We start from the raw sequence: 72,089 nt of genomic DNA on the forward strand, positions 1-72,089 counted from the left end.
GGCTAGGCAGGAAAAGAGGAACCTAATTAGGACAATCAGTCCATGTATCCAGGAAGTACATATATATCTGATTGACAGGATGGAATGGCTTAAAGGAAATTTTATGTAATGGATGTTAAAGTCTTGAGGGTACTACACTGCTGACAAGTCCTGTCTAGTACTTTAACCTTTTTGCAATTAAACAAAGGTGCCCGCAATCAATTTTGTATATGTTAACTTTGCTCAAAGGCAGTCTCTGTTAACTTCAATAATAGTCTATAATATCCTATATCTACTACTTCTAGCGGAATCTGGTTTTTAAACAAAGGCATTGTAGCAGTCACCGTTTCCATGCTTCAGGATTATGTTTAGAGATGGGGGGAGAATTTGCTGAATTGGGATACTAAAGTGGACTCATCTGAATACTATGTGGACCAGTACCAAATCCTGCTTGGGAATTATGACCCCCTTATTTATTTTACAAGGTAGTGCTGCTTGGAGGAATATGAAAGTGGGAAGAGGTTGTTGAAAATGGGGCTTCAAATGAATGCTGGAAGTGATGAGCTTCTGAGCTTTTCAAGGCATCCTGACATGCAAAAGGAATTCCACACTGTGTTACAGGGACACTGTGTGGAAAAGATGGCAGCAACCATGGATCTAATGGTGGGTCAGATTATTACCTCTCTCATCCCTTGTGGGTCATATTTAACAGGGGAGTGGAGGTTTCTAGTGTGCTTTGTGTAAATAGGTGGGTTGAGAGAAAGTACTCTAGAAGTCATCTTATTACTCCATCCGGTCCAGTAAGTCACTGTCCAATCTGTGCCCCCCACATGAGACTTTCAAAATGATCAAGTGGAGGAAATTAGGCTCAGAAGACGTGTGGTCCCTCAGCCTACTTTCACCTATTCCCCCTGCCCCAATCCTTTTGGAGGTGGAAAGAGTCCTGTGGATCTGCTAAGATTATGGTTTCAAAGAATGGAGATCAGATGGATGCCTCCTCTGAGCCAAAATGTTCTTCCCACTACTATCCATTTCCTGCCACTACAGATGTGGATTAGCAAACATGTATTTTCACCTGCTGCTAGGCATATTCCTGGGTAACATGGAGGAAATGCCTTATCAGATTTACACCTGTAAATCTTTTTAGGCACAATTCAGGAAGTATCCACCATGGCTCATAGACCCTGTTCTATTTTTGTCATAGATAGGAAGATAAGACCTTTCCTGCCATGACCAACCTCCATAATCCATTCCACACACAGATGCTAGGATTTACAAAAGTAAATAGGCTGAACATAGTGCATTGCACAACACTGAACACTAAGACTTTGCTTGCTCTTAGAATTTTAAGGCTTCAGGAGGGGCAATTTCACTGCTGTGCCTCTTTGTCTTTTAATCCTGTTGAATCTTCATCTAGAACCTCCTATGGCACCATCCTTGAATAATGCATCATCAGCCTGCTTCACTAATGATTTACTAGGCATATAAATCACTGGAAAGACTACTCAAGCTGATGATGTATTTGAGTAATGCATCATCTGAATGAGGAGCTGAAGCGATAGATCACTCTGAAGATGGCGCTGTGCAGAAAAAGAAGCCAGGACCACAAACCCTTGGCTTTAAAATGTGCTGTACTCACTTCAGCAGCACATACAGCAAAACTGGAATGATATACACACACAAAATGCACTTAGTTAAGAATTCTCCCCACATACCAAGACTTTACCACTGGAATCCCCAGTGTAAAGTTATCTTGCAAACAAAAACACAAAGACAAAATGCATGCCATTGAATACTAGGATGCACAGAGAGAGAGAGAGAGGCGCACACATTTCCCCATGGCATTTATGTTTCTTTTGTTGTGATAACATAGAAAATGGAAGAATATTCAATTCGCAAAATCTGGTATTTGAAAGAGTAAGGTCTTGAAGCTATGATCGGCCTCACTAGCACAGCATCATTATTCAGATCACTCTGCCACCATTATGAACTGGCTCAATACCCTGATCACAGCAACCTGAGTCACAGCTGCTGGTGGTCCGGTGCCTTGTCACCATGACAAGATGGATTGCAATGCTGCCACATAGGAAAAATCATTCAGTGATATACAATCTTAGCATCGGGTGCTGACAGGTATGTGGCCTGAAGGGAGTGGGTCTGTTCTGGACTGGATCCCATTCCCTACTCTTGATCTACTTCCATGTTCAAAACCGAAATTGGCCAGCCAGAACTTGTTTTGGTTCTCCACTAAGAGCAAACATTCTCTGAGAATATATGTTGCCATCATGGCTGTGCATCTATCAAAATCAAATTAATTAAGATGGCACCCTACTTTTCTTCCATGTAGCTCAGTGTGGTGTACACAAGGTTCCCATGCATTGATATGTGCCGTTATACCATGCCCTGAAACTAATTTTTTATGACATCTCTATAGGTAAAGAAATTGGTTACTAACAAAGAAGGTGCTAAGTGTACACGTGGTTAGCTGTAGAATTCTATGTAAAATGTTCTCATTTCCTATTTGTATTCTGTTTGTAACCTATAGAGGAGGTAGTAGGTTTGATATGCTATATGTCAAGATAATCAATAGGGTTTTTTGTGGGTAACAGGAACATTCCCCCCCCTTTCATGTTACCATTCCCTTACAAAAAACAAAAACAACCAAGTAAACCCTGAGTATTGGTAATATGATTGTTGTGTTATAGGCTTGACATTTGTATTTTCCATAATATGAAAACATCAATAAGCAGAAAGTTTAAAGGAGCTGAATTGTAGCAAATGGATCAAAGGTTGATCCAATAGTTTTGAGAAAGGTGCCCTTCTTAGGAATTGTACAATTTCAACCCAAAAGGCTAATGCTTAATTGGAAAATTCATTTTTACCCAAAGAATTGAGTTGTTCGTCTTTTAGTTCATCACTCAATATTTCTCCCCCGAATGCAACAGTTTTATGATTTTCCAGAGGATATTTCATTTAATTTCCATTTGGATTACCTGGTTCTCTGAACTTGAATTTGAAGTTTAAAAGGAACGATTTGATTTTAATAACATTTGTGTGCAGTGCTCCATTGAGTTTGGATTTTTTTGGACCTAGAAATACTTTTCCATAAGGTGATTTTTTAGCAAATCCCTGTGTGTAAAAGTAAGATAAACACACATCACTGAGTTTGTTATTGCAATTAAATTATTGGATTTCCTCCCCCCACCCTCATATGAATATAATTTGAGCATTTGAAAGCGTGAAGAGGCTGTTTTCTCTTATTGGTCATAGACACTTTTCTAACACTCCAAGACTTGGAAATAAATCTCTCTGTATTCTTAGATCTCAGAGAATATTAAAATGTCATGCATTATACACAGCAAATCCAGGAAAGCAAAAGTTCTTCAAAGGCAATGCCAGATGAAACTTTTGCAGCATTAGATCCGGTATGTGTGGATAAATACAAATTTGATTTCACTTCTCTTATAGATAGAAAGTTCACAGTTCAACTCTATACGTGTCTACTCATCTCTCTCTCCCTATATTCTTTGTCTTTATCCTTCAGTTCCTTTACTGATTTTTTTATTTGCTTCATGAGATTTCATGTTTATTATCTGATGCATAGATCCCTATTTTTGAGTCTGAAAATAAACATTATATACTTGGAGAAAAAGAAAGTTGAAAACCGTACCTGGGCATAAATCCCACTGAATCCATTTGGACTTACTTCAGAGTAGACATTCATAGGATTTCACTGTAAGATAGAATCTCTTCACTTTAGTATCCATTCTGAACTAACTTACAGAGTTATTGTGAAAAGGATGCTTCTCCCACTCTAGAGTTGGTGGCGGATAAGACCAAAGGCCTCGCTAGACCAGTATAGATGCTTCTTGGAAATCTGAAAAGCATGATATGAGGGCTATAGGCTTCTCCTGCAGTTGCTTCTTCACAAGTGACATCCCGAGACATGCTTCCTCAAAAACTGGAGGTAGCTTACAGCCACTGTCATCAGCAGCCATTGATAAACCTGTATTGATAGCCATTGATAGACCTGATCCTTCATGGATGTGTCAACCCTCCCCTCAAACCATCTAAACCAGAGGCCATCACCATATCTTGTGGAAGCAAATACCATAGTTCAACTGTGTACCATGTAAAGAAGTCCTTCCTTTTGTCGTGTCCCAAATCTCCCACCTTTCTGCGCTTCCCAGGTCATAGTATTGAGAGATAACAAAAGGGGCTACAGCTCAGTGGTGCTTTGTATGCAAAAAGTCCCAAATTCAGTCTTTGGCATTTCTGGGGAGGGTTGAGTAAAGACTGCCATCTGTAAACCCTGGAGAGTTACTACTAGACATTACACTGAATACATGGGCAGGTGATCTGACTCGGTATAAGGCAACTTTCTATGTTCCCAAAGAGAAATACATATCTCCATTCATCTTCAATTTCATAAATCTGTATCATGTCTGCTCTTAACTTGCATCCCCCCCACCCTAAATTAAATATCCCTCTTTGAATAAAATATATGTTGTCTTAGCATATGTTCCAGCTGGATGACGCCCGGCTGGATGATGCCAAAGTCTCATCTAGTTCACTGTCCTGTTTTCACAGGGTGCCTATGGGAAGCAGGACCTAAGTGCTACAGTACTCTCCCCACTTGATATTTTCAGAGGCATACTGCCTCCAGCAGTAGAGGTGGAACATGGCCATGACCCAAGATGGGCCACCACTCTTGGGGGAGCAGATACAATAGCTTAACTATGCACTGAGTGCAGAAGTGCTTTCTTTTCTCTGTCTTGAATCTTCCAAACATTCGCAGCTTCATCAAATGCCCCTGAATTCCAGCATTATGAGAGAGGAAGACCTATCCGCTTTCTCCATGAATACTTTTATACACCTCTATCATACTCCGCCCCCCCCAGTTAACTAATTATAGCAAAACATTTTTATTTAGAAAAAAGGGTTAACAGCAATTAGTTGAACTGTCTTCCAGAAATGTGTGTTTTGAGAAATTAAGCGACAATTCCATTCTCGGGTACCGGTGAAAATCACTTTTGCGCCATCAGGGCTTCAGATGGTTGGCACAGGGTTTGAAAATGTTGAAAATACTCGCAGTTGCTTCGCTGGAGGTCTACAGACCTTGTTATGCATTTGAAAGATATTGGAAACAGATTTGTTTATTTTATTTCTGTAATTCAGATGCCGTGGGCCAGATATCCTCAGCTCAAATGCATCGCCCAAGTCACACATTAACAAATGTTTGCCCAATAAGCAAGGTGGATAAAATTAGCAATCTTCTCCAAGCTCCATGAGCTCCAGATCTCTCTCAGCATTCGGATTTCACCAGTTTTTCAAGCTTAATGTAAACCTAAATTAGACTGGAAATATGCTTCAGTTCAACATGCTTGATTTGCATGCCTCTCTGTTTATTCCTACCTTGTTTGGTGCTGTCATGATTCAGCAGGCAGCCTTTTCAATAGCCGAGGTATTTTGCATCCTATCATATTGTTCGGTGAAACACTCTGGACCTTTTTGTGTTTGAATGGCACTCATGGGAGCCTAAGTGCCAAACAGCAAAGGATATTCTTTTCCTGGTAGCATCTGGCTTCTTGGCTGGCTCCCCAGATACTACTGGCAGCTGTGCATTTGCCTTCAAAACTGTCATGTACTTAAGTTCCCCAAAGGCTGTTAGCATCTATTCTGTGCCCTTGTATGTGTGATCAGTTGGACTCATCCTTGATTTTAAGCACATGTAGCAACCGTCTTGAGCGAGCGCACAGAATGAAATATGAATTTGATGGCACAATGTGACACGAAGGGAGGAGGAAAACCCAACCTGTAGATCCATACCAGAAACAACATTTCAATTATCAAAATGGAACTGAAGCGTAAAATTCTCATCACGTCGCACCACCTGACTCCTTGTTGACCTTAAAAATCAAACCTGTTCAATGACAGCTTGGAGCCAAACTTACTTAAGTGACACTAGAGAGTTGGGTAATATATACATGAAGAAAAGCTCCAAAGGTGCAGATTTGGCATTGAGCCGGTCAATTGTGTGTTAATTCCACCCAGCGCTGGGATCCAGATTGCATCGCGCAACCCTAAAGGAGGCACTGTGGGATGAATCCATGCCTTTGAGGATTCAGATATCGGATAACAAATAGAACTCAGAAGTACACTTTATGTCAGAGGAGGATGGCAACTTCTCAATTGTACTTGTAGAAGATTACATATTACATTGTTTATTATGGGTTTTTTTAATCATAGATGTTCTGTAATGTGCATTTAATGTTGTACACCACCCTGGTATCTTCTGATAAATGGTGGTATATAAATTGAAATAATAATAATAATAATAATAATAATAATAATAATAATAATAATTTCCCAAGAAGTGTTTGTGTGGCAAATTTACCCTTGCTAAAGGGCAGTAATGGCATTAGGCAAAATTGCAGACTATATATATATATATGGGGAAAGACTATTAAAATGCTGAAGAATTTTCATGAGGACCTTTAAAAAATAAAAATTGCAAATTTAAATGGGAAGATGGAGAACTGAATTTGAGATTGGAAATATGAGAAAGTGAAACACAGTATTTGCCCATCCCTAGTGGTGGCAGAAAAGCTGTCTGCCTGGGGATCTTGTTTACTGCTCTTCTCACTGATGAGCTCCAGGTTTCTCCAGAATGCCATTTGAAAACCACTGTCCTATAGCATTACAATAGCAATACATTTTGCCACTATGTTAAGCTAAGCCATCAAGCTAGCGCGCCCCAGGTCCACTTTTCTCTAATGGCAACTTTCAGCCTGAAGTGAAATTTTACAGCTGAGTTATCAAGTCCTGAAAGAGGCAGTTCAAAACAGAAAACGCTAACAGATCTTCCTTAACTCTGCAAGTGGCAGGGGGCGGGGGGGGGGCACTGTATCATACACTCGAAAACATCTGAAGCAAGGACAGCTGTGGAAGCAACTACTTAAGGAACATCCGCAACACACGAAATGAAAAGCCTTTTGAAGCCGGTGGAAATATATAGCGCAATATTGAATACTAAGAGGCTCTTCTTGGGGGCTACAGGAGTAATGCAAATTGAACACTGATAGGAAACAGCAGGAGGACGCCAAGATTTAAGCAGCCTGAGGGCCATAAAATTTAGTTACAACAACCCTGCCCAGCTCAGCCTGACAGTGACGTGTGGGGAACTAGTTAAGAAGCGGTGTGTGTGTGTGTGAAAATAATGCAGAATGCCAGTATAAAGAGGAAATGAAAAGCTTTCGCTTCCAGAATGTCTTGTTAATTTGCTTTTTACATGCCTTGAGTGGTTCTTTCTCTTTGCTAAGAAAAGTTCTCCATATCGGTGCTGGACCTCTCACCAAGAGGGTGGCAAAGGAAGGATGCCGTGGTGAATAGGACAGAGAAAGAAGTGGGTGGGGAGATGGCAGATGTTGAGCAAGAGTGGATATTTGCAACAAATCCATTCCTTGATTCAAGGTGGTATTTCAGAATGCCCAGAGTCAATCCTAGGCTACCCATTCACATGGTCTGCCCTCAAGAGGAAGGACTAGGGAGGTTTCTAGAAGGAAGAACGGGAGCTGTTTGGTGGGTGTATGTCAGAAAAGAACCTGAACACCAAACTGCAGCTGTAAGTTTATTTTACACTCGGTTTTTTATTCTGAAAGAACTTTAGACAAGGAATATGGACACTTTCTAAGCTAGCCAAAGACACTGATAAGCCCCCACCCCTCCCATATGCCTGCAAGTTTCAAGAACTGGCCCCCAATTTCAGACCTCAGTTGCGTACAAACACAATGATTTAAAACACACCCCCACATCACTCCCAAAGGATCCTGGCAGTGACGGAGCATGGCTGGCATGTGGCACTGGGGCGTGGCTCGTCGCCCATGGGGGCGTGGCCCAAGTCCTGGGGTTGTGCTTCTGGGGGGTGGCCACGATGGCACCCTTTCACCAAATGGTACCCGGGGTGATGTGCTCCCCTGCCCCCCTTTGTATGCCAGTGGATCCTGGCAACTGCAGTCTGCCCCTTATAGAGCTCTGTGTAGGGGTCTCCTTAACAACTCTCAGCACCCTTAAAAAACTACACTTCCCAGAATTCTTTGGGGGAAGCCATGATTCTCTAAAGTGGTATCATAGTTCTTTAAATGTATAGTGTAGATGTTGCTGCAGTAGTGAGGTGAGTGTAAAAGATTTCATTTTTACTACATAGAACAAACAGGAACTGTGTCCACACAGTTGGCTAACTATCACAACTCCCCCCCCCCATAAGGTTATATACAAACTGCTTTAGAAAAAAAGAAATAGAAACAACATTCCTGTACAATAATTGTTGTGTCTAAAGAATCCATTGTTCATAACTGACACCTCATATGGACGATGATGAAATAAAAATGAAGTTTTACTACATAACTCATCCAGGATCACCACAAATCTTTCCATTCAAATTGTTTGCTTAATGCTGTCTTTAGAATAGTTGCCCAAGGTAACGGAAATTAGCCAAATTTGCTACGCATTTGAATCTTATGTTTCATTTTTGTTTGTACATGATAAATCAAAGAGTAGGCACCTGTGCAATCAAAACACTGTTAAATTCCTTTGAACTTCTTTAATTTGAGTTTCATGCAGCACACTTGTTTGAAATGTTCAATAACTTCCTGACTAATTGCTTGTTTAAACCAACTTTATCTGCGAGGCAATCTGCTATAACAGATAAAATATAGACCACTCTGAATCTCTCCCTCTCCCTCTCGCTCTCTTTGTGTGTGTGTATTTGTGTATGTTTTGAGTGTGAGTGACATTTATGATTAATACAAAAGTAATTTGTTGGGATCAAATAAGAAATGTCTATTGTGTAATTTGTGGAAATGATTAGCTTGGGTCATTAATCAAGACATCCTTTTCCCTCCTTAATGTTATGCCAGATGAATGAGCAAATAAGCAGATGACTACGTGTCTCGAGTATTCTTTCCGGGTAAATCCTTCACTTTTCTAATGTGAAAGCTCTGTGATGTATTTTTCATCTTCAAATTTTTAGTTTCAGGCTTGTGGGTAACAAATGCTTCACATTGAAGGTGGTGGTGGTGGGGAGAACACAATGTATCTAAATTCTTCAAATCACAAACTATGCAGTGGCTAAAACCTTCTTGTACATGTGTTGTGGAAGATTGATGCCACTGAAATAGCGCGCACACACACACACACACATACACACACAGACACTGTATTTATTTGGTTTGTCAGATTAAAATTTTACAGTCACATATCGAACATACATCAAACAAGAGTCCAAGGAATCTCTTGAATTTCCCTCCTCCCTTTTGTGGGTCCCATTGATAATCCAAATCTTTTACATCTCCATTGTGTCCAAAATTCACCATTAAGCTACAAGTGATATTCCAATCCTACTAACGATTTTAACCCCCACCACCCCACAATTTCCCCCACTCATTAAAATTTTGGTCTTCCTGATTTCTGATTCTTCTGGTCGTTTTAGCCATTTCAGCATAATCCATCAACTTGATCTGCCATTCTTCTCTGATAGGGACTTTATCTTCTTTCCATCTCTGGGCCAATAAAGCGTGTTCTCCTTCAGGGAGAGCACGTGTTGCGGTAGGGTCTACTGAGCCACCCCTCTGTTACCAGGCAAGGTCTCTAAAGATGGCCTGGGGCAGTGATTGGTTCACTGGGTTGCTGGGGTAAAAGTTATGTTGCAATTTTGGTGGGAGGGGTAAAAAGGTTTAAATACTCTGCACGCAGCCTTGTACTTTCTCTTTTGCTGCGTGCAACGGATCACCCGCCCACCCGCCCTAGAGTAAGGGGTTGTTGCGTTGACCTTGCTATTGCCTGTCATGGGGTCGTCTGCCTTTGAGCAGGGGCCTGGTAGGAATTTTTCCACCTGGCAAATTGGCTGGCTGGGTGGTTTTTGCCTACTACGTAGCAAATCGTCACAACTTGTAAGGTTGTGGTTAGGCATTGGTTATAAATCTGGTGGAGGAGGGGTCAGGATAGGCTGTGCCTGCCCCTCCATGGTTGCTGCGGAAAGGGAATTCCGTTGGAGGAGGGGTCAGGATAGGCTGTGCCTGCCCCTCCATGGTTGCTGCGGAAAGGGAATTCCGTTAAAGGAATCCTGGGGCTTGCCATCTTTTCGTCCAATCCCTGGAATGGGACTAGGGCCGGCAAGCCTTCGGGGAGCAGGCGGGTGAGAGTTGAGGGTCTGTGTCTCAGCTCCAATTCCTCCCCGACTTGCTTTCCCCCGCACTGTCTTTCGGTGGTGCCCGGAAGTCAGTTCTGTCCCCAGGCGGGGGGACAGATAGTCTTAACCAATGCCTAAACAACCACTCACGGTTTGTATTTGAATAAAGTTGTGGCCAAAATCATGCCAAAAATCTTAAACAAAAATTACGTGTCTGTTGTGAGTTATTTGGGGGGTGGATTGGGGACCTTGACACGCAACACTGAAACAGCACTTCAAATGAGCAGTATACTAATATTGCGAGTCCAGGGGCAGGAAGCAGGTGACCTTGTGAGTGACCACCTCAGGTAGAACAAGGCTCAGGACACCAGTATTGGGTAGAAATAGGTCACAGCTTTTATTGATTACAGATGTAAGCAAGCTTTGGCAAAGGCAGTGGGCATACACCAGGTATCAAGCTACCCACCTGTTGTTTGATAAGAGGTTGGGTCAACCCTGTGCAGAGGTTCACCCAGAAAAGAACACCAAATTGGGTTGAGCCCAACAGGGCTGCCACTTGGAAATGTGCTATGGCCCATCACACCTGTGTGGACTCCTGGATAGTGACATCCCTTGCCATACCCCTTTAGAAGGTTACCCACCCAGTGCTTTATCCACCCAAAGTTGTGACAATATAAAATAACTGGGTAGATGTGAATGCCATCACATGCCATGGTCTGCCAGCACAGCTCCGTCCCTCTTTGCTCTTGATTGCCCCATTCAAATAGGTTTTCGTGCCATACTGGGTGACCACTGTGGGAGGCAGAGTAGACACATTTAAATAAATGGGCAAAACTAGTCCTTTTAAACCAGGTCTTTGGTTGATTTGATTGACATCCTATGCCCTTTTAAAATATGTGTGTGTGGGGGGGTGTTATTGGGTTGTTGTTGTTTTTATTTTGATTATGTATTTTGTGGTTTTATATTCTGATTTTATTCTATGAACCGGCCAGTATAGGGTATAATAATTAATTAATTAAAGGGCTGGAGATGGTAGGTTGCTTCCAAGCTGACAAAATCCCTCCAAGTTCTTAAAGATATTAAGAGCTGGGATTCTGGGTTAAAGAAACAATCACAACTCCTGATTTCTGATCAATTAAAGTCTGCCTTGTGACCCAGTTATGTCCCCAAATGATAAAATAAGGGTCCAATCCTAGGAAAACCTACCCTGGAGTAAGCCCCATTGAATACAGTGGGACATGTGCATGGAACCGTGTTGCAAAATATTTTCTAGTTATTTTTTCTTGATATATATATTTCCAATATTTCCAACAGTTATCGAAAAGGGCCATCTACTCATTCTGCAACTCTTCTGATTCCTCCCTCTGTTCAGTTTTGTTTTTGAGTAAGTAATGTGAACCCTGATGGACAGCAGCTACTTTCAACGTTTAATAAATCTAGCTTAAGCGATCCAATAAAATCCCAGCCTCCCTGCTGAGAGTGATGCCCATTATTTGTTAATGGTGCAGTTCACTTGTAGCCTTGAAATAATAAGGAGGGAGCACAAACCACATTCTTTTTCACAGCGGTGTGCTTTCATTCCAAGTCCTGTGCTTCTGTACTTGTATTCTAAGGCAATGGGTGTTCCTCATGCACTGTCCATTACTTAAATGACAGTGAATTTTCCCAGTGTGAAGGCTAGCTAGGGAGCAGCAATGTATAGAATGTGATGTCCTATCTCCTCCCGGCTACAACCTTTGTGGATGGGTAAAAAAAATGGCAAGGAAAGAGAGCCGGAGGAAACATTAAGAATAATTATCTCATGCCTCTATTCGATGAAAATGCATTGCGCATGATCTTTACTGCTTTGTGTGCTCTGGATTGAGACCCACAATCAACTTAGACAAGGGGAAGCCAACATGACAGTTGTCGTTGGGCTGATGGGAATTGTAGTTCCTCAAGTCAGCAAGTCAGGGATGATGGGTTGTGGAATCTAAGAACATCTGGAGGTAAGGAAAGTCCTTTCTGCATCCAGCCAGGGCTGAAAGCTGTTGGAATCCACTGGGCACCTTCTCTATTGTCTCTTCTATGACAGCTAAAGATGTTCCTCTTTCAATGAGACTTCTAATGGAGATCTTTACCACAGCTGGCATGTGTATTGGATTGGGATAGATTTTGTGTGGTGATGTTGCTTTAAACACACACACACACACACATATATAGGATGTGCCCCAAATTTGGTTGTGTCCCAAACCGTGAGCCAAATCAGGCCTATTTGCAGGGATTTGGGTGTTGAGTTGAGTCGGACTGAGCTGAGACATGGATAGTTGTGGGTCAGGTTCAGGTTGGATGGCCCAGAATGGTCCAGATCTGCCAGATTCAATGAAACTCAAATATACTGCCCTGAGTCACTTGGTTACAAATAGGATAGATTTGCATAATCCATAACAGAAGCACACAAGAATCAAATCATGGCAAGTGTATGAAGTTAATCAAGTACTGAATGGTGTCAAGCATAAACAAAAATATTTATCAAAAGGTCTGAAATACCTTCTTGATACAATGCTACTCGGTGACATTAGGAAGAATAATGCTAGTTCTCACATGGAAGGAAATCAGAGGCAATATTCCAGGACCGAAAAAAATGCCTTCACTTTCTTTCCTTGCATTTCAGAAATTATAAACTTCTGTTTCTGTGACAGGGACACTGAGCAATTGTTGAACATGTCATTCCAAAGGCAGAAGTATTAAAAGTAAAGGAGTCTGTGGATAACTCTTTTTTTCCTGCCCGGTGCTAAGGCTATTTTTAGATGCTATGTTGGCAAGATAGATTACATCTCTTCTAACAGTAATTTACCTTCTAAAAGTAACAATATTTTATTAACCATAAGCCATTCAATTATTAATTTTAGTGGCCAGGAGTCAGCAGTATAAATGGTTAGGTTCCAGCTGTAACCTTTTTTTATTGCCACCCAGACATAATGCTTTTCCCACACCTGCAGAAATTCACCCTCTCTTTATAAAGTAGCACAAAACGAGAACCACAACCAACCAACTAACCATTCCTATCCTAATTTTAGCATCCTACCTAGTGGCTCAGAGCAGCCTTTCATTTAAGTGTTTACTTTGTAGTGTAGATTAAATTTATTAACGGCTCGATGTTAACAACAGTTGCTTCAAAGGTTATACAGTATATTTTACGGGAGAGAAGTGAATGGTAAAGACACAATCCTGAAGGAGTAAAATATTGCTGTTGTGCACTAAAGCAGGCCTACACTGCTTGTGTTACTATCCCACTCATTGTGGCCTACTAATCACATATTGTTTGTAATCTTACCACTGTTAGGCATGCTTTGATCGTATGCAGGCTAGACTGCCACAATAGTGGAAGCCAGTGTGGTACAGTGGTTGGAATGCTGGACATAAACAAGGGAGATCAAGGTCTGAATCCCTGCTCAACCATGAAGCTGACTGGGTGACCTTGAGCTGGTCAATTCACCTCAGCCTGTCCTACCCTACAGGGTTGTTGTGGGGGATTAAATGAGGAGGGGGAAGAACCATGTATGTTACCTTGAGCTCTTTGGAGGGAAAGGTGTGGTATAAGTAGAATGGATGGATGGATCGATGGTTGAGCACTGCATGGGACTTCCTTTAAAGACTTTTCAGAAGCTACAACTGGTGCAGAATGCAATGTGAATGGAGCAATGTCAGGGGGCAGCTGTGGGAGCCTATTGCCATTTATTTTGTGAACTGCATTGGCTCTTTTTAGCCTCCTGCCTATAGATTTCAGGAAGATGGGCACAAATATTTTTTCTATCCCCAGAAAAAGAGTTTGAATTCTTCATGCAGTGAGAGCCAGGATATTTCATAAAAGAGAGGATTGTTGGGGTTCTGAGAAGTCTATAAGCAGCCTCATAAAAGATTGGAAGGCCCAGAGGGGTGGGAAATCTCAATGGGGAGTTTGTTCTCTGGTTTACTAGTTTGCTCGCTGGTAAAATGAGCAAAATGGGAGCAGGGAGCTAACCTGTTCTCTGGATGTTACTGGACTTCATCTCCCATCATTCCTGACCACTGGGCATGCTGGCTCAGGATGATGGGAGGTGGAGTACAACAACATTTGGAGAGAGAGAAAAGGTTGTGGTTGTGGGAGGAGGGAGAGCTCTCTCTGCTTATGTATATGCATATGCATTGGAAGCTATAGAAACATCAGTGATAGAAAGTACTTCCCCCTCCATTCAGTTGTGACTATTAATAGGTATTATTCATACACTTCAGCCTTTTCATATTTAATAACAGCTCCTTCTTTTACCAAATCTATTTTAAAACCAGAAATTGATCTGAATGGAAGAGTAGTGGGTGTCATAATGCAAATAGTGGATTAGAAATCTTGCATATTCACCATCATTCCATATCTTTCCAGCAGAGTAGGTTTTGATTAGCCTCAGAAAATGAAATGGGAAGCATTTCATGAATTTCTTAAAAAAATAAAAATAAAGTAAAAGTGTGAGTGGCATCATACCCAATTGCTCGCTTTGTATTTTTCCCTCCTGTTCATCTATACAGCTATAATTACAGATTCATTGCAAAACTGTGATGTCAGTCCTCATTACTCTTTAAATCTCTAATCACAAGCATAAGTAGTTTAAAAACTTCATCTGAAATCATGAGAGGTTGGTAGTTTTCCAAGAAGAAAAGATCTGTGGCTCAACTCTGCAGTGGTTCATTGACAACAATTTTGTCCTAGAAAAAAAAGAGGTGTAAAGAAACCCCCCAAACTTTGCAAAGGGAAAGATCTATTTTAGTGCAATTAAAGTTGAAGTTATTGGTGGGTGTGATAGCCATTACAGTCATACCTCGTGTTGTGTTAGATTCATGTTGCGTCTTTTCGGCTTGCGTATACTTCCAGATTACACCACGCATGTGTGCACAGAAGCATTCTGCACATGTGCAGAGGTGCTCTATCGAGCTCCGTGCTTGCACAGAAGCACCACTCTAGTTGCGGACTTTTTGGGGTGCGAACGGCACCCCTGAATGGATCGTGTCCTCAACTAGAGTTACCGCTGTAATTGTACAGCCTTAGGAACAAGAAAAAGTAATAATGTTTCAACAACTGAAGTTGTTGAAGCTTCATCAAAACTTGACTGAGTCTAAGGCTGCAGATGTTTAAAGCACATTCCCTGTCTCAGGAATCCCAGGAACAGTGGTTTACACAGCTACAATTCCCAGCACCATTAACAAACTTGGTGAACTCTTGTTGGGAGGAATATACTTTAAAAGTATGATGTGTAAGATCAGAACTGAGAAGAAACCACATTATTAAAGTGTTTGAAATCCATCTCTGAAGCTTAAACACAACAACCCCAAAGCAAGCAGGCTTTTTATTTATTTATTTACTGAAGTATTTGTAATCTGCACTTGCATGTGGTATACAACATACAACAATATAATAATAAGATCCGTTTAAAAAACCCCCAGTGAAAATGTCAGTGAGAACATTAGTGAAAACATCAATAAACCATCAGTAAATACTGGCTGGTTTAAAGGGGGGGGGCACATTGAAAAGACCTGTGTAAACAATACAGCTTTCAGAAGATAATGTAAAACAAAGCAGTGATGATTCCTGCTGAACCTCTGCTAAAGTAAAGGTAAAGGTACCCCTGCCCGTACGGGCCAGTCTTGACAGACTCTAGGGTTGTGCGCCCATCTCACTCAAAGAGGCCGAGGGCCAGCGCTGTCCAAAGACACTTCCGGGTCACGTGGCCAGCGTGACATCGCTGCTCTGGCGAGCCAGAGCCGCACACGGAAACGCCGTTTACCTTCCCGCTAGTAAGCGGTGCCTATTTATCTACTTGCACCCAGGGGTGCTTTTGAACTGCTAGGTTGGCAGGCGCTGGGACCGAACAGCGGGAGCGCACCCCGCCGCGGGGATTCGAACCGCCGACCTTTCGATCGGCAAGCCCTAGGCACTGAGGCTTTAACCCACAGCGCCACCCGCGTCCCTGTGCTAGTAGGCAACCTCTGCTAGTAGGCAACAAATGGAGGGGCAACAAATGGAGGGGGAGTGTCAGAACAACCTTTCCCAATAGTTGAAGTGGGAACCAGAGGCTTGGGGCGGGGAAAGGGGCCTGCTCTAAATCACAGAGGTCGGGGCAGAGACTAAGAGACTGCAGAGGGCAGTCCCCACCATTTACTTACTCCCTAGGGGTTGGATGAGACCAGCAGAACACTCAATTCACCTAGGGGCTGCTATGGAGGTGGCATAGGTTAGAGCGGGGCTTGCTGAGAAAGTTGGGGAGGTGGCTCAGATCTGGTCTCCAAGGAGCGTACAGCTGCTGTTGATGCTACTGTGGCAGCAGTGGGCAATGCATTCCCTAGAAGCCAGATTTGCTGCCCCTATGGATTCTGCACCCAAGGCAGTTGCTTCACCTTGCCTTGTGGGTGGGCCAGCCCTGGGGAACCACCAGATGTGCCCCATGCAAGGTTCTGAATGATTGAAATGGAGCACGAGGTGGAGTTTGCATTGAAGTTTGGATTAACTAACTAACTTGTTAATTGAAGGCATGTTTTCCTTTTTCTTCATCCAAGTAGTCTCAAAAACAAGACAGTCTTTGACGACTGGCATAGAGTATAAAAACCACAACCAAAAGAAAAGAGGGAAGAGGAAAACAAACAAGTTCAGGCATTAGTTCAGGCATATTAGTTCTTGTCAAGACTAGCTGGAATGGAACCAATCCAGGAGAAGCCAAATGGAGCTGGTCTCTCAGCAAAGCTAATGGAGTTGTTCTGCACTCCCATCTTTCCTGCTGCTGTAGTCTGATGGGATAACTGTTCCAGATAAGAGTGAAGAGCATAAGACGAATGTTGGATCAGTCCAATGGCCAATCTAGTTCAGCATCCTCTTCTCACAGTGGCTAACCAGATATGCATGCAAAACCCTTAAGCAGGAACTGAACACAAGCATTGCCATGATGGACACTCAACGGAGCTGGTCTCTCAGCATAACCTGTGGAATAGTCCTGCTCTCCCTCTCTGTTGAAGCTTTTTGGATTTCCACTCCATAAACCTGGGAGACTTCATTAATTGCAGCAGAGTGGAGTTCTGATCAGGCATTCATCTCCACATATTCCCAGAATGCATTCCCAAAACACACACAGGAGGACTAGGGTCACATGACTTAATTACGTCCTGAATATCCCCACCCCCACCAGCTGCAGTCTCAGATCTTCATGTCTTAGATGAGAAGGCCTGAAAAATATATCTGTGTGTTCAATAGAACATGCTTAGAATCCAGATGAGCACTAGCCTTGCACAATTTGGGTTCCCAATCACATCAAGGAATTTCTGTGTGTTCAACTAAACATGTGAAGGTTCTCCCTCCAGACCATGGGTAGGCAAACTAAGGCCCAGGGGCTGGATCCGGCCCAATTGCCTTCTAAATCTGGCCCGTGGATGGTCTGGGAATCAGTGTGTTATTAGTTGAGTAGAATGTGCCCTTTTATTCAAAATGCATCTCTGGGTTATTTGTGGGGCATAGGAATTCAATCTTTTTCTTCTTCTTTCAAAATATAGCCCCCCAAAAGGTCTGAGGGCAGTGGACTGGCCCACTGCTGAAAAAGTTTTCTGACCCCTGCTCCAGACCTTCTGACTCAACATGCAAAATGTCGAGGGTGGGGGGAGCTAGTGCATGCTGCATTGCTCAGAAGCTCATAACTGTTTAGCAGCTCTTCTTTACAGGGTTTTGACTTCTAATCATTTCAGCTCATACTTTCCAGAAGTTAGCCAGCAGCTTGGGAACTGCAATCTTTATATAATCTTTCACAAGCCTTTTTTTGGTGCCATCATGTAAAGCAAAATGGAAGCACCCCAAGCTAATCCAACTGTCAAGAAAAGTCCATCCCTTGCCGTTCCTCGCAGCTGGGGAAACTGGCAGCTAATCCTACAGTGATATAGACTGAATTAACTAGCCCAAGAAAGAGTAATTGTTCAGAAGCCCAGTGGTGCCTGATAAAACAAGTGTGTGCTAATTTTGTCTCTTGGAACTGTTAGTAGATAAGGGGCAGAATGATCTGGCATCTGCTGTAGCTGTCCTGAAAAGAATTGACGGGATAACTAGTACCTGACCTTTAACTACTGAATAAAATCTGTAACTTTAATGAGGCTGTGGATAATGCTAAATATAAAAAAGCTGAACCCATGATCTCCAAGCCCATGTCATAGTAGAAGGAAGGGCCAATGACATCCTTCCAGTTGTCATCACTGTTGCAGCCACCTGTAGAGGTGAATAATAATTCTTCGGAGCCAAGTACAAACAGAGGCTCCGGACTCCACTGCATACTTCGTCTTCTTTTTTAAAAAGAAAAGAAAAGAAAAGAAAAGAAAAAAGAAAAGAAAGGCCTTGTCTGTTTTGATAGACAGGAGGATTTATTAGGGTCCTTTAACTCCTTTTTGTTTCTTTTGCTTCAGTTATGTACATTCCTGGCTGCCTGAGTTGTAGTTTTAGCCAACCTAGAATGGCATGCATGTTCATTGCTTAAATACAAATAATAAATGCCCTCTAGACCTTGCTCTCTATTTCTGGGATCCAGCAACAGTTATTTTATACACCCTGAAAACTGAGGCCTAACTCGTTTTCTAACATGCTGGGGCTTGTAGTACTTTAGTACCACTACATCTCAGTGTAGCTTATAATGATGGTGGATAAGCATTGCTCATGCAACCAATCCACTGGTACATATTGTTGGCTCCTCCTGTCGGAGAACAGGAAATGCTGGCAAAAACAAAGGAAGTTTGGAACTTGTGCTCTTTAGAGAGGTACACATCTCTTTGGTTCCCAAACTGCGAAGTGTTGTGCTTTTCTCTGGCTATCTCTCTAATAGTCTCCCAAAAAATCCAGGCAACAGAGGAATTATCAGGAAGGAAGGAAGGAAGGAAGGAAGGAAGGAAGGAAGGAAGGAAGGAAAATACAGACATAATTCCATATGGGAAAAACATATTTGTAAGTTATTTCATGATATACATTTTCATGATTTCCTTCACCTTACCAACAAAGAAACTCTGTTGGTCTATGCAATGGAAAATCCACCCCACAGAGTGGGAAATAGAACTTACATTTCTAATGCCTTTCCTTTGTCTAGATATTGTTCCTTAGACTTGCTTCAGGGTTTCAGCCCAAGCCTCTTGATGTTGAAACAAATGTTTGTAGAATCCTAGACTCATAGAACTGTAGAGTTGGATGGGACCCTGAGGGTCATGTAGACCACATTCCTGCAATGCTAAAATCTCAGCTAAAGCATCCTTGGCAGATGGCAATCCAGCCTCTGCTTAAAAACCTCAAAGGAAGGAGAGTTTACTACCTTCCAAGGGAGTTCTTTCCACTGTCAAACAACTCTTAGCATCAGAAAGCTCCTCCTGATGTTTAGTCGGAATCACTTTTCTTGTAACTTGAATCCATTGGTTCAGGCCCTACCTGAGAGTTTGCTCCATCTTTTATGTGACAGCCCTTAAGATACTTGAGGATGGATATTTGAAGAGATGTATTTGAAGATGGCCATCATATTCTCTTCAGTTTAAAGGTTTTTCTGTATTCAACTGTAAGTCTAATAAAGTACAAAATATCTCAGAGAGGAATAGTTTCATAAAAAGAAGCAATTATGATGGAAGAAGTGGAGAAGTTGTGAACCTTTGTGGAAAGTACTGGAGAGGGGCTTCAGGCCTTGTCCAGAGGAATGTCATTTAAGAAGACCTTCTTTGGAGGTCTTTAAGCAGAGGCTTGACAACCATATGTCAGGAGTGCTCTGATGGTGTTTCCTGCTTGGTAGGGGGTTGGACTCGATGGCCCTTGTGGTCTCTTCCAACTCTATGATTCTATGATTCTAAGCTGGATAATGTTGTATCCAAAGGTGTTACTCATGTTGATCTGTTTCTCCAATCCTCTGGAGCAGAATTTCGGGGTGTACAGGGGGCTGCAGGGTAGGCTGTGGAAACCAGTAACCTCCTTGTTCTGCTCATGGAAGCTTCTGTTCTGGATCAAAAAGCCTTCTGCCAGGATGACAGACACCACTGGATAGAAGCCATAAATAAAAATTCATTTAAAGCACCTTTATCAGGTATAATAAGTAGTGAACCAAATGCAGGGCTGTCTTAAGCATATGTGGCACCAGGGTGCAAAGATCCGCCCGGTGCCCCCCCCCCAGCTTGCCCAGTCCCAGGCACACAGGAGGGCAGAGCCCGCCGGCCGCCTCAGCCTCTCGCTGGCTCGGTCGCCCCAAACTCGCGGCGCAGAGCTGCCCGCAGCAGAAGAGCCCGCCACAGTACTCCAAGCGACGGGTGGGCTCTTCCCCAGACTCAACTCTCAGCCCTGGACTCTTGGCCTGGCGCCCCTGAGAGCCTGGCACACGGGTGCCCCTCACCCCTAGGGCCTATGGGTAAGACGGCCCTGACCAAACGCTCATGATGTACACAGGTTGTTTGCCATTCTGAATATCTGCAAAAATAGAAGGAGAAACTTGCTGTGAATCTTCTTCCTGTGCCACTGAAATCCCCTTTCTTGGATCTGAAACAATTTTAGGCAACAAAGATTCTCACCTGTAGTCACCCATATGACCGCAGTCACTACTCTCAGTACCTTCCATTCATTCACAACAGCAGCCAATATTGTGACTGTAATGCAAAAATGTTCCATAAATGTGCCAAATGAGGGGCAATTTTTGAATCCTTTCGTTATAAGCTGCTAATGTTTCCACTCGCTCCATTGTGTCTCCCTCCAAAACATTAACCTCAATAGCTGGCAGCGACCTCACCACCCCTCCTTGGCTGTTCCGTTTGATGCTGTCAGGTCCACAGTCTTCAGTGTCTGGAAACTTCTCTTCTGCTTTTAATGTAGCCTTCTGTGTCTTTGTGATAGAGAGAAAAGGGTAGCAAAAGCACAGAGGCACTTGTACAGCAGAGAGCACTTGGGCATTTTAATAAGGAGAAAGGGAACAGTTTTAGAAAGGGCAAATAAAGATGATTTGATATTCTTATTATTTTGGTTGCTAGCATAGTAGGCAAACGAGACTAGCCACAGCTATGGAAACAGCAATTATGGGGGTGCTCTAAAAAGCCCCAATTATTTATTGAAAGTTCAGGTAAGAGTGCTACATATTTTCCCTCATGCTCAGAAGAATGGCTGGATCTTGTAAGCTATACACACGCATGCATACATGAAAGAAAATAAAGGATGTTTGGCCTAAGGGAGGAGAAGACAAAGTATAACTGACTTGTCAGATTTTCTTTAGAGAACTGATCTGGTGAAGACTTGCCATTTGGAGTGTCTACTCCTCTGTGGGTGTTGAATCAGTGACATTTAACACTGGATCTTGCACACAAAAGCATGAACACTCAGATTGATCATTATAGGAATGCTTGATGAATTTGATCTTTGTCAATTCCAATATCAGTTGATCCTGATATGCACCTCCTTGACTAATGTACAGATTGTATATTGGTTATCCACTTGCTTTGCGCAAGCAAGTATTATGGCTTTAAGTGCATCCATTGTGAGCCACCTTGAGGAGCCATGTGGTGGCATTCTAGTATATCTTCTGTAAATAAATACATGAAAAAAGTCTGTAGAAATTGAATAATACATACAAATACGTTTGCACAGAAGTGTTGGCTATCCAGCCTACTTTCCTTTCCTTGACCATCTAGGCTCTAGACATAGTTAACTTACAGTGCAATGGTATACATGCGTACTCAGAAGTAAGCCTCTTTGTGTTTAATGGGATGGTCTAGGCCAGGGGTTTGCAACCTTTAAGACAAAAAGAGCCACTTGGACCCATTTCCGAAGAAAAAAAAACTGGGAGCCACAAAACTCGTCATTATAAAAATAACCTTTTTGTCACTTTTTTATTATTTCTTTGTTTGACCCCCTCAGAATTACTCCTCCTCATAGAAATAAACGTTAAATTAACAAGTTACCTTTTTTTGTGTGTGTGTTCTTCACTCCCCTTCAAAACAGTGACCAGTGTACATGCCCCCTTTCAATGCAGTGACTAGCGTACATGCCCCTTACAATGTAGTGGGTGGGCGGGCGGGAAGGTGACGTTGGGACGGTGCGTGACTAATGCACGCACCGCCCCCATGCGACGTCACAGCCAGTACAGTGCCCGCCACAGTGGAGAGTGTCGGGGCGCACAATGCGCCTCCTCCCCTCGCTAGTATCCGCCCTGGAGCTGCAGCAAAGGTGTAAAAGAGCCACATGCGGCTCCGGAGCCACGGGTTACAGACCCCTGGTCTAGGCTTTGGCTTAGATGTGACATTGGGGGGAAATGGGGCTTTTGTGCCTTTAACAGCTGTATGGCAGGCAGAAATTCAATAGGTTAAGCCTTTTCTAATAGGGAAATACAATTATGGAAAAAGCTTTGCCATCAGTGTACTGTCTAATTCTGTGTTATGCTATGCACCCCATGGCAGCCATGTTGCATAATTTCATGTCCCCCGATGGCAGCCATTTTGTGATGGGTACCCGTAGCACTCTATCAAAATTCAAAAGAGGTCCACTGGTCCAGAATTGTTGGCAACCCCTGCCTTAACTGCTCTGTTTACTTTTGCCACCAATTTTACTCTTAGTTTGGTGCACTGCCACGTTGAGACACTGCTATGTGTATTCTTGGAATAATGCTTCACTTTGCCTTCTTCACATTGTAACTTGTTAATTAGCCCTTAAGTGGCTGGTAAGTGGATTTTCATACAAAAGCATTCTGCAAACCCCTTACTTTGTAATTAATGTGTGTATGTTGTGAAATGCATACTTTTTCTGTTTGAATACACAGTTTTGAGGGTATAAACTGTATCCCTCAACCTCTTTCTTCTCCGTTCCAGAAATGGACATGGGGACCCTGAGATATAGGGAGAAACCTATCCATCACAAGTAATGAATAGTCTGGAAAGTATATTATTTTAGTGAGTTAATTGGCTTAAAACGGCATTCTACTTTAAGTTGGCATTTAAAATGTCATTTCAGACACCTTGTGTGTAATTTTCAATACATTCCCCTTTTTTGGAATTCTTTATTTACCAGAGCCCTGTCAACCTCAGTGGGTACAGCAGGGTGGAAAATCTCACCAATGTCAAGTTGTTCTTATCTCCCACAATCCTTAGAGAGCACATTTCCCACCCTTACACATTCCAGTCTTTGTGTATATTAAATTTTGCCAGGGTACCTCTCCCACTGAGCCAGAGGCGGAGGCGGAACAGTTCTTCAGCTTTCCATCTTCTATCTGAGATTTCCAGTCGCTGAATTAAATTACATAGAGTGATCCATAATATATGTTCAGTCACTACAATGGCTCTCTTAGGGCTCTGGTTACTAATGGCATGCGCTCATTTGCAAAGATTTTCACGCCGCTTGTTTGAAAGGCCCTCAGCAATCCACCACTTTTGAGCAAATTACAGGCCAGCAATATTGCTTGCCAAAGGGGTTACTCGGCATGGAACAGGTTATTTAGCCCTATTGGGTTGACTTGGCTAGGTTACCTCACAAAAGGGCGGGGGGGGGGGAGGGAGCAATGATGGGTGAACAATGGCAATGCGGTGAGCAAAAGCATAAATTAGCAATTTACACTCCCACAGGAAGACAAAGCCGTAGCATATGTACACTGTGTCCAAAAAGATCAAGCTTTTCTAATGCTATTTTGCCAAGGAGCAGAGGATAAACAACAACAAAATCCAGTTTCTGAAGAAAATGGTTTTGGGAGTGTACATTTTGGTAGAATTCACATCCAAACGAATGCCGTCTTTCAGATATTTTGCAACCTGTGGAGCCTCAAATTTCCTTTGCATCAGGACTGGGGAACTTGTGGCTTCCAGATCCTGTTGGACTCCAAGACCACATTCACACCACACACTTAAAGTGCTAAGATTTCCCTGAATAATTTGGGGAGCTGTAGTTTGTTAAGGAAGCTGAGAATTCCTGGGTGGCATTGTTACCTGCACAGAGCCACAATTCCCAGAGTTCCATGTAAAGAGGAACTGATTGTTTATGGCCAGGAATTATGGGAGCTGTAGTCCACCAACATCTGGAGGGCCACAGGTTCCCCTGCCCTGTTTTACAGTACAGCGGTACCTCGGGTTACATACGTTTCCGGTTACATACACTTCAGGTTACAGACTCCGCTAACCCAGAAATAGTACCTTGGGTTAAGAACTTTGCTTCAGGATGAGAACAGAAATCGTGCTCCGGCGGCGCAGTGGCAGCAGGAGGCCCCATTAGCTAAAGTGGTCTTCAGGTTAAGAACAGACATCCGGAACGAATTAAGTACTTAACCCGAGGTACCATTGTATTTCGAAATGCTAAAAGTTGTGAGGGAGAGTTGCCCAGATCTCCTCCTTGGAGCCTAACTTGCCCCAAGATGCACAGCACAGACCACATGTATATTCTTTATTGATTCACAGGACCAGACAAAAAGAAAGGTCCATTTGGAAGTAGTCCAGTTTTACCTCAGAGAAGGTACAGGCAGAGATGCAAAGAAACTCATTTTGAAATGTTTACAGGGGTTGCAGAAAGCACAAAAGCTGCAACAAGACCTTTGCATTCTGTCCACTTTATTTGCACGAGAGCCTCAGCAAGCTCTCCCACCTAAAAACATCACCAGTTTAGCTAATTTTGTGTCTGGTTTGCCTTCCAAAATAGAAAATGTGTAGTTTTAGGGGATTGGGTACTGAAATCATTCAGGGGGGTGAGGACCTTATGATGGCTGCTGCATGAACAAACTTTGGTGGGTGGCACATGCCAGTGTAGGGTGCACAGCCTATACTGGCACCACGGCTCTAACCTGCTTTCTCGGGTGCAGCAGAGGGTGCTGTCATGCCTTAGCAGTACCCAGGTAAGACTGAACTGCCAGTCTGGGCATCTTCTGCATGCCAAATGGGGAAGGGACACCGGACCATATAAAACCAGTCCTTAAAGACCTACATTGGCTCCCAGTACGTTTCCGAGCAGAATTCAAAGTGTTGGTGCTGACCTTTAAAGCCCTAAACAGCCTCGGCCCAGTATACCTGAAGGAGCGCCTCCACCCCCATTGTTCAGCTCGTACACTGAGGTCCAGCTCCAAGGGCCTTCTGGCAGTTCCCTCGCTGTGAGAAGCCAAGTTACAGGGAACCAGCCAGAGGGCTTCTCGGTAGTGGCACCCACCCTGTGGAACACCCTCCCATCAGATGTCAAGGAAATAAACAACTATCAAACTTTTAGAAAACATCTGAAGGCAGCCGTGTTTAGGGAAGTTTTTAATGTTTGATGTTTTATCGTGTTTTTAATATCCCGTTGGAAGCTGCCCAGAGTGGCTGGGGAGGCCTGGACAGATGGGTGGGGTATAAGTAAGTATTATTATTATTATTATTATTATTATTATTATTATTATTATTATTGCCTCAGGCAGAAAAATGTCTTGGACTAGTCCTGCTAAACCGTAAATGGCAATGGCCTGGAACATGAGGCTACCTATTCCCATATGAACCTGTCCACTTAATATATCCATCTGATGTTCACACTTTCCAATGTAAGGTAGGTGACAACTAGGGTTTGGAGCTTTTTGCCTGTGACATCTCACATGTGGAGGACCTTACTCCTGTTTATTTGATGGATGTTCAGAAGTCAGCAGAAGCTGTTAGTGTTTCCCCAGGAATTTAATTGCACTTCATGTTTGATTTAGCAGCTGTTTTAAAGAGGATTTTCTGATGCCTTATCCATTTTCAGCTTTACAAAAAAAAGAAGTAGCAGTTTGATTTTAGTTTTATCGTTTATGATTTTTGTGTTTTTGGATATTTTGGTTGGATGAAAATACATGTTATGTTAAAAATAAATACAGTGGTACCTCGGGTTAGGTACTTAACCTGAAACTGTTCTTAACCTGAAGCACCACTTTAGCTAATGGGGCCTCCTGCCGCCACCACACCTCCGGAGCATGATTTCTGTTCTCATCCTGAAGCAAAGTTCTTAACCCAAGGTACTATTTCTAGGTTAGCAGAGTCTGTAACCTGAAGCGTATGTAACCTGAAACGTATGTAACCCGAGGTACCACTGTAAACAGCCCACCAGCCCTTTGAATGAGTAACAGTAGTCATAACTGAGCTCCCTTTTGCAAGTATCATTTTGATCATTCAGCAACCCATCACAGAATATAAAAAGGTAAAGGTACCCCTGCCCGTACGGGCCAGTCGTGTCCTACTCTAGGGTTGCGTGCTCATCTCGCTCTAGAGGCCGTGAGCTGGTGCCGTCCAAAGACACTTCCGGGTCACGTGGCCAGCGTGACAAAGCTGCAGCTGGCAAGCCAGCACCAGCGCAGCACACGGAAACACCGTTTACCTTCCCGCTATAAAGCGGTCCCTATTTATCTACTTGCACTTAAGAGTGCTTTCAAACTGCTAGGTGGGCAGGAGCTGGGACTGAACGACGGGAGCTCACCCCGCCGCGGGGATTCGAACCGCCAACCATACGATTGGAAAGTCCTAGGCACTGAGGTTTTACCCACAGTGCCACCCATACCTTATTGTAAGGTTGCTTGCTGGTTCCAAGTCATTTTTTTCCTCTCTTTTCCTTCTGAGCTCTCTGAGACAACATTAAATGTTCAAGCTGGATACTTATAAAGACTCAGACCAAAAGCGTACATATGGTCTTTCATTGTCCATTAGCTGGGAGCAGAAGAGCCCAGGAGTGCTCAATTAGCTCTTCCATGTAGACAGTTCATCCTCTGCTTCAGGCCAAACAGAAGTGTCATTAACTAAGCTCCAAATGCAATTCAGTTCAGAGTTCAGTTCAGCTGTCCTGTCAGGAGGATTGCTGTGTTAACAGATGGCAGGTACACAGGGAATGAGATTATGCTGCGGGGGAAATGTAACCCTATTCATGAGCGCACAGGTTTAGTTCAGAAACACTTCTGGCCGTGAACAAGATTTTTGTGGAGCCACCAGATTTCCCCTCTACTGGAAAACTTCATTAAACAGTTGATTTCAGGATGATATAATTCCTTATGCTGGAAAAAAAAGCTGTACAACGCATTTTAATGTTCATTCTTAAATATATTTAACTTAACTAGGTAATAGGATAGCTCCGTCACTAAAAGTATGAGGCTCTCATTCTCAGCTTCATGGGTTTGAGCCCCATGTTGATGAAAAGATTCCTGAATTGTAAGAGGTTGAACTAGATGACACTTATGGGACCCTCTCAACTCATCTGTTCTGTTCTATAAATTATAGCATGTGAACAATAATAAATGTCTTTGAAGAAGGTGGTGATTATGGAAATTTATTTTCTGATATTTATTTCCTTCTTTTTTCTGTCATGGAACTCCATTCCATCCAGACAGTGACTTGACCCAGAACTGGTTCTTCAGAGGGAAAGGGAATTACTTGGACTCAGCTACACAGCTGCAAATAAAACGTTTTAAATGTGTTGCAAGGTGCAATATATAAACGTGACACTTGATGGTGACAGTGAGCTATGCCAAATTCAATGCATTTTTAAAAACACATATCTATCTATCATCTATCTATATCTATCTATCTAAAAGAATTTTCACAGCATTTTTTAATGTTTGTAGTTTCCACCTTTGAGTTCATTTAATGATTGTGCATGTTTTTCTCATAAGCAATGTACATCTCAGAAGCACAGCCATCACATTACAAAGGTAAAGATATGCTTATGGAACTAAGAGTCATGTATGTACTTTGGTAGAAGAAAACAAGTAGAATTTTAAAGTAGTCGACGAAAAGAAAAAGTTTGAGAAGCCTAGTTTTAAAGCAAACTTTTCTTTCTCATCTTGGACAATCTAGAATAACAGGAAATGGTTGTCACCTTGGAAAGAAATATCTACCAGTTATTTCTTATTTTTGTTTTGTTAAAAGCAAGACTAGCAGCTGTATAGCAGTAGGAACAGAAGGGAAACAGAATTAAAAATAGCTGGTTTTATTAAGGCACTTCCATTACAGGTGAAAGCACGCCAGGATAAAATTGCTATCTTATCAACTACACATTGCATTTAAGTTCTCTCCTCCAGAGATATGATGAAATGGATGTCAACTGCCACTGCAAACAGCTGTAAAACCAAAAATGGATTTTGGAGAGAAAAAATCCCAAGAAAATGAAGTTGACATTGTACACAGTATTTTTTAAAAAACGCTTCTAGGCAGAAAATCAAGTTTATTAAACAACATAACTGTTTTGTGTGCTATGAGTCTATTATGAAAACTCAGTGGGCTAGATCCAAACTACGTTATTTATTAATGCATTTATTTAAAACATTTCTGTTCTGCCTTTTCTAGTTAAGAAGCTGAGGGTGGATAATAACATCTCAGAAACATATAAAACCAACGTTAACTGAGGTATCAGAACACCAAAAACATACGAGGCCACCATTAAAAGAAGGGAACGTCTTCCAACAATGAAATCAGTTCAGTGCAGTAATTCACAACACAATTTAGAACTTGCATTTATTCCTGACCCCAAAGCCACCCTAAACTGGATAGCCATCTTTGAGAAAGCAATTAAGAAGGGGGGGGAGGGAGGAGGAGGAGCCTCCTTCCGGCCAGTGAAAAATTGCACTCGCCCCATTGAAATCTATGCAACACGTTAGTCATGAGTTATGACTTACGAACAATTGATTTCAATTGGAAATAAGCACTGAAAAAAAGCCCTTCATGTGCACCCAGTTTTAATTGGCAGAGCAAGGAAATTGGGGGTGCACACTTTTACCTCCCCCCCACTCCATTGCACTTTGTCCCGTTCTGTCCCAAGGCTCTCTAAAAATTGAGGGCATTCTGCAGTCAAACACTGCATCAGTTTTCTCCGTGAGCTGATTTCCTAAGCGCACTCCGATAGTGCTTATCAGATGTGGTCTCCCATGCTGGATCATAGTCATGTCAGCCCACAACGGGCTAGCCATTAAAATGCTGGCATGCCTTTAGAAACAGCTCTGGTGTTCATTTTGCCATGGCACGCTGGATCTGGACTGAATTCTTCATGATACGGTGTGCATGATTGCCATGTCATAGCTGCCGTATACTTGTATGTCAACAATAGTGCTCTAGTGACTTTCAGGATGAAAATATTTTATTTTTATAAAATATTTTGCTATTCTGTGCCATCCTGAAGGGTTTGTGAACATTGCAAATGCTCATTTATTGCAATTATCGGGGGGGGATAAGATTTAAACTATACCATATTATATAAAGGCACCAGATTTCAAAATCTTTTTCTTAATAAAACAAAGCTGCCACAACTTGTGAATTAATGCAATGTTTTCCAGAAAATAGGATATATAGAAATAGTCTGGGAAAGTCATCTGATTTGCTCCACACGCAGTTGCTGCAGTCTAAATGCATAATTATCCCTGTTTCTGTTACACTTTTATTCAAATCACATTTTCCTAAGGAGTTTTGCCTTTTGTAGTTGTAATTAAATCAAACTGTTTTTTGTGGAAAGGATTTAAACATTTTAGAGAACAGCGCCTATGCTTTCCTTCATTCTTTCTCAGCTAAAACCCTCTCAGTTTTTTGGTTTTACAGGAGCAGTGAGGGGAATGGTTCAAAAAGCTATTTCTGCAAGGTTCCAGAAAGTAATGTGGTTGATTTGATTCATTAGCACAATAAACAAAGAGAATTCACCATCCATTTGTCCACTGTTCACTGAGTACAGCAAGACCCACATTTTCTTTGGGGGTTTCTGGGCTCCACTTAAGCACTGGACTAAATTCTTAAATATGAAGTGCTCAGTCCTTTACTGCTCTTATCCTGTCCTGGGCTTACATTCACAACCAGGCTCATTCTGCTTCTGCTTTTAATATGTTGTGATCCCAGTGCAATTGGCCTTACCATTCCTAATCATAACCTGTCTTTTTGCATTTAACTTGCTAAATATTTCACGGTGCTTGCTTGCCATTCCTTGGAGCAGTTGATTGATACACTCCAAACGCAACCAGGAGCAAAGGAATGACTACACAATAAAATAAAATACTGTAAATCCCAATTTGGGGCATCAGGACTCTCAAGTTTGTGATTGGCATTAATTGACTTGCATATATTTATTGTGTTTGCCTTACTTGAAGTATGAGTTTTATCAAATGAAGTATTCCTCAAAACAGACCCATTAAAATTAATGTACCTAAATTAGTCGTGTACATTAGTTCTCCCCCCCCCCCGAATCATTTTTTTAATTGAACTTTAAATTCTTTACATATAAATTCCAGATTCCAAATCTGTTATACATTTCTCTTTAAACTTTGACTTCCCACCTTTCCATCCATCCTGTTGTCAGTCCCATCCTATTTACATACTGCATTCTAATAAGCATTTCACCTAAGACATATTCTTCTATTTCATATATTACCAATTTTATACCGCTGCCCATGTTTAAAATCCTGCTCACGATTTCATCTGATTATGATATTTTCCCAGATATTTCAAAAAGGGCTTCCATGAATAGTCCATCATGTTGGTTTCTTCTTTTTGATGTTAGCTTTGCCAACTCTGCATGATCCATTAGCTTTAAAATCCTTTCTTCTGTTGCTGGTGTTTCCAGTTCTGCATTTATAAGATTCTGGCTGGTGTTGTTGCATACATAAATAAGTTAGTCATATTTTTTTGAGGTTCTGATCTTATTATTCAATGGGTCTGCTGTGTTCAGGGCTAGTGTGGGCTACTGCCAGATATGTAAACACACACACACACACACACACACACAACACACACACTTCTCATCTGTCTTGTGATATTCCACATGTACACTGATGAACCTCAGCATCCATGAAGTTCCTTGCATGCCTATCTTAAATAATAACACTTATTTATGTGCACTTAAATACATTAATCTAAAGGTCCTTGTGCAAAAATTTTCATTGTTTGTTTCAAGCTTTTTAATTGAATGCTAATAGGATGTTATACATTTTCTAATTTCTTATTGGGCTCAAGCCCTCAGAATGGGATAAGCAATGAAATCTAATTTTCTATATGGATAACCCAAAGGCAAACCAAGTACTGTGTGCTAATCAGTTTGAATTAAAATAAGAGTGGAAACACCAAAGTCGCAATGCACTTACATCATACGAAGTGTTGATGTTAGACAGAGATCTTTACTGTGATGCTCACTTGTTATTATGCTAATGCTTTTATTTTGGGCATGAAGAAACAATTTAAGGGAAGGTATCCTGTTTATGGTGCCCAAGGGATCATGTTATTTCAATTGATTCCCTTTTTCTTGCCAACTCCCCCATGCAAGAGACTGAGGTTCAATCTATTTTCATCCTTTACAAAAATAGCCACAGTGCTGGATGCACTTTAACATTTCGCATCATCACCAAGAAATGCAGAGCCCTGACATACAAGATAAATGAACAACAAACCCAAAAGCTTTGCAGAAGGGTCAAATCCATTTGACTCATGGCCGATTGTTGAGACTGGCGGGTTGCACAATCTTTTCTTTATGTTTTAAAAGCTTTCAAATCGAAAGAACCTCTTGTATGTTTCGATGATTATAAAATAAGCAAATATGTGTCTGTGTATGCGCATGCGTGCGACCATACACATTGGGGGGCATTCTTATGAATTGATGGCAGGGTAAAGTGAAACAACCATTCTTTACACACAATTTGGTGATTTCCTTTGTGATTTTTGATTGATTTTGCTATGATCAACGGAAGCTGTAAGTGACCAGTTTGACCTCTGATTTGTCCTTCAATTGTTTTGCCATTTCTAAGTGATTTAGTTCCTGCTCAGCCAGCATTTTCTTTGGACTAAGATACACTTTATGGAGCAGATGTGTACCAGAGCTGAGCTGAAATTTCTCAGAAATATTTACCATAAAATTCTGAGGCTTTTCTTTTCCTTGCTATTCCCTGTCCCAGAAAAAGGCAATTATGTGGAATTTTATTCCGGTGTTCTTTACTTACTGCTTACTAGATGAATGAATGAATGAATGAATGAATGAATGAATGAATATTTATTTGCATCAGCCATTGGCCATAGCAATAAAACAACAGTACGATATTCAAAGAATAGAAATAAAAAGTCAATTATATAAAATACATTTTAGGGTTTTGAATCAATAGTCAAATAGTAGATCTTATTCTGATTGCCCCAGCTAAAAACTTTGCAACCTTTGCTGTAACCTGCTCATTTTGCTCTGCCAAGAGAAAGGACACTGTGGCAGTGGTTGGGCGACCCAGAATGGACAATAAAAGAGGGGTGATAATCTTTATAAAGTGTGTAAGCCAGAAGGGCTTACTAGATGCATTGTGAGACATTTGGGACACAATTTTCTGGAAAAGTGGAATAGAAATACACAGAGGAGGATGGCAAAATTGTAGCCCATTGAAGATCCTTAGGTGTGCATTAAATAAAGGTATTGCTCATTTAAAACCCAAAGATTACCATGTCCCATTTGAGGAGCATGGGTGCCAGTAGTGGTTGGTGTCCACTGAGACTGGTGAGACAGAAACCTGGGAGATCCAGAAACAACTAAGTTCTGCCCTATCCTGTTCCCTGCTACATTCTAGAGGACTGAACACTGAAGAGGAAGTTGACAGGCCAAGCCACCCCACAGACTGAGATTTAAGTAAGAGGGGCAGGCAGGTGAGGGCTGATTGAAAACAGACTAAGGGTTCCTCCAGATGACCTGCTCAGCATTCATCTTGATTTGTTTACACCAAGTTTATGCGATACTTAGACTATATCTGGTCTATATTGAACATTTGTTCTGGTTTGTTTACAGGCCATTATATGACAACAAGCATTCATCCTTAATTGTTTGTGGGATGACTTTACACATCATCTCATTAATCATTCATTCATTCCAAACATTTCAATGCATTTCTCAATCACTTTCCAAACAACAATAAAATACCGTATTTTCCCATGTATCAGACTAAGTTTCCCCCCTAAAAAATAATGTCAAAAATTAGGGGGTGTCTTATACATGGATACACCCCCCCCCCGTTTTCTTAAATCTGAGTCCCCCAAAATAGGGGGTGTCTTATGTGATGGCTTGTGAATGCTCTCCACAAGAAATGCCTCTGCTCACTCAGAGATACATATATACATCCTTTATTTTACATATGTACAAGCAGCACACATAATCAAGCATCCGAATCCTCTGGGTCAGATTCTCGGAGTGACTTACGTCCGCCCCTTTTCCAACAGAAAAGGCGAGGCATTCTCATGTGATGTCTCTGCCCCCTCCTCTTTAACATTCTCCTTTCCTGAGCAGATGGAACCGGCACTGCTTCGCTGTCCGTGCCAGAGCTTCCTGTGCGGTGTTGAGGCTCTGCTCCAACATCTGAGAGCCTTGCCTCCTCCTGAGTTTCCCTCCTTTCCTCCAATGGCACTTCCGGCCCCCCTTCCTCTACTTGTCTCTCCTCCTCCCCTGTGTTCTCCGTCAATACCATGACATCTTACACATGGGGGCCTTATAAACAAACAAACAAAAATACGGTATGTTTCTCTCTCTCTCCCCAAAGTGGTTTTATTGCTCTAGGGCAACACACTTTAATCCACTTTAACCATGCAATCCTAAAGTTTTAGTGTGCACTTGAATCCCTCCTGCAAAAAGACAATCTGGATACAATCTGAACTTGGCGGGACAGGGCCTCATTCTGCCTAATAGACCAGCCTCCACTGGTGGGTGGGAATGGAACATGTAGACATTGCAAAACCAAGCATTGATGTCACAGCTACTAAAATCATACAAATGTAAATTAAGCATTTCCATACAAGCTATTCATGGCAAAGAGCTACACCCCCTATCTGTATGGGGAAAGAATCACAAGTTTTGTGTGAGATGAAGAATAGCTATAAAATATTAAAGCTTACTTAGTCCTGTTTTGGGGCAGCTCAGAAACAATATTGCCATTCATTTCCATTGGAACAAAATCTAGTTCTTAACTTTAATTTGAATACTGGTTCCAATACAACATTACAACATTTAGCTCATATTCCTTTTCTTTTGTGGAATGTATTATGATTCTAACTTTATTATGAGCTTCCAGTGAAAATGAGATATGTTTAGGCAATATAAATAAAGCTTATTGTTGTTGTCACTTACCTCCTTTGGGTTACTGTAGGAGTGTGTATATTTTATGCTGGCTTCCCCTGGATTTTGGTTTCCCTTTGCAACCACAAATAATTATTACTGGGTGTACTGCTATTGCTTCTGACGTTTCCCTTCACTCTTGTCTTCCCTGCATCACTATGGTAATTATAACATTTCATACATGGGACTGGTTTCTCATTGTAACTGGAATGCTTTTTTCTTTCTCTACAATTCTGTGTTATGGAAAAGGAAGAACAAGAGTTGGGGCTCACTCACAACTAGCAGCAGTGGAGCATGGCAGAGTCATGGAGCCACTGCCTCATTTGCTACTTGTGTCAGACTAGGTTGAATTGTGTTGATATTTGCCAGACTAGCTTCAGATAGGTGCAGCGCAGAGGCCCAGAAAGAGTCCATTTCTGGTAATGGGACCAGTTTAGGATCCTACGGATCCTTGGCCAACCCAGCTCTACCCTCTCCCCACTTACAATACACCTCAATTCAGGGGCTTCTACTGGCTGCCACCAGTCAGGATACTGCCCCACCATGCTTTTAGCAGATGCAGAACCATTTGCAATGGAGAAGCCCCCCTCCACTCACCCCAGCACTGCCGAGCCAAGGACAGATAGGTGGAAGGATGCCTTCACTATATCCAACCCCCCTCCAGCATGGTGGATCGGGTGTGTGTGTATTATTTTGTTGGCCATCCAATGTTCTCTAAAACAAGGAATTTGGAGGGGGGAATAACCTGTGTACCCACCTCTGTGTCTCTCTTTGCTTATCTCTTTATTTACATTTGTAGCCTTCTTTTATTCCATTGTGGAACCCGTGGTGCAGTTTCCAGATAGGCACTCACTCAGCCACTGGCCAACCCCATACCTGTTTAACTGTGGCAAGGTTGTGATCATGTGTATTTTAGACTGTACATCTTTACTATTTCACACACACACACACACACACACACACTCATTCATTCATTTTCATCCCTGCACAACAAAGCTGCACACATATCAAAATCCCATTACATGTTAGTTAAGTCAAGTTATCCCAAAATATTATAGTTCTGTGTTCCGCAAGTTCCATGGTGTCATGACCCACAACTCAGGGATTATACACTGTGCAATGGAAGACTAAGAGGAAAACAAGATTCTGGCTCCATCCTTGGGGGATGGCCTGCCAGGACCTTCTTCAGAACTCCCCAGGCCAAAGGACACAGCCCTGCTACACTAGTCTGATTCAGAGGAGGAGTCTTCCACAGTAACCCAACTCCTTACGCCCCACAGGAATCAAGTACTATAAATAAGGTAGGGGTCCTTTAACAGCCATTTGGCAACTCTGATGAGATGTTGCTTCCTATAGTACAAATTCAGTCATAATTTATAGAGCTTCAGTTGGATATAGTGCTCCCAGAGGCCACAGTTTGGATAGATGGCCCAGCAGGACCCTGGGAGCTCTCCAAGGTCCTGCATACTATGGATCTCTGTTATAGATGCTTGCCTTGATTTCCTGACTCAGGTTATTGACTTGGGCTCTTTTCATGACACTATTGCTCTTCCCCTGTGAGCTTTGAGCTCTTGTAGAACAGGACCTGTCACTCCTCACAGTGAACACCATTCTTGCTATTATGTTATACCATTCATCAGTCTATGTTACACGTATCAGTCAATAAATCTTCTGTTATCACTGGAAATCTATATTTAGATTAACATTTAGGTCAGATACAAAATGATCCTGGCTGTTTCCAAACATCCTCAAACATATCTGATCTGTGGAAGATGAGATGGAAGAGCAGCCTTCCATAAAAAGAGAGGTTGGCTGAGCTGAATGAGGGGCTGCAGTTGGTAACCTTCAGTATTAGCAGGTGTGGAAACACTAAAGGGATCACTATTGAAACACAACATCCATCTCATGCTATCACTTTCCATCTGCCTTAGGTTTTTCTTTGTTGTTGCTATTTTGAAATATCTTAAAGATGACTTTGCATCATTCCCAGTTGTCAGTGGGATTTCACTCTCAGATCAGACAACTTGCTGGTCTATGCATTTCATCATCTGATCATCATAAAGGCGAACTTAAATCTGAGCGTCCCGTGCTCCATGACCAAGATTCAACTTTAAAGTTGTCCAAGGCCACTCCCTTCTCACATCCCTTCAAAGCTGGCAATAAGAGGTAGGTTGAATAAGCAGCCATACATCCTCCAGGTGGCTTGCCATGCTCAGCATGATATCCTAAGTCAGGCATCCCCAAACTCAGCCCTCCAGATGTTTTGGGACCACAACTCCCATCATCCCTAGCTAACAGGACCAGTGGTCAGAGATGATGGGAATTGTAGTCCCAAAACATCTGGAGGGCTGAGTTTGGGGATGCCTGTCCTAAATCATCTTATTATGTGTCTGCACTACATGTTAATTCTGGCTAAAGATGCAATTAAATGCAATCAGCCAAAGATTCATTAATAAATCAATCCCTAAAGCCCCATTCTGCCCCTCAAAGGGCAACTAGCTAATCCCTTATTGTTGCATAGGGTGGGTTGCACAGGCTTATAAAAGTGTGTTCTAGTCTGCTCCTTGGCCCAATGTGCCCTGCATCTGAACACAAACATTCTAGCTCATGTGTCCCAAAGAAGGGACAAATTTGTCCCTGGCAAAAGGCCACAGGAGTAACATTGTTTTGTAGTAGCTAAAGCTGCAAACTGTTTATAACAAGCCAAGCAGAATGGGGCATGTTTGCCCTACAGCTATCAGGTCCATCATTGTTCAGTGGCTTACATGCGGTTACAACACGGTACCATTTTATGCAGCCTTGCTAACTTCTCATTTTGTCACAAGACTGGGGTCATCATTTTGCTATGTCTCGTGCTAATGCTAGCAAAATATGGTACCGGTTTCATGTCTGATCTTACCAAACATGATGGGAATGGCAATAATGGCACGTAAATTCTTTTCACCTGCCTTCCATTATTTTACAAGTGGCCTGTTTTTGGTCAAAGCTTGAACTGTAATCCATATGCCGCAGCAATGTTCATCAAGAACATCAGCAGAAATCCACTGCTTCATTCTCCTCCTCTGGATCTCTTCAGGAGGTCAGGAACACCAAACACCCCATTATATGAAAGCACCATTCATAAAACTGCCTTCTGTAACAGGGAAAACCTGGATGTTACCATAATGGGTTGTATGCATAGAGAATGATTAAACCTCTAACCATTCATGGAAGAGTTTGGGTGTTATTTGGCCTAAGAATAAGGAGAGAGAGAGACACACACAAAGAGAACCTTTATTTAAAAATGCACAAGCTGCATTTTACCTTACCTTTTTATTGTGTGTGTGTGTGTGTGTGTGTGTGTGCGCGTGTGCCTGTTACAGGCCGCAGTGCAAAGTGGCTGATACCTTCAGTTTGAGATATAGACTGACACTTTCTTCGGCAGCAGTCATGAGTGAGTTATTCCAATCTGTGCCAGCACAGCTGGAAAATTTACCTTCACATGGCTGGAATTCCATTTCAGTCTGTCATGATACACTACACTGAGCCTGTTTCTTCATGAGCTACGGCATTAGCGCAATGTGTTCCTTGAGATTTCTACCGTCGCCAAATACAGTCACTAAAGCTGGCTATTAAAAGGGCGGGTGGGGGAATAGAAAGAAGAAAAAGTTGGGATAGAACGCTCTGAGCCAGCAAATAAATTATTTTGCAATGGAATCTCAGCAACTGTGTCTCTCAGGGATACGCAAGAAGACTTCTGTAACCGCAAGGGTTTTACTCTGTTTTTCCTCTTGAGCATTTACAATTCTTTCCCACATAGTTAACATCATTTAAAGCCAGTTCATACATCACATACTTTATGCATTGAGAGAATATCTGAATAGGGTTAATTTGATGGGTGAAGCAAGAACCTTACCTTCGACATTTGCTGAGGTGCACCTTATCATAAGGCTTATGATAAGAATTATTTTAGGTAAAGATTGCCTCCACAATCAAAAGGAAGAGTTGAGTCATGGGTGTGGTTGAATGGTCACAATTTTATACTTTAAGCTGTAGAGGAGCTACAGTGATAAAACCTAAAGCAGCCCGACTACGTACAGACACCTCAGATGTAAGATTGAAAGGAAAATCCAAAGTCTCCTCAAATAATCACTATGCACCCCCTCAGCTCCAGCCCCCTCATCAGTATCGCTCCTGATGCACATTTCTAATTGCAACTCATCATGAAGGGGCTCCTGTAAAGCCATTCCACTTCCTTTGGTCAACATTCAGAAGGATGAAGGTTTCTGGACCATATTGCTGCCACTGCTAAGAAGACAACATTGTTTGCATTTATGTGCCAATATTTTTTCCCCTCCTTCTAGGCGTTTTAAGTACTTTTGTTTCATCCCCCACTATTATTAATGTTTTGCTGTTGTTTTTATCTGGTTGTTATAGTCTAAATTTGTGTAAACTGCCCTGGAAATGGTCCTTTCACAGGTATCAGACAACATCCATCCTGTTCTCTCATGCTTTTAGCAACGTCTGAGAATAGCTGCTGGTTTTTATCTGTTAGTTGATGTTTTATTCTTGTGCTTTTATTGCTTTGATATTGTATTTTTATTGTGCTTTGGTGCTTTATTCTGCTTGTCTCCTTGAGACCGTTTCTAGTGAAAGGCAGGATAGAAACCAATTAATCAAATAGATAACAGAGCTTCAGGCCTTGGTGTCCTTCTTGACCAGGAATGGGGAACCAGCTGTCCCCTCCAGATGCTACTGGATTATATCATCTCTGACCATTGACCATGGTCGCTGTGGTTTATAGGGTCTAGCACCATCTGGAGGGCCACAGGTTCTCAACCTCCTCTTCTAGAGGTTCATGTTTAATGTTGCAATGAATCCTTTTTGTTTATTCATCCTTTCTGTTTATTCACAGCAAGCAAATCCACGGGATTGCTCAGGATTGTGTGGATTCAGATTTGGATATGTGTGTTAATAAGCATCCAAATTTGGCAAGCCAAAATTCATGGAGGATTAGTTCTGACAAAGTGAGTGATCTATTAGTCATGATCTGGAAGTAATACAAGGGATTGCCACCAGACAGGGAGACCAACGTTTCCTTTCATCATGTTCCTCTTGGCATGTTTATCATGCTGTTGGCTTTGCCATAGGTCTCTGGCTCTCCTTATGTGGAAAATGAAAAAAACAAAACTGCTTGCTATTTCTTTCTAAAACATCCAATCCGAGTGTATTTTCTCAAGATCACACCCTGCATATTAATTAAGGTTACTCATTAAATGCATGAAATATTTTTATTCTTTAAATGTCACGTTGTTGCATGACAAGCTGGCTAAATAACAACAACACTATTGTTGTTGCTGTATTGATTTTAGGCAGATTTTCAACATTTTCTAGGCAGATTACAAAGCAAACATTCAATAATTATAACAATCAGCACCAGCCATGACTGGAACTGACATATCAAAATGCATTGCATGAGGAAAAGTTGTTTGCAAAAATGAATTATTAGGCAAAATTGCATTCAAAGTGTATATATTTAGAGGAATGCATGCTAAAATTATGATAAAGTTCCATAAGGACTTTTTTTTTCTTTTAGAAAAAAAATGCAAAATGAGCATGAAATACAGTGAAATAAAAGACTGAGAAAATAAGAAACTGAGAAAAATTAGAATTGAAAATGTGTCCCTCCCAAATAAGGTTAAATGAGCGTCCAAGCAGTCTCTCCCTCTCTCCCTTTCTCCTCACCTCTTTCTTCCTCCCTCCCAGCTGTACTGAAGAAGGCCCTAGCATAGAAACATAGAATTGCAAGGGACCCTTAGGATCATCTAGTCCAACCTCCTATGCACCTGTCCCATACAGGGATCAAACCTGCAACCTTGACATTATCAACACCACTCTCTAACCAACTGAGCTATCCAGGCAATACTTTGGGTAGGTTGCCCCACATGTTTTCTGTTCAGGAACTTTGAAGTCTCCTAACATCACAATCCTTTGTATGTTTACTAAGAAAAATCCACACAAAATACAATGTAGGTCTCTACCTCTGGCCAACAGAAAATAGTACCTAAGATTGCGGCTTAAAACCAAATTACAGCATGGTCAGAGCTGGCAGCACAGAACACTTTTGTTCAGCATATGACCGGTTGCACTCTGCAGAATAATTTTAATGAGTCATGCCGGGGGGCAATACATCTGCATCCCCCACCATACAAGGCTGTGCCACAGAGAATCGTTTTCAAAGGAGTCAACTTATAAAGACGTGTTGATGTAATGGCAGATTATTCTAACTTCTGTCGAAATGCTTCCAGTTTATAAATAGGAAAATGTACTTTCATACTGTGGCAAATGCAAGCATATTAAAGTGTTCTCTGAAATTTCACCGGTTAGAAAGCTGAGGCTGGTGACCATTAGAATTACAGCTTCACAGCAAAGTCAATTTTTCACACTCCCCTTCAAGGCTTTTTGAAAGGGAAAAATATTTCAAGGCACAGAAGATTCATCCCATTTTATATCCTACCACCCAAAAAACAAGTCCTGGATCCAAACTTACCACTCTGTGTGGCTGCTAGGGGGAAGGTGCAATGATGGGATTCATCTTCCCCTGGAAGGGAGAATCTGAAAGCATAACTGAGGGGGAACTTTATCCCTCTGGTCCATGCCTAGAGCATCAATGGATGGTCCTATGTGTCCTCAGCCAATGCGGTTGCCAACTTCCTCACCCATCTTCCCCAATTTTAGTGCTTGTTATCTTGCTATGGATTGGAGTTAACTGCCGGTTGCTGGTTCTGGAAAGGAAAATCCTATTCACAATTGTGATTTGGGCCCTTTTGTGCAGACTCCTTTCCTAAAAACAAATCTGTCATTCTGTTGTTGGCTTGCACTGTTGTGTGCCTTCTTTTTAAATTTTACTGTTCCTGGAAGAGAAAGCATTGAGATGGATCACCATTTAGGATAAGAAGAAGAAGAGTTTGGATTTGATATCCTGCTTTATCACTACCCAAAGTAGTCTCAAAGTGGCTAACATTCTCCTTTCCCTTCCTCCCCCACAACAAACACTCTGTGAGGTGAGTGGGCCTGAGAGACTTCAGAGAAGTGTGACTAGCCCAAGGTCACCCAGCAGCTGCATGTGGAGGAGCGGAGATGTGAACCCGGTTCCCCAGATTACGAATCTACCGCTCTTAACCACTACACCACACTTGCTCTCACTTGAGAGCCACCACACTGGCTCTCAAGATAAGTGAGTGAGCACCCCATTTCCTAAAAAGGAGATGCCCTTAAGGGTTTGTTTCATGTCCCAAGTCTGACACACACACCCCCGGGCTGCTCATTGTGTCTGTGGGATCTGTCTGCGCTGTGGCAAGCCTGATATTCTTGCCATTCCCAACAGCATCATTTGGGCAAGTGGGCCAGGATGCTTGCATGAGACAGCAGTCAGGCTGCTCCACTACTAGATCCTTGCCCCATGCCCTGCCAAACTCTGTGAGCTGTAATCAAAAAAAGCTGTGGTCTTTTGACTCCACTTCAACCTACGTGTAGTTCTTCCTCCTACAATCTGCCCTTGCTCCATGACATCCACCCAAATTAATATTTTACTGACATGTCATTGCAAACAGCTTTGAGGTTCTCTGCAACCAAGCAGCATATACATTTCATGAAATAAATAAATAAAATAATTGTCATAGGCAGCTGCCATAAACTGAGTCATGCCATTGATCCATCTAGCTCAGTACAGTCTGTACTGACTGGCAGAAGCTCTCCAGGTTTTCAGGTGCTTTGCCACTGAGCTATGGCCCTCACCACGTATAAATTAGAGGGGTATTTTTCAATGTGAAAGGTGAGGAATATAAGCAGAAACCCACAGAATAAGAGAACTGTGCTGAAATATCAGATAGCTAGATGACGGATAGATGATTGATTGATAGATGATAGATACTGTAAATAGATAGATGATAGATAGATAGATAGATAGATAGATGATAGATAAATAGATGATAGATAGATAGATGATAGATGATGATAGATAGAGATAGATAGATGATAGATGATAGATAGATATAGACAGATAGATAGATAGACAGATAGATAGATAGATAATAGATAGATTGAGGATTTGTGCAGATTTCAGGATTTCAGGCAGCAATCACACTTTTCTAATCTGAATCTGAATCCCCTGCAACTACAGTCAGCATTCTAGTTCTCTGCCATTGCATTTCAGTGATTTGCAATGGTTTCTTTCTATAACCCAGCCTTTCTGTATAGTTGTAATACCTAGCACCCTCATCAGAAAAGGAAATGCAGCAATGATGACAGACACCCTTCCAAACATATATAGGAAGTTGTACTGATTTTCTGGGCCATCAAGTGAGTTGACTGAGTTAAATAATTGGTACTCTCTCAGGCTTCCAAATTAGATACAATCCAATAATCACTTTCCTCCCCATTGGCAATTCAGTTCTCTGACACTGTTATGAGCACCTGCCTCCTCCATTAATTTAGCACCCAAGGCTTTCTCTGCTCTCCCATCTCGCCATCTGCACCTCCTCTTGGGCCAGATCCATGACTGTTACATAGCCTTCCCTCCTACTTTTGTAGACTGCAAGCTGCTGTGTGTTTCTTCACCATTCCGTGAACTTATAAACCTGGCAGTGATAAACCTTTCATATAAGCTGGTAATGAAACTTCTTATATGCTGTGCTGCTGGAGGTTATTATGCTTTCTAAGAGTGACTTAAATTTCTTGTTTTAAAATGAATTTGCCATGCAAATCAGCAGGTACAATTGAAGGAAGTCTTAAGAATCCATCTAATCTATCAATCAAAAGCTAAGATTAATGTTGCACATGATTGCCATTCTCACTGGTGATGTGGTCCTTCTTAGTTCCTTAGGACAATCCACTGGATGCAGATGCACCTAGCTGAAGATCTCGGAACACCGATGAATGGGACAGAATATGGATTTGAAATAACTCAGTAGGTGATGCTATTTCCTTAATATCAGTGTAGAGCTAGGATGCCCATTACTACTGAAACTGTCTCAATTTTCATGAAGCATAGAAGAGATATAATAACCCTGCTGGTTCTGTCTTCTCTAACAAACAATGATCCTCTTCTCTCTTGATACATGCGTCCAGCCCATATAATTATCATCTGCTTATCTTTCAGTTTTTAATAAAGAGGACGTAACATTTCTTGAAACACTTCTTTGATGTGAAGAACAAAGGCAATGATGTGGGATACAGAAATAACTTTGTCCAGAGACGGAGTGATTTTGAGACCCAAGCAAAACATTTTCTGCTCCTTGAGTTTAGCATCCATTTTGCTGTCACTGAAAGTGCTGAAACATGCAGCTGTGTACTCTGTCCACTCCTGCAAGAGCTCTTTCATTCAAAGATAGGTGAGCCTTAATGTTCCCCAACTAAGGGATTCAGTGCAACAGTTGTGCTAGAAGAAACTCATTGCGCAACAGATTGTGGAATCAATTGTGAAATAAAGTTACCAGCAAACCTGCATTTTCTTGTTCAGCAATGTTCCGCTGGGACAAAGCATTTATCCCAGTGGAACAATTTTACTATTAACTGACTTTAATATAGTGCTACATTGGATAGGACTCATAGCAGTCTGGGTGATGCTAAGTAGAAAGCACCATACTTTTACCTTAAATTTCATTCCAAATGGCAATATATTGTTGAGTTCTGCAAATTATTCCCATTGTTATAATTATTATTTACTGAATTTATATACAGCCCTATACTCGAAGGTCTCAGGGCGGTTCACAGAACAAAATCAGAATATAAAACCACAAAATCTATAATCAAAATAAAACAACAACCCGACCCCCCCCCCAAAAAAAACCACCACATTTTAAAAGGGCATAGGATGGCAATTAAATCAACCAAAGGCCTGGTTTAAAAGGAATGTTTTTGCCTGGTGCCTAAAGGTGTGTAATGAAGGCACCAGGTGAACTTCCCTGGGGAGAGCATTCCACAGATGGGGAGCCACTGCAGAGAAGGCCCGTTCTTGTGTTGCCACCCTCTGGACCTTGTTGCTTTTAACGGCATCAAGCGTGTTGGAACTTGATATATTTTTAAAGGGCTTATGGGTGCATCTTCATTAAACAAAAAAGGTAACGCATTAACAGCACACAGTTTTTCAGGAAATATCCCCATTTCCATAGCATGCTTTTACCCAAGGTGAAGACTGAGTGATTTTATTCCTACATTCTCAGTAATGAAAGAACCTTACCTGTTCACAGTGTTCATAGATCAGCAGGATTTACAAGAAAGATTTGGAATTAATAACTGCATCACAGCATCATATAATATAGGCCGCCCGGAAATGCCATGTGTTATTCAATTTAGCATCATTGTCATTTTGTATTTTATACCCTGGAGAGATTTCAAAATGAAATAAAGGCTGGCACTGGGCATTCTGTGCCACTTTGAAACTACCTAAACTGTTGAATGAAATAAAGAATGGTTGTTTTAAGGGATGGTTGCCAAATTCAATATCGATGAATTCCAGTGGGAACTGACCTGATCTATACCATCCAGACTAATGTACAGAACACAACTAATAGTGCAATTCTAAGCATGTGTACTCAGAATTAAGTCCTACTGAATTCAACGGGGCTTACTCCCAGGCAAGTAAAGTTAGAATTTCGACCTTTGTTATCCACCAGCTTACATGTTTCCCTAATGTTTTGGTGTATTTCTTGGACCAATAAATAAGTATCAGAATATGTGCCTTCCCTTCCTGGGTTAATTTTTTCAGAGAAAAGGGTGGCTGCAGCTATGCTACACAAATGATGAATTCTTTTGTAAACTTGTTCTCAATAGGAATTGGTCTAAAAAGAGTCCCATAGAGGCACAAAGTCGTTGCCAACTTCCTCCAACTTCACTGGGAAAGTTCAGGTATTTGAGGACACCCTTACTCTAATTGACCTAGAAGACTGTAATTACTCAAAAGGAGTTGTTACAGTGCATCATCCCGCTAGAATGATTCTCGAATTACTGTTGTGTTTGGGGGATGTGCTGTGGATATCCATCAAATGTGCTGAGGACCTGACAAGGTTCAATGCATTTCAGCACACCTCCAAGTGCCCTTGGGACACCTTGATGGAAATTACAGAGATACCAGCTAGAAAGGATGGATAAGGGCTGTATCTTCTGTTAAAAGTGAGGTGGGATTGTACAGAGCTTACACTTGGCATTTCTGGACATTCTGAAAGTCCTCCAAATCGATGAGGCGGTGGAAGTGGAAGGACTATCAGAAATAAATAAGTAAAATACACACAAGAGGCAAGTTGCTTATAAGCTAGTGAGAAATAAGAGACTTCCTTGCTGGGAAATGTTATTCAGCCAATGATGGCCCTTCAGAAGGGGCTACAGTTCTCATCATGAATGACCGCTAGTCATGAGGTTGGATCTGATGGGAGTTGGAGCCCAAAAACATTTGGTGGTCCACCCCTGTCTTAAAAGAAGAAACTCTCACTTCCAAATAAAGAAGCAATGGGCCTTAGTCTCTCAGAAGACTCCCTTTCTCTACACAGAAGTTAATTTAGGGCTGAAAGATCGTGGCCTTGGCAACCTTGAAGTTAGCAGCTGTGAGGGTGTGTTCTTGCCTCTAATCCTTTTTAGATGCTCTACATGCTTTGAAATGTTTTAGATGTTTTTGAAATTGCTTTGAAATGTTTTAAATATGCTTTGTTTTATCTGGAATTATATTGTTTTAACTTTTTTGATGCTTGCTTCCCCAAAGGGATATAAATTTATTAATACTAGCAAATAAAACCATGCAACACTCGCTAATATACTGCAAAAGTCAATATGTATTTTTGGACAGAACGTTCTTACAATAGAAGATTTAAGATTAATCATATTTCATATGAATGCACAATATGCGGCTTAGTATAATGTTTAGTCTTTTATTTTTTAGAGCTTTGAATTACAACAATCAACCTGGGAACTGATAAAATTTTTATCTATGCCAATAAAGGAGATTGATTGATATTGAAATTTGTATCCAATACTGCTATCCCACTTGTACACAAAGAGCTTCTCACTTTCTCCTCCACCCACAGTCCCCCCCCCCAAAAAAAATATATCTGCTCTGGAGGGTTGGGGCTACTCTGGAGAAGATTGGAGCATGTGACTATGGGAAAAAGAAAAGATGGGACTCATATAATGTCCACTCTCTCCCCCTCTCTCCCACTCAGTCTGTTCTAGTGGTCTCCCCAACCCTTCAGAGCATATTTGAGGAAGGTATGGGTATACAAATGGGGATAACAGAGGGGGAGATTCCATTGTGCAAGTGCAAATTCCTTGCACTGGTGGGATGCATTGGTTAGACACCACCCTATGGATTTCATCCAACGAGAATCAATTCCCTGTCATGCACCAACTAAAGGCTTGCATCTTATAGTTGCCTGGTTGGTTTTTCTCTTTTTCCAGAAATTGGTGAGTAGTGCCATCTCCTTCTAAACTGAATTTAAGATGCCTCAACTGAAATGCCTCAAATTGGATGACACCTTAAAAAAAAATTCCAAGCATCCTGCAGAACAACTTTTCAACATCCAGAGTATTTTCAACAGTTATCAGAACATTATTTAGGCCCAAATGTATGTATGTAAATTGGTGGGTGAAATCACAAATAATATTTTTGATACATGCCCTTGTTTTTTTGCTTTACTTAATATGCTCCCCAAATAATAATTGAAGGCAATTAATATATCTTAAAATTGCAAAGCTTGGAGAGGGACTCTTTTAATAAGCAGTTTTCTTTATTCAAATATTATCCACAAAATGTCACAGAAACCTTTAAATGAAATGTTATTGTGCATTAGGCAGCAGTTACATTTTACAAGGCAATTTCTAGTTTAACGTTTTAAAAATCACTAAAGGCTGTTATTTGAAATTATACTCAAATAAATGGAAGTTTTTATGAGCTTCTTCCCAATAAAGTTATACCAAAGGTACAGAAGAAGTGCTTGAATAAATAGCAATTGCATGTCATTAATGCAGTGCTTACATTTAATATTTAAATTATGCAAAGTTTAATCAAAAACAAAAAGAAATATGGATTGACTATTTACACTGGTTTATAGATTCATATGTATGTGTGCAGATATCTATCTCCCTATATGATAAAAATGTAAGAATGTTATCATGCAGTCCCCATTGCAGGATCTGTTGTGACGCATCACAATCTTGGATTTGCACAAAGTCACAGAGGAGTAGAGGAACTAAAATGAAGACAGGTTGTATAACAACAGTGGTTGTGATGTGGAAATACTATGGGGGAAAGTGATGGTTTAAAACAACAGCAGAAATCTGAGTAAAGCAGGGATGGAGGTAATTCACTAGGAAATGGTGGTTTTAAACAATGTCTGAGGTTTAAGCCAAGTGAGAGATATATTGTGAAAGATATAAATACAGTCGTACCTTGGAAGTCGAACAGCATCTGTTCTGGAAGTGCATTCAAGTTCCGAAACATTCAAACTCCAAACTGTGGCTTCTGATTGGCTGCATGAAGCTCCTGCAGCCAATCGGAAGCCCAGGAAGCTCAATTCTGGTTTTTGATCATTCAGGAGCTGAAACATATGACTCCCAAGGCGTTTGGGAGCTGAGGTACAACTGTATCCATAGTACCTTCCCACAATTCAGTTCACTCCTGGTACCATGTGTTACCTTCTATGTGAAGTTGAATTATGGCTTCATAATTTGCTTGAGGAAGGTGCAGGAGGTTCCCATGAGGGTGGTTTGAGTGGAGGGGGGGTTGTGAGCAGAGGTGCAACTCCTAGTATCTAAGTGCACAATATATAGAAATGGGAAGAACATTCCATACATTCCCCATACATCCTGGATTGGATCCAGACTCAGCTTCCACAGGTAAAAAGATGCCCTGAGTGGATTTCCATTGCAGGAGGTGACTTTTACTGATGTGCCCATCTCCTGTAATCCCCAACTCCATCTCTCATGCCCTTCCAGGGGGTTATGGGGTCCTACAGAGCCATGTGGGAGGTGGCACTAAGAGATGTGGCACTGAGGACTGTAGGGGAGGGGAGAATCTGCAAAAGCTGCCTTCTCCACATTTCTTTCTGCCAGTGGGATCCCTCACTGTATGAAAAACCTTCTATGGAACACAAGGAGCCCATTCATTCATGAAAGGGATGTACTAGAAATCCTGAACACCGATTATTTTTACATCTTACTGTTTGAACACATAACATACATTATGGAAGAGTCTCTCCCCAGAATTGTAGTTCAATAGGATCTGGAGGGCCACAGGCTGTCCATCCCTGATCCATATGATGTGTGATGCTTGCCTGGGAATATCTAACATACGAAGAACAAACTATATTTGAATGCGGTATCTTAACAGACGAATACTGAGAGTGATAATTACTGTTAGTCATGGACTAGACCAATTGAAATCAGTGGATTTAAAAAGCTTGAGTCCATTGATATCAATGGGTTTACTGTGAGACTTATTTAGATGGATATCACCTTGAATGCCTAATTGGTACACCTGACAGAATATTTGAAGGGAATTATGTTCACAAAGATGGCCTCACTGTATGAATAAAGGATACAGCTTCACCATTGTACAGAACTGAAATTTTATCTCTATAAACTAAGATTTTTACCTACGTATATAATTTTTGTTCATGCAGAAAATTGCTTCTTTCCCCTTTGTTGAAACTGCTTGCAGGCTGGAGTGCTCCTAGTGTTTAGGATTAAGCTTTCTGCAATTATTCCAGGACTATCATAACCTTAGGAGCACCTTCCTGCAATGCTTTTGGGCATTACTTGCCATTGAGATTGGCTTTATAGAGGAGCTTGAGCAGATGTAGAAGATTGGCACCACATTACTACTGTAATAATCAGCTGTAGGCCATCAGCATGTTACAGAGTATATACAAAAGGTAAAGGACCCCTGGACGGTTAAGTCCGGTCAAAGGCGAATATGGGGTGTGGCACTCATCTCTGCTTTCAGGCCAAGGGAGCTGGCATTTGTTCACAGATAGTTTTCTGGGTCTTGTGACCAGCATGACTAAACCACTTCTGGCTCAATGGGACGCTGTGACAAGTGCCAGAGCACACAGAAATGCCATTTACCTTCCTTCTGCAGCGATACCTATTTATCTACTTATACTGGTTTGCTTTCAAACTGCTAAGTTGGCAGAAGCTGGGACAGAGCAACGGGAGCTCAGCCCATTGCATGGATTCGAACCACCAACCTTCTGATCAGCAAGCCCAAGAGGCTCAATGGTTTAGACCACAGCGCCACCCACTCCCAGAGTAATATAGCACAGTGATGCAATACTAACCAAGACGATACTAACCAGAATATATGCCCATTGCATTGTAGAGGGAATCAAAGGGCTTGGTTCTCTACTGCATCTAAGTCCTTTTGCTTTCATCCTGTTGCTTCCTCCATCCATCAATAGGAACAAATAATAGAGTTTCTGCAAACATTAAGTGAGCTGAAATTTCTCAGAAAAGAATTGTCTGAGGAATAAAAACTGTTGGAGATTTTTATAGGAATATTTAGCAAAACGTGCCCTCCCCAATTTTGCCACCCACAAAGAGAATGTTGGGAAGCTGGCTTTCCTCAGCCATATTCTAAACCACCTTCATATAGAATTACAATCATTTAATCCAGATGTCACAATGGTGTGAATGACAGGGATGAAATCCCTTTCTTCTAACAGAGGATGCTGCTAGAGTACCAGCTGAAGCTGCTGAAAGAAAATCTGGGCCAGGAGTAAAGCTGGATTTAGATGTAATTCCAAGTACAGAACCTTATCTTTGAAAGAGAGAGAGAGGGGAGTAATCCCATCTAAATTTCCCAATACTACCAGTTCCCAGAATCTTTACAGTCAATTGTATAGCAAGAGTGTAAAACCTTGAGCACAGGTGCTGTATATGGTCTCTAGACCTCTCTATCATTCCCTCAGGTTTCTTCACAGGCCACACCCTCCCAGGTCACACCCCTCACTGACTCTGTTGTGCCAGGCTCTCTGCCCTCTTCTTGTTATTTTACCTGGCTAGAATGTGCCCATGAGTTGTAATAATGTACCTGCAGCTCCCACCTTCCAAATTCGCATTATGTGAAAATTCAGCAACAACCATTTCAGGCAGAAACCGTGCAGGGATGGATGGAAGGAGAGAGATCTGACAACACTGGGAGCAGGAGAGATGAGACAAATCAGCTTTTCCTTTTCTCTCTTATTATTATTATTATTATTATTATTATTATTATTATCTATACCGCCCTTCATCCGAGGATCCCAAGGTGGTTTACAAAATAAAACACAAAAATACATTACATAGCAACAAACCAAACAATAACCCTCCTTTGCTTGTTGGCTGCAGACATTTCAGGGAGAAACCATGGGGTGAGGGTGGAGAAATAAGACAAATCACAGATTATAAATGTTCTCATAGGAATCAATGGAAATCATGGACTCATTATCCAAACGCTTACCTAATGAACATTTCCAGGGAAAGCATTGTGTCTGGTGTGTGTCTTTTACACCTTGATGGAGGGCACAGAATGATAGGTGCTTGACCACATCATATTTTGCCACACCTGCAGCTGGTATGTAGCTCACCAGAAGGTTTGCCCGTCAGGTAATGTGTTCCTTGGGCTGAAAAAGGTTCCCCATCCTTGTTGCCTACTGTCGCTTCTTCAACTGAAGAGCCCTTCTGAAGACTTAAATGCCCTACAGGGCACCTTAAAATAGATTAGCACCGTAATGTACCTTTTATCATGTTGGATTCACAAAGCCAATAAGCAGGTTTTATATATAGACTGTACTATATAAGAGGATGTTGCTTTCTCAATATTTCTTTACTTTAGATTTCCAGCACAGTTAGTCATGTCACTGTTGCTGGTTGTAACAGACCCAGACAAATATTAAACCCTCTCATACTGAGATTCCTTCACTGCCATGGCAGGCATGTGGGTCTCCCCTGGGGGCATTTAGTTTGTGATCAGCTTTAAAGGCTGTGCTTTCGTATTGATCCTTTGCCTCAAAATGTCAACAGGTGTAAAGCTTGTCTCAAAACATCTCTCTCTCTCTGAATCCTTCACTCTAGTCAGGGGGAGAATTATTTATGAACAAAGCACTCCCGTGAAGACAGATAGGTAGGAGATCAAATCCTACAAACCATTAAATGGTGTGTGTGTGTATGTGTGTCTGTGTCCTTCTGGATTTCCTGTAGTTCAGTGGAAACAACATGTGTCAAAATGCCAAATTAAATGCCATTTTTTTAAAAAATTGCTAATATTTTCAAAAGAGAGTTACAGGTATATCAGAGTTGCATGTGTTCATCCCACCCCATTTCCAAATTGTTCCTTACAGTCGTACCTTGGTTTTTGAACAGCTGAGTTCCCGAATGTTTTGGCTCCCGAATGCTGCAAACCCAAAACTGAGTGTTCTGGTTTGTGAGCGTTCTTTGGAACCCGAATGTCTGACGGGGCTTCCTGCAGCCAATCAGAAGCCGCGCTTTGGTTGCAGAACATTTTGGAAGTCAAACAGACTTCCGGAATGGATTCTGTTTGACTTTTAAGGTATTATTATTATAAAATGGAAATTGGCTTTTGGGAAGTAAACAAGTTTCTGATTATTCAGTGTGTGAACTGAATGTGTGAACTGCCTCCCCTGAAAAGCATTAGGTGATGTGAAGATTCTTTTTTAAAGTTATGAATCCATGCTCTCCCCTTCCTTCGCTTTTGCATGTTGTCCTTTGATGCTACAGATCTGCACCAGCCATAGAAGCTAAGTCCAACATATTACAAAATATTTAGTTACATTTGATATTCTAGTTATTCTAGTTGAAATCAAAGAAAAACCTTAATTTAACATCAATACCCAGATGAACAGCTAATGATATTGTTTGCACAACACACCATGAATAATTGCATTTCTTTCAACAGATCTATACATATGAACCCATAACAAAAAAAAAGAGAGAGGGGACAAGAATGTGCATTTTTATCACTTCTAGCTCTGATTAATCCTAGGCTCATTTAACAATATTCTGATATGTGAAATGCATCTCATCAAGAACCCGTAAAACTATCTAATAAATCAGACTGAGAAGGTCATACAAACACTATGATTAATAGTGTAATGACACACACATATTTTAATTAAAAAATTGAAAATATCCCCTTTCTATAATAGTTTGAAAAGTTCACTTAATTAAGCATAGTTGGTGATTAGCTAATTAATTTCATGATAACTTTCATTATGTGGCTATATTGCAGTCAGTGCTTTATTCAAAGAACTTTAACACTGGCCTTTCTTATCCACAATTCTCCTGCTGGATGTGAATGCTTTCTAAAGCTATTTTGCTTTTTAGAGATTCAGATTTCTTTCCGGGGTTCTTTTCTTTTCTTTCATTCTGAAGCACTTTCGCTCTACTGTTATAGGCTAGGAAATTACAAACACCATCAAAACTTCACACAAGGAATAATGCATTTAAAAGCCTCTGGCATATTTGCTGGGCACAATTAGATTCAGGGCTGCAATCCTGCACACAACTAGGCTGCCTAAATCTCATTGACTTCAGTGGGAATTAAGCAGCCCTACTGTATACAGGATTGGTGCAGAAAGGAATAGGAGTAGAGAGAAAGGGGTGTTCATAGTATGGTATTATTTTTACTCTCGCTATGTGAACATTTGAAGTTGAGCCATGGCCAACAATGTCTATTCATAGGACCAAACTACATATGATACTCACTTCTCTCTCTCTATGTCCACATCTTAGATACAAAATGCTGAATTTATGAGAGCAATCTGTAATTCAAGAGTAACACATGAGAAGGAAGTATCTCCCCTCCAGTGGGATTTCCACTCCAAGTCACTCATGGAAGCTGTAACCCTATACGCATTTAAAGGTAAAGGGACCCCTGACCATTAGGTCCAGTCGTGGCCGACTCTGGGGTTTTGGCACTCATCTCGCTTTATTGGCCAAGGGAACTGGCGTACAGCTTCCGGGTCATGTGGCCAGCATGACTAAGCCTATTCTGGCAAACCAGAGCAGCACACGGAAACACTGTTTACCTTCCCACCAGAGCGGTACCTATTTATCTACTTGCACTTTGATGTGTTTTCGAACTGCTAGGTTGGCAGGAGCTGGGACCAAACAACGGGAGCTCACCCCTTCGAGATAGGAGTAAATCCCACTGAACTGAAAGGACCTTACTTTTGAGTAGACACATATGGGATTGAATTGTTTGTTGGTGTTTCCCTACATGTGGGGTATTACTGTACAGAGTTTCATGTTTATCACTACATGTGATCAGGAGTTAGGTATGGAAAATAAATTCCGTTCAGATTTTAATGAAAAACTAATTAACTCACATTGTTCTGAGAACAATATGTGAACTGAAACTCCTATTTCCTTTGAAATCTCCAAATTTGGTGATATGGTTCTTCAACCAAATAATGGGAAGTATCCAACGCACTTGGTCTGTTAGTGAAAGGATTGATGCACTTGTGCAGTAGAACTTTCCTCCTCTTCTCCCTCCCTCCCACACCCGTGTGTGCCCTACTCCACACCCCAAATCTGCTCTGCAGTGTTTGGGGAGCTGCCAGAACAGACTTAGGGTGTACCTGAGAACAGAAGAAATTTTGGAAGACATTGCTGAGTGCAACATTGGATACCACCCAGTATATATAGCCCTAACAGTTGTTGGTACATGTCGCTTGGAGGAGACCTTTATACCTGGAACATAGGAAGCTGCCTTCGTCAATCAAGCTCAGTACTATCCATGCTATGTGGCAGTGACTCTCCAGAGTTAGAGACAGGGGTCTTCCTTAGCTCTACCTGGAGACGCCACAAATTGAATCTGGGACCCTCTGCATGCAAAGTTACCACTGAACTGTGGTTCTTCACCCCTATGCCCAAAGAACCCTGGCCTTCTACGGGTGCCCTCAGAGGAACTGAACAATATCTGTGTTCCTTTTTCTCAACACTGAAGGGGAAAAAAATAGCACTCCTTGGCTGTTGTGAGATTAATTAAACATATTGGCTATAAACAAGCTATGTCTGGAAAAAGATGAATAATTCCTCAAAATATCCTTGTACTATGTACAAATATAGCAACCAAGCTGTGAAGTCTGTTATCTTTGATTATCCTCATTCCAAGTGAAACAAGAGAAGAAGGTTTCTTTATGAAACAGAAAATGTTTTAGGTCTTTCAAAAGTTCACCAAGAACATCCATTATCTTGGAAGTGACGGGAAGTCTTATGCAAAAGTATGCAAATAGATATGCAGATAAAGTAAAGATGGGTGGAGGTTCCAGATTGGGCTCTGTATTAAGCAGGGCTTTGTCCTCTATGGAAGGGAGAAGGAAATGCCACAAAAGACTGGAGGCAGATGAACATCTGAGAAATCCTTGGGATGGGATTGTCTTACCTTGGATGAAGTATAGTAGTTGAGGGTTTCCTGCACTTTCTCATCTTAAAAGGAAGTGACAGTCAATCATAGCAACTGTGAGGCACTCTACATCCTCCTGCCAGAGTTTCCTGAGACACAATAGATGAATAAAAAGGTAAAGGGACCCCTGACCATTAGGTCCAGTCGTGACCGACTCTGGGGTTGTGGCACTCATCTCACTTTATTGGCTGACGGAGCCGGCGTACAGCTTCTGGGTCAAGTGGCCAGCATGACTAAGCCGCTTCTGGCGAACCAGAACAGCGCACAGAAACACCGTTTATTTTCCCGCTGGAGCGGTACCTATTTATCTACTTGCATTTTGACATGATTTCAAACTGCTAGGTTGGCAGGAGCTGGGACCGAGCAATGGGAGCTCACCCCGTCACAGGGATTCGAACCGCCGACCTTCTGATTGGCAAGTCCTAGGCTCAGAGGTTTAACCCACTGCGCCACCCGATGACGACTAAAGGCCGTATGTGGCTACTAGCCATGATGGCTATGATCTGCCTCCACAGTTGGAGGCAGTAATGCTTCTGAACAGTAGTTGCTGGAAACCACAGGGTGGGGGAGAACACTAGTGCTGAAATTCTGCTTATAATGGCTGGCCATTGTGGGAACAGGATGCTAGACTAGATGGGCCATCAGCCTGATCCAGCAGGCTCTTCTTATGCTCTTAATGACCATGAGAGTGATGCTAGACTCTCTACTTGCTGATGCTGCTTTGAATTAAATACTAAGCATCTAATTTACAGGGCTAGTTTTTCCAGAGAGAACAAGACCAATGGGAACAAGAATATTTAATACTCTGCACACAAAGTCCATAACCTGTTTATGTTCCTAAATGATTCAATATTTTAAAAAGGTTGCTTTATTTTATTGCAATCAAAGTAGCACTCAAACGGCACTGAGGTTCTTTTATACATCTGCAGCATTTAAATTCTCCCAGAGTGAGCAGTACAACTCACAAAGCATTTAAATTGGGTTTGGTGTAGGATTGCCAGGCTTGAGGGGTGAAATCAGCATTTCATTCTTGGAGAACAGCTTGGGCTGCTTATGTAAGACAGACAGGTATTCAAAGATTCCAAAAGGATGACTTTACTCAGGACAAGTATTTGTAAATGTTCCAAATATCATGAGGCCCCAGATATTTGCTTGTGGTTCACACCCTCCCCCCCCAAAATAATACTAATCGTGAACCTTTTTTATTCTGATCTTCTCTTAAAAGAAAAATGCGTAATTTAATCAGGGATGGTTGAATTCTACATGATTAGAATTCAAAAACAGTGCCCCAAACTCAATCAAATTTCATGTTTCAAGTCATTATATACCATACCTTGACTCATTCTATCATTGACATTTACCTACAAGCCCCCATGAGGGTCTAGAATTACCCAGAGCCCCAATATGAAGCTAAGTCAATTTTGGAGTGGGATTAAGCCAACTTCTAGCTTCATGATCACTTAGGAAGCTGCCATTGCTTCACTTGGCTCAGTATCTTCTACACAGACTGGCAGCTGCTTTCCCAAGTTTCAGGCTAAGGTGTCTCCCAATTCTTTCTGGAAATGCTGGGAACTGAACATGGAACCTTTTGCATGCAAATAAGATGCTCAACCGAGAGGGAGAACGATGCCTCCTCGCTGGCTCTTGTGTCGCTGTAATATCCTCTGCCGTTCCACCTGCCACTGTTGACATTTTGAGACTAAAATGTATGAAGCAGGGAGTCTCAATAAGATAACTCCTCCATTTTCAGAAACGAAAAGCAACGTAAAGAACTAGTGAAGCATTCAACTTCTGAATATAAAAATGAAGAACAGTCTAGACTGAATCCTACCATACTCAAATATATTACCTGTGAAAGTTGCCGTATTTGGAAGCACTTCATGTTTGCTTGCTTCATCAAATGTTTAAGGTACATTCTTGCTGTATCTTTAAGGCATTGCCCTATTTGCTGATCTGGGTATATGCTAGATGATTGATAAATAGTTGTAGACTGCCTAAAGGTGTCATCAGTCAGGAATGTTGCTGATTCTGTTCAACACACTTTTATAATGTGTTGGGTTTCTGGGTTGTCAGCTAAATCACCCTCAACCCATCGGAAGAGTCATTCACATTCCTATAGTCCATTAACTAGGGCACTGGTATTGGGTAGGGGTAATTTCAAGACAAGGTGGCAATTGTGCTTGCCTTCAGGAGTTTGTGTGTTTAAGGATTTCTTTTTCTAATGCACTCAAATGAAGAAACTGATTGTGCAGGTTTAAAAGATTCTTAACATCATAATAAAGTTAGTCAAACTCTCTCTCAACTTCCACTTGTACACCCAACCCAACCAAAGCAAATCTAAAACTGTCCAGTTAGTAATCTGCTCATCAGGATTGACTTGGCATTGCCTGATTGCAGGCTGGAATGAACCTACCCGAGTGGCAGCCGTGGCGCCCCATGGGTGTCGAGCATGGTGGAGAGTGGGACAGGAGATTGATTGGGGGTGAGTATCTTTCTAAAGCCCAGGCAGAGAGTGCCCTAGGAACTGACCATGACCCAAATCTGCTCCTCAGTCAGCACAGACTGACATTGGGAGATTTTTTTGTGTGAGGGAGAGGGTAGGCTATCTTTATTTAGACTACTGTCTTTCTTTTTCTTTTGAATTTTTGTGCCCCAAAGACTACTGTCTTTCTTTTTCTTTTGAATTTTTGTGCCCCAAAGAATTTTGCACCCAGGGCAACAGCCACTGTGGCCCTGTCCATGCTTTGCTACTGATCTGGAGGACCCCTCACTTAGGATGACACAGGATCTTTATCACACTAGCCCTGGTATGCCCTGGTTGAAGGAGCCAAGATGGTGCACAACTTTTTTAAAAAAAGTCATTTAGTTTTTAACTGAGCTCCTGACTTCCTCTTTTGCTTAGTTTCAGGTTTTTTCCCCCACTTTGGTATTAATTGTAGTTTTATATTCTTGTGAAAACTGGTTAGTGTTTTTGTCAATTTTCTTGTTGGAGCAGCTGTGAGGAGAATCAGCTTAAAAATATTTGAAGCAACAGCCAACACAAAGTACTCGGCAGTTTCAATGCTTTATGAAAAACAGAGGCAGGGGTCTTCAATACTCCATTGTGGGTTTTTGGCTTTCAAAAACTTCAACAGACAGTGTGGCAATGAAAATAATTACTGTGAATAATTTGCCAAGTGGTTAGTACGAACAATTCACTGAATTGTTTGCTGAAGTAAAACCATGCTCTTAGAAGAGGGCCATGGGAGGATCTGTTTACCGTGCAAGTGGATCAAATCTCACCTTTCTTTTCTCTCTCTCACCTTTCCAAGCCATTTGATCGTTTGAAGCATCTCTCTTTGCTCTAGAGAAAGTCAGTGGGACATCTACAGGGGAACTCTATGGAGCAGAGAAATACAGCAGCTGCAGCAAGGCTGATTACAACTTTGGCTTCACCTAAATGCCACTATTGTCTGAAATATGTGATCTGGTTCTTGGTTCACCACACACGCTTTCAGTGCACACCAGCAATTTCTCTATAGGTGACAGCAGCTGGCAAGCCAGATTTTCAGGTGAGGCACATTGATGGAAATCCATTGGCAGAGATGCTTCAGTTTTGATAGTTTTGGTTCACAATTAATGTTTTATCGTGGACTACAGAATTGGTCTTCCCAGACTGCTCTGTGTGTGTGTGTGTGTGTGTGTGTGTGTGTTTGTTTGTGTGTATGATGATATGATAATGATTTTGCCTTTGTCTGCATCCCTTGAAAGGGGTGGAACACAAGGCCAAGGCTTGTCAGCTACCTTGCATGGGTAGCTCAGTCATTTTGTGTTCCTTTTCTTAAACTTGTCATAGAGGAGGAGTTTCTGTGAGTACTCTGCACTGCTGTATTAGTGGCTTCATCTGGCCTTTCCCCATATAAATAGCCAGGTTCAGCGTGGTTCAAGGATTGGTGAATCATTCTGAACCCATGAGGACCCAAAGGATTTCAAAGGAGGATTTCCCAAAGCTTATTCAAGGCTCAAGAGGACTTGGAGCTTGGAGTCATCATCCCCCTGGATAGTCTCAATATACCAGCTCAGGGCTGATAATCCTGCTAGTCTTCTTCTGCAAACATTTCAGGGGTGTGGGCAATGAGGAGCAAAGTCCACTTATATGATTCATCAGGTATCTGTAGCCTGGATGGTGATGGTGTTGGTCATTCAAGATAATTGCTTGGAATGGCAGTCCCTAGACCTTACCCTGGTAGCAAGTATATCAAGTATAGTGAAGGTTGACCTTCACTAGTTAAGAGAATTTCAATGAAAACTGCTGTGGTCAGTAGTTTGACTCAAGTCCTCATTCCAGAGACATGGGGGCAATAAGATGTTCAGCAAAGTAGAAATATCTGTGGGAATGAAATGGATATGTTTCACACTTTCCTACTTCGTAATGTACATTCTTGTGCAAATTAATTAAAACAAAGCATGTTTTCTATCTTACTCGTAATTGTGTACTCAAAACAAACACAAAAAGTCAGTTGATCATTATGGTGTCGGAAGCCTGCGGCCAATAGAAGGAATGATGTGTTCACCACAATATATTGAGGTTCTATGAAAGAGAGTTATTCCAGAGCTGGAAAAGAGGTATCCTGACAGTACTGGGATATTGCAGCAGGACCTAGCCCCCTGTCACACATCAAAAGTGGTGAAGAAATTAATGACAGAGCAGCAAATACAGGTACTTGATTGGCCAGGGAATTCCCCAGACGTAAATCCCATTGAGAATTTGTGGGCTATATGCAAAAATCACCTCCATGCTGTAGACTGCATTACCATGGAGAACCTCATTCAGGCGCTGATTCAAGTGTGGTACAGGGATCCGAAAATCAACAGTGACCATTTGAAACTAGTAGACTCCATGCCAAACCGTGTTCAAATGCTACTTAAAAATAGCTGCGGTCATATCCATTACTAATGTACGTATATGTGAGTTTTGCACATGTATATGTGAGTTTTGTACAACATTGTTTCTTTCAATTAATTTTCACAAGGGTGTATTTATAGAATCATAGAACTGTAGAGTTGAGAGTGAACGGAAGAGTCATCTAGTTCAGGTGAGAAAAGGAAGAAAAAGAACATCCCAGAAGGTTTCTCATAGAAAATGTCTCCTGGCAAATTTTGGCACAGCTGTGGTTCCTGTCATGAATGGTGAGAATCATCTTACCAAGAGATTATGGGAGTTCTGGTCCCAAACTGAAAAACTTACAAAGTGACAGGAAAGTACAGTCTGTATGTTGTGATTCTAAATACAGTTGACACTCTGCCATTATTTTTATATGAGCTGGCGAGTTCCACAATGCCAAGAGAGTCTTGTTAGAGCTAATTGCCTGACCTCTTATTTTTTATTTTATTTTTCTCTAAATAGATCACAGAGCTGGATTTTAATTGGTTGTTATATTACACGTCCACTGTTGACATAAGGGGATCTTTTCAAGTTAACATGATGTATTGCAGTGTTGCTCTCTCCTCAGCCAAAGCATACAATTTTAATAGATACTGTGTTACTTTACCCAAAAAGTTGTGGGGGGGACACACACCCTAAAACATACTAAAGAAACTGTGTTATAATCACAGAACCCATTTGGGAAATCATGTTTCAAAGAATAAAATTGTCCCCGTATACCTACTTTTTGCTATTTCCCACTTACATGCCCTTTTGATGTGAGAGTATGCTGAATCCAAACCTAGATATGTGCCCTGCCTTTTAGTAGACAATTTATTTTCCAAACCAAAAACCTATCCCCCAAATTAACCACTAAGGGTGCTTATTGAGAGTAAGATGTAAAACACAAAAGTTGTTGCTATTAAACAAATAAAATAAAATTACGGAAAGTAAAAGAGAACAAACCTTTTCAGAAGTCGTATCACTTTGGATTTCACCTTGAGTGAATTGCTACCAGAGGTGGGGGACCATTTCCAGACCGAGGGCCATATACCAATCTGGATAATGTTCTTGGGGCCACCTGCCAGTATTGGGTGTGGCTAGAGGGAAACGTAGGCAAAGCCTTTTACATTTACACAGTGAGCTAGGTTCTACACATCATTACCCTGAACTGCCCTGTTTAAACGGAGACATCCTGTTTTGGGGCTCTCATGTGAGGATAGGTGGCACCCGAAAATGGATGAGATCGCAGTCACACATTTTTGAGCTCCATACTCTCATGCTGGTCATGTGACTCACCTGAGAGCATGGCACGGAGGATACGCAGCCCAGTTTTTGGCCTGTGAAACATTACTTTCTATCTTCCATCCAGGCAAGCAAAATACATCATCAAAGTTCAAGAACACCTTACAGTCAGGCACTCAATAAGAGTCGGATGTGTGGCTAAAGAGAAACTGTGGCTTGGGGACTCTTGAGGGGGCAGATAGATAGGGCAGGTGGGCTGCATTTGATCAGGGCTTGAGGTTCTTCACCCATGGTCTAAACCCTGTGAAAGCCCATGTACCTTAAAGTGCAATCCTATACACACCAAGTCAGAAATAATTCCCTTTCAATCAGGCTTAACCCTAGGTAAGCAGGTATGGGATTGCAGGCTAACAGAGGAATCTTAAACCTCAGTATTGATGGCTCAGATGTGTGCATGTTTGTGTGTAAGATGGTTCATAGTTGAGCAGTGGCTGAGGGCCCTGCTAGAGCAGAGGACCAGCTCTGCCAAAATGGCTGGTCAGCTGCTGCGGTTTGCTTCCTATCAGCAGCTCAGCCATGTTCTTTTGAAATAATGCCACATGGGAGCCATGCCAAATCAGGATGCATTGTATTTCCCAAGAGCATCCCATCCCAGAAGTGCAACCAGGTATGAGAAGGGCAGTCAAGGTGCAACTTGAAGAGATGGTAAGGTGCATGTGTTAATTTTCAAAAAAAGGAAGAATAAAAATCCCAGCCATCTTGTATTTAAAGATCATACACACACTTAGAATCTGTCCATTCTAAGTGTGTAGCCACACACTCACTTTTTCCCCAGAGACAAAAGGGGAACTGGACCTAGCTTTACACCCCAGCTTTATTATTTATTAAAACTGCATTTATTTCCAAAAGTGGTTAGTTGCATTGTTGGTACTTATCAGGAGGTAGAGAGAGAGAGGAGGGAGGCAGCCATGAAACTGACACAGTGCAGACACATTATCGAGACCACTGGATTGACTCACCACCATCTCTCCTCTACTTTCTTGTAAGCAGCAATGATGTGACCAACAAGAGGTCAGATAAGTGGCATTTCTTCACCATGCTGTCTTCTACTGTTTCTAACCCATCTTCCTTCCAAGGAATGGTATAAATGGTTTTATCCTCATAACAACCCTGTGAGATAGGTTAAACTAAGGGACAATGAACTTCAAGGCTGACTGGGGACTTGAACCCTGGTCTCCCAGGTGCAACCCTCTAACCACTACACCATGCTGTACTGATGGTGACATATTATTTTTTCAATCAAGTATCTGCTTTACTTCACCAAAGGTGTGTTTGAGAAGGCACTGCTGATGTGCTGACTCTTCCCTTCTCTTTATCATTTCATTTTTCTCCTATTCAGTACAAAGCCCTCTCCTCTAAAGACAGCTGGCCTCCTGTCAGGAGGGGCAGCAGGCAAGAAACAGTCATTCCCGAGAGGAGCCACTGGAAAGCTACACAGTGTTTGCTTTTCTGGATCATTTCACTTAAATAAAACTTTAAGCTGGTTATTTAGTTCTTTAAGTGAGTCTCAAGGAGAGATTATTCTAGCAGGTGGTCCACTTTGCCAGCATGCCTGATTGGTACAGTAAACCCACTCACTTTTATTCTTGGATGAGTCTCCCCCCCCCCCCATCCATGGTATTGCTGTTTAATATAAGACTGCTACTTCTACCGATGAAAACCAAGGCCATGCCAATTAGGAATCTCGGATAACTATTGCTCTTTGTGTTCGGGATGATATAGGCAAATGTATTTTAGGCTTACATAGCTAAAAGAAGGGCTGCACTCTTGATACATTCAAGTCTTGAGGCAACTGGGCCTATCTGGAGGGATGTGAACCTTGCTTGGGGCAGGCTGAAATAGCCACAAATCAGGTTGTGTGGCCCAGCCTGATCCATGATGATGATGATGATGGTGATGATGATGACATATTCACCTTTCTCCAGTGCAGACCTCCACTGAATTGTGGTCCCTTTCATAAACAGAAAGAGCCCTTTCATTTGTGAACAGGCAACTGAGGATTGAACCCTGCTTGCAAACCACCTTTGGATTTGGGGACAGGCTGCATCTCAGTGGTAGAGCATCTGCTTTGCTTGTGAAAGATCTCAGGTTCAATCCATGGCAGATGCCAGGTAGGGCAAAGGAAGACTCCTGCCCTAGAGATTCACTGCCCATCAAAATAGGCTATACTGAGCTAGATGGACGTCTGGTCTGACTTGGCATCCTGCAGCTTCCTGCAAATCACTTCCTATAAATAACCACATTTCAGTTCCTGCAGGTCAGTTGAGTTGTGAGATTAGAGAGCAGTTTCATTTCCTTTCACCATCTCCACCAGAAGATAAGCTAGAGGGATGAAGCACAGCTTCTCCTTCAGTTAGTGGAAAAGGCTATTTTCAGCCCTTCCTTTCCTTTCATTGTTCCTCACTTGGACTTCCTCCAAGAAATCGTCCAAAGGAAAGGATGTGGCAGCATTTGACGCTGCGAAAGGGATGAATAAGGCAGAGGTGGAGAGGCTACTTCAGCAAAGAAGAGAGATGGGCAGGGAGAAAACCTCCACCTGGAACAAGAGTATCAGAGGAAAACACCAGCTGCTAAGGAGGGAGCTGTCCTACACTTGTCTGCAGACAGCACTTGCTGTAATAACTGTGTCACTGGAGAGAGAGAGACAGAGAGAGAAAAAGAGAGAGTCTAGAGAAAAAGTGAGGCCAATTTCAGAGCGGGGATGGTGCCCCCCCCCATTCTTCATACTCAAGCAAGAGCAGCAACTTTGGCAGCCTTGCATTCTGATCAAAACCACATCTTACGGAGAAAGAGCCGAGGCGCAGTGACTCTTGTTCAAACAGCCACTCTTGGACCCATCTGAGCCCATTATGGTATGATACGATAGCAACTTCGTGGCCCAGCATAGCAGCAGGGGAAAAATGTGTTAGGGGGATTACCAAGTTGAGGGAGGCCGAAGCAAATTGTCTGGTAAAGAATAGTGTCAGCGTCAGCTTAGCGAGCGGCAATAGCAGGCCTTCCTGTATTTGTTATCTGCTGTTTACACCTGTCACTAGGCCAGCATGGTGTGCCAGCCGGTACAAAGTTGTCATTACCTACCACACAGCGAAAGCTGCTCGGAAATGTAGCTTTTTGAAAGGGCATATATATATAATAATAATAATAAAGAATCCGAATGTTGTGTTGATAAGCAAGGACGTTTGGAAGGGTGTCTCATGGAAAAGGGAGAGAGTGAGAGCAAACTTTCATTTCCTCAGAAGCAGAACGACATCCCAAGTGGGAACTAAGAGGATTCAGGAAAGGCGAACCATCAGTACATTTATTTGTTGGACAACTATGAAAGGTTGAGGCCATTCTTCTTTCCTACAGCTACTAAGGAGGCAATAAAGCAGGCTTGTGCATAGGTGCACGTTAGGATTGGGAAGGGGGAAATTGCTTCTGTTCGCATTTAATGGCCAACTTACCAAATTTGCATTTTCCCAAAGCAATATGCAAGCAGAAACACAGCAATTCTTTGCATTGCTCGTGATTTTTGCAATGCGGTTCTCCAGCCAGAAATGCATACATTAGGGTAAAGTGTGTCTAGAGCTACATTTATTAGTGGAAATAACATACAAAAATGCCTTAGCTTAGGGGAGAATGCTTTGCCAAAAACCTATATATTTGTCAAAACCACATTCAAAATGTTTTCATCAATAGGAGACATAAAATGCCATAGAATTTTCATAAAGAATTTCCTTTTTGAAAATTCACTGATATTTGCAGAAATGTAAGAATTTCAATTTAAGATTGAAAGTACAAAAAACAGGGAGAACTGAAAATTGTCAGGTTCATTCTAGGGATGGGAGAGAAATTCAGTGCACTTTAAAAGATGAATCTTTGTAAGTCATGCTTTCCCAAGCAACTCATGAACTTTCAAAGCACAGCCATCCTCTGAAATTTGCACTTCACCATATTTGCCTGCCAAGTAATGTGTGCAAAAATGCATTCCCTGAGGTAAAGTGGGCACTTAAATGCCCATATTGGTAAAGTGGGCACTCAAATGCCCATATTGGTGAAAATAGCAGGTATTATGCTAGGTGAAATTGCTTTGCAAAAATGTGTATTTTAGGCAGAAATTCATATAGAAATGTGTACTTTATAGGAAAATTGCACTAAAATGCTGATCCATTTTCATAGGGACTTTTTCTTCTTCTTTTTGACCAGTGTGGAATTTAAGATTGGAAAAACAAGAAACCAAAATGGTAAAATTCTCCTACTTTTCCAGGATAGTGTGCTAATAATGGGTAAGGCTGTAAGCTAGTTCTTGATTTCCATGATGTATTCTGAACAATAATATTTATAGCTTGCCATGTAATTGTGTTGCCTTTCACATGAACAAACACAGCTAACATCCTTTCTGGATTATTTAAAGGTGTTCTACATGCTATGAAATTGATAGAGCATGCTACCCAGACAGCAGAAGTGTTTTATAGCTGCATCGGAAGGATAATTCATTCCATGACACCATAACAGTTAATTTGAATTTACAGCTGATTGTTATTTACCACAAATGCATTGAAAGGGTATACAAATAAAGTCAAGTAGTAAAACCTTCAGCACAATATAGAATTATAAATACCATGCATTTCAAATTCCCCTTTATTTAATACCAACCTCCAATAAACAGCGATTGTCAACAATAAATGCAGTATTGCAATCTAAGTAAATGTCATTTCCATGGAAATATAAATGTGTGTGCATTTAGGTTGGTCTTGCTTCCCCAAGGAACAAATCATTTGCAAATGTAAGTCACTGAATCCACATGGACGTGGAAATTAAAAGTGGAGATTCTAAAGCCTGATAACTTTTTTTTATTTAAAAAAGCTGATGATTCTCTTCTAGAATTATGAGCTCATTTCTACAAGATATCTGTCCATCATGCTTCAAAAGAGAAACAACATACAATGTCTTTTACATGTGAATCAAAAGGAGTTTGTGTTTCAGCCATATCATCACCAGAATATCTGAAAAGAAGATGGTTTAAATCATGCCAATTTTTACATTTTTGCTTTATGCAAGTACATTGTGTTCCAGCTGAGCCACTTCAAACATAGGGATGAGGGAATCAGTCAATTTTGGCCTCCCTCTGCAATCTTTAATTTAGTTCCCCACATTCCCATATTAGTTTGGGGTTTTTGTATTTTTTTAAGACCTCACAAAAATTGTCAACAGTTGAACATACATTTCTCTTAATATGCACATTTTTTGCAAGACATTTCCCCTAATATTGTACATTTTTTTATGTTATTTTCAGATTTCCATGTACACTCCCCTCCCCCCCCAAATATACACATATCTTTACACATTTGTTAGGGATTTGCCCCACAAAATTTAAGAACTGCGTGTTTCAAAGGATAGCTGTGTTTGGGTCATTTTTGGGGTGGGGGAGGAATGAAAATTAAAATGTGAACCAAAGGGAGTTTCTCCTCCATCCCTGCACACCTCACAAGTTTCCTATGTGGATATAATATCTATATAGAAACTGGACAAACATCAGATGTGAAGAACATACTCACTCTGCTATGCATGTGTGGCAGAAAGGTCCTGTTCGTGGTTTCCCCACAGCAATGCATATGTGGCAAAACGTAAATGGGGAATTCATGGAAAGGAAGGAAGGAGGAGAAAGAAAAGGGAAGGGTGGAATAAAGAGATAGAAAAAGAGTAAAAGACAAAACCTACTTAGCTGGACAAGTAAACTGGTCACGTTGCAATTCCCTATGACCTGAAAAGTATGATATTCTCTTAACAGATTCACACACACTCTGTTTTGCTTATCCCTTTCAAATCAGGACTGATTATCATATGGACATTACAATGTTTGATGTTACTGAAAGCAAAACAACTTTTTTCCCCCCAAAGGGAAGGGATAAAATGTTTTGCATGAAAACAGAGAGGTTCGCAGTACATGGCGATCTGCCTATTTCTTTAATGACATGTTTTTATGGCTGAAAGACTGCACAAGTTCCATGTGACAGAATGGCTGTTTCTATGGTTACCTTGATTGTTTTTAATAGCGAGGAGAGGAAAAGACATAAAACATGGCTAGATTGACAGCTGCCCTAGGGCTGTGCTAACATAGTACTCTTATCAAAATGCATTATTTTGTGTATTACTAAAGTGTACTAAGCTTACGGACAACTATGCTTAATACACTTTTGGAAAACCGTGCGGATCATTCCGATCAAGCTGCTGGTGTTACACCTTTAGCCATGCATCGAATGGGGGAAAAGAAGGTTATTAGCAGTGATGCTAGACAGGGATGTCAGTGCCAGATACCTAGACATTATAGGGCTGTAAAACTTCCATTTCACATTTTTGCTGAATTGTAATTATCATGTCAGTGTGTGAGATTCCTTATATTTTAACATTACCTTGCTTGTAGAACCTGGTTTCTTTTGTGAATGCTCTAGCATGACAAGCACTTTTCATTCATTATGGAAAGCAAGCTCCTCCATATGTACCATTTCTCAAAATGTCATAATGTTCTCTGACTCCACCTGCGTGAAGTTTCCTATCTGCAGTGTTTAAGGGAGGCCGATCCATTCATATCCTACGTGGCTGTGAAATCTTCTGTGATACTTCAGCCATGAAGATTATTACATATTATAAATAACTCCCCCCAAAGATGTGAAAATATAGGGAACGGGGGCTGTTCCTGGCTCACAAATATTATCTGTAAATCTGGAGGAAAAAATGTCTTCCTTCATCTCTATTTTTATAGATCTCTGAACTCACCAGTCATTTTGTCAACTCCACATGGATGAAGTTGCACAACAGAAGGCTTCGCTGAATGTTCTCCAGAGAACTTTGGCATCATTTGGAGTTGGTTTGTTTTTGTATTGTGATTGCCCTACTTCTTTCTAGTAACCATGACCCCATTATGCAGCCAATTAACTGTGGGAGGATGATACTAAAAGCTAATACTGTACCACTAATTTAGAGTGAGGGAAGTTCCTGTTCAGGGCATGTGGTCCTCACTCCAAATCAGCTTTGTGTGCCCCCAGGAACTGTCAGGAGCTACCAGGTCTGGAACCTTGAGGTTTGAGGCTGAGACCTTCTGTATCACGATCATTTTCCTAGCCATAATTGGTTCACAGGCACTGCAGTAATTCGGATCATCAAGGTTTTCAGCTGTTGGCTGCCCTCAACAGGAAAGGTTATGAAACCTATTCATACTGGGACTTTGCTGAGCAATATAGTATTTTTTGGTGCTGGCTACTTTCTTACAATTAGCAATCCCATGAATGTTTTCTGAAAACTCATTTCAGGTGCAAGAAAACAATCTGTACCAGGACCCTGGCATGAAGTCTGGGAACACTTTAGAACTTTGTCCCTTGCTGTGTTCCTGATCTGTATTTTATTTAATATAATTGATATACTACTTGATTCTAATAAAACCTCTAAGCAGTTTGCAAGAACTGGATCAAAAGAAGAAGAAGAAGAAGAAGAAGAAGAAGAAGAAGAAGAAGAGAAATCTGCTATATGCTTTGGCAAAAAGCTCCCATTGTCTCTCATCTTTCCCCCACTCCTTTTATATACATTATTTTTAAACTTGGGGTACCAGAATTGTGCACATAGCCTTTCACTTCTTCTTGGTTTATTTGAAATCTTTGAACAGTTTTCGTAAGTCAGGGATATTGTTCTTCTGGACCTCGGCTCTTTGGAAAGCCACAACTGACGATACTGGAGGATATTCATTCCTTTTCATTTCTTTAAGAAAAAGGGTATGTGCATGTGTTTCTCATTACTGAGATGCTGTTTGCTCATACGCAGAGAAGGTGTGTGGCATTTGCGTAAAGTGACAAAGCTACGAGATATTAATATTAGGCTGTTCAGTGAGCTGTAGCGTTGGCCATAGACCATCAGCCAGCTAATTAATGAAAGAACAGGGGGAAGCGCAAAGTTCTCATTTCTAAGGATGCTAGAAAGAAGGGGGGGAGGGAGTTACAGTTTTCAAGTCGAGCTGAAAATATTCCAATAGAATGTGCAATGTTTCATGTAACCTGGGAGGGGGGTGAATTGCACAGCACATCTTCTGTTAAATTAGTAAGGAGCTGCTAAACCTCTGGAAAATAGGTATTTACCACATTAGTGAATTGGCCCAGAACTAAATCTAGTATAACTGTGGCTACTCCCCACCCTTTCCCCTCCTTTCGTGCATGTGGCTGCCAGTTTACTGGTGCACATTGGGATTGTTGAGGCAGAATGCAGAGAGGCCAACCTCTCTGGAAGTGGAAACTCAGCTCATGACAGGCAGAGCCAATCCCCATTTTGGTCCCCATCGTCCTCCCTGCTGCGTTCTGCAAGGGCAACACTGGGACTAAGGAAGAGGAAGCTGACAGCCAGGGCCACCCTCTGAACTGGCTAGAAGTAAGAAGGCAGGCAGAAAGGAGTTGGTTGTCTCTGGTCTGTGCCTGGGTTCTACCTGAGGCTCAAACTAAGAGGTGGACTTACCTGCATGTGCACACAGATCAAAGAAATCCAGCTCCACTGCTTGTGTATGCTTATGTTTAGGGCATTTTGCTGAAAACATCTCCCACATGTGACCATCTTCCAATCTTCAACTGGTGCCTAGATTAGGAGTGGCTCAGCTTAGAATGCTGATCCAAGTAACCCTATTTTGCCCACATGGCTCTGGGTATTATTTGTTGGCTTGTTAAGAAACATTGCAGCCATACTTAAGCAGTACAGACATTGCTTAAACCAGGCATAGGCAAACTCGGCCCTCCAGATGTTTTGGGACTACAACTCCCATGATCCCTAGCTAACAGGACCAGTGGTCAGGGATGATGGGAATTGTAGTCCCAAAACATTTGGATGGCCGAGTTTGCCTGTGCCTGGTTTAAACCAACCAACCAACCAATGGTGATCCACCCCACCCCCCCACCCCGTTTTGCCATTTCCCCACTTCATGCACCTAAAGGTGCTATCTGATATGCCTTTAAGAGCAATTGGCAGATGGGGGGGCACAATTTTTGCTGGAATACTATACAAGAAGAGAGTTGGTCTCCCTTCTCTGTCCTCATCACCCCACCCTTGTTCAGGTTGCCCGCAACTGCAATTTCTCCCCCAATCCTTCTTAAAAGCAAACAAACCCTCAACAATCACATGGGGTGGAATGTATTTTGAGTCTCAGTTATCACATAGAGTTATTCCAAGGAGCATTCCGGGATAAATGCTTTGTAATTGGTTTTTATCTTTGTAAACTGTCTAGAAGCCTATATTGGCATGAAGTGGTCTATAAATTAGGGGGTGAGGAAGTGGCAGACAAGTGTCAGAGACCTTGGGGGAAAATACTACTGTTGCTATCACCTTTGCATAACCTGGGTGACAGTGTTGAAGCAAGATGGAAGGGGATGAACCCTAAATTTGACCATAGATTTGAAAAGTTTTACTTTTGGTCCAGTGTTGCACTGGAACAGACAGTGGTGGTGTTGACCTTGTCCTTTTCAAATTTTCACATCTCAAAGCTCTGCTTATTTCATACCTCACCGCTGTTTAAATGCACCTTTATGTGTATTTCTCTGTTGCTGTTCCTATAGGACAGGTCGATGGCTTCCTAAAAAAAAGCTCAACAACTTTGGTCAATCCTATGGGTAGACCACTGTCAGGTTTTTTAATAGTGGGAGTAGATCACAGTCTCTTGAGAGTTGGGCATGCCTGCTCTAGGACACAGCAGAACCTCCCTCAATTTCCATTCCTGATGCTTGACTGAAGCACCCCTACCTTGCTGATTTCTGATTTCAGTAGTTTGTTTTCCCTCTGTAATCTCCTCCTTCATCACCTGCCTTTGAACTGCTATCCTAATGCATTCTCACTGCAGATGCTGCCATGCAAATTCCATAATTTGTAAAGTTTATCCTTTGAAGCACCATGGCATGTTGAGGTGACCTTGCTCTGAGGCCATCATGGCACTGGAATGTTGAGGCAACGTTGGGTTTGATTCCTCTGCCTTTCATATTTTGGTTCTTCCAGCTGCGATTTGGAATCTCTGCCTCAAACTAAACAAATATGGACAGTTTTGAGCTGCACTATCTTTGCTGTTTTCAAATGTATACTTTTTCTTTGAAAGAAATAGTGAATTATTAAAATGTTTCCACTGTGAAAATAAAACTGTCACAAAGGTTCATTTTATGAACTTCTGTCTCTAAGGTAAAACAAGCAATTTGAAAAATCAGAACAAGATAATAAGTAGGCTGAAATGCCTGGAGTGTTGCAGAGTGTCTACAGATTAAGAGCTATTTCTTTCAAAAGGATGTTACAAATGTAATTTTGTTTTTGCGTCTTGTCACCATTTGCCAATAGTTCATTCAAAAATTGTTCTCAAACACACATTAAAAGTAATTATTCTTTGTGCATAGGTTCAGTGCACGCGTAAATATGCTCGTATCAGAGCTGGAGTTATCAGAAGAGACTATCAGAATTGTTGCACTGAAATATAACTAGATTAATAACAATAGAAATCCACTTCTTCCCATCTGAGTCTCAAAGTGGGTGTCAAGGAAGTAGCACTGCATTAAACTCCAGAGAGGAGCAAGCAAAGACAGGAGAGAAATTGGGTTCAGTTAGCATTTAAATGCAAACCTGCCTAATTTGCATTTTCCAAAACAATGTGCAAATCGGAACAGCCATCCTTCTATATTCTCACTTCTCTGACTTTTGCAATGCAACTTTTCAGCAAAGTAACTATATACATAACTATATACATATAGAAATGCATATGTTTCTGAAAACAATGCACAGCAGATGCATTATATTAAAGCAAACTGTTTTCCAAAATGGTGTATATTAGGGGAAATTGCATACACAAATATGTACTAGGAGAAATTAGCACCTAACTGCTGATGAATTTTCATGCAAACTTTTTCCCCCTTTTTAAAGAAATGCATTATACCAGAGGAAATTGTTTTGCAGAGTCTACTCTGGCTAAAACTATCATTGGATGCATCCCATTGTTTTTACCTGAAATTTTTAGAATTGCTTTTATCTATACAATAGTTTTATATATGGATTTTCTGCAATTGTTTTCATTGTTGAATCATTCCAAAATATGTTATAGGAAGTGATTCATGAATGGAAATATACCAACCTACCCACATATAGATAACATATAGATAGTCACACGGATGGTGTTAACCTCCCTTTGGATATATAAGATTTCCTGAATTTCTTAATACATTAATGCAGAAACCAGCTGTGTTGTGTCAATAAACACTTTTGCCCA

Source organism: Podarcis tiliguerta (genome assembly GCF_965153285.1).
Source record: "Podarcis tiliguerta genome assembly, chromosome: 12".
In the NCBI taxonomy this organism is placed as follows: domain Eukaryota; kingdom Metazoa; phylum Chordata; class Lepidosauria; order Squamata; family Lacertidae; genus Podarcis; species Podarcis tiliguerta.